We start from the raw sequence: 72,089 nt of genomic DNA on the forward strand, positions 1-72,089 counted from the left end.
TGCTGAGACAGTATAGTGTGCTGCACTGTGCTATTTGGTTCTGCTGAGACAGTAAAGTGTGTTGCATTGTGCTATTTGGTTCTGCTGGGACAGTATAGTTTGTGGTCGGATCGGCTATCAGAAAGGTGAACCTAACCTATCTAACCCTATCTACAACAAGCAGTAGAATTATGCCATAACTGCCGTGGTAGGGCAGCCTAAAGAGGCCAAAAAGAGCAGACCTTAGTTTAGAGTAAATATATACATACCGTTACGACACCCACTTTTGAACGAAAAGACCTTTCACGATGAAGGTGCGGAATAAACCGTATATATCACAGTGACTTCCATCTACCTTACCTCTTTGTCTTGTGCACCGCCACATCGTTCTTGGAGATGGTTAATGCTGATGCGTTTGAAAGAGTGGCTGGTAACCAGAAACGATTTACTCCTATGTTGACTAACATATGACCATATAACGAGAATCCTGAGAGCTGCAGACTGAAACAAACAAACAATGGTGAATCTGTTGGAAGGGCCTAAATGAACTCCAACCGCCCTGATAGGACACCAATTGTTCCTGGTGGCAAAATACTTCACCTCTACTTATTCCCCAGGCCACACTTTATTTTATTTTTTATAAAGGACCCAAAAGTTAGAACTTGGCGTATGCCGTCTTACTCTAGTAGTAGATTAAGTGAAATGTGTAAACCCACCAGGCCTGGGGAACCATAAACAGGAATACATGCTTATTTCGATTAACGAGCTAATGTTGCCTGTAATAAGGACAGAACGTACACACCATACCTGCAGTTGTGACAGAAATAAGCTTAAGGTCGTGATAAACTATGTATGCTACACCTGTAGTCGTGATAGGATTTGTCGTGTCTGTAGACGTGACAGACTTTGCAAATTGCGCCTTATTACTGTACCTCCTACTGGAAGGCAGACCGATACCCAGGACTTAGACCGGACACCAACACCCTCAGCCCGAGTTTGTAGATGAAGTAAGCATGCCTGGGAGAAGGTGATGTCAGCAAAGACAGGCTAGGGAGGACGGCTGATTTTCCTTTTAGACCCAAAAACCTAGAAAATTAAAAAGTTAGAGAAAACAATAATGTGAGTGAGGCTCTAATGGCACGAGCCACCACAAGGAAAATTGTATTGCGAGCCACAGATGACAGAGCCATGCGAGCGGGTCTGAAGGCAGAAAAAGACATGGAATCTACTTGTGGTGGGACCACGCAGCCGTCCTCGAATGGCAGAGTTTATGTGTGTAAAATTTTAACGGAGAAGTCATGTGCGGGAGACTAATGGCTGAGCCATGCGTGAGGGACTCTAATGGCAGAGTCATACTGTATGTGTCCATGCATGAGAGACTAATGGTGGAGTCATATGTGTAAAACTAAAATGGAGGAGCCATGCGTGAGAGACTCTAATGGCGGAGCCATGCGTGAGAGACTAAAGGCAGAGTCCTGTGTAAAACTAAAACTGAGAAGCCATGCGTGAGAGACCCTAATGACGGAGCCATACGTGAGACTAATGGCGGAGCCATACGTGTGAGACTAATGGCGGAGCCATACGTGTGAGACTAATGGCGGAGCCATATGTGTAAACCTAAAACGGAGAAGCCATGCGTGAGAGACCAATGGCGGAGTCCTACGTGAGAGACCAATGGCGGAGTCCTACGTGAGAGACCAATGGCGGAGTCCTACGTGAGAGACCAATGGCGGAGTCCTACGTGAGAGACCAATGTTTTATTTTTATTTTTTTACTCTAATGGCGGATTATTATAATTTTTTATTTTTTTTTGTTAAATATAAACCACTTATGCAGCACCAGTATGACTTGTGGACTCGCATAACCATGACCCTCTCCAACAATAACCTAGGACGCTAACCAGCCTACAACCATATTGTACACCTAACGAACATGAAGAATGGTCATCGGGCCCCCGAAGCCATGAGGCCCCCCGAAGCCAAGAGACTGAACTGGATGACCTTACAGTGACGATAAGTAATTACGTGAGCCAGACCTAAAGGAAAATGCATAGACATTAGTGATCTGAACCACGTGCATAAACGAAACATTAAACCAACCGCAAAATTTAAACAGATGGGAAAAAAACAAGAGCCAGAGGCATTGCAGTTCGCTAAGAGAAGACCCTTGTCGTGACAAACGAATGAACAACTGAAAACATAGTAGGAACTTACTCCTATTGGCCCACTGACGGCTAGGGAGCTATTTGGTTAACTGGGGCAGGGGACCAATCTGAGTGAATGCGAACCAGAAGTAAAAGGAGACCAGTCTAAGTGAATGCATAACAGGACTAAAGAACACCACAAAATTTATTTTTTATTTTTTCTTCTTTTCGAAGTGAACAGAAAAGGTAGACCTATGGAATGTAACAAACCACTGAGGAAAGAAACGTAAGCCTGAAAAGAAAGCAGCTATGTTTATAGGAAGAGCAGTATCAGAGCGGTGTGCTGGTTGCCCTGGTAAGAATACTGAGTAACCATAATGTAGAAATGAAAAGAAATGCAGCTTTAAGTAGAAGCAGAGTATAACACATAATGTAAGAACAAGTGGGTGAATGCAGCTCTGGATGCGAGTGGTGCCTAAAAACATGGTATGGGCATAGCTCTGAGTATGAGCATGAAGAGCATGAAAAGCATGGTATAAAGCAGATCACCTGCATGGACTAACACCCTGTGCCTAAATAACCCCTTTGGAAACCTTATGTACGGCCGGCAGAAGGAAGCCACCGCCTATGATCTGTTCCTCCTGACCGAGCCTAGTACTCCCACCCCTGATCCCTGCCTAACTAACGGCATGGCGGCCCGTGCCAGACTTGATTAAAGATGAGGAGCAGGGACACGTGTCCCCTGTACCTTTACACAGCCGCGTGGGGAGCTCACACTGCTCCCTGGCAGAGTGCACCATTGCGGGGGAGCCCCGCCTCAGCCAGGGGCCGACCCACTTCCGGCTGGACACCCATACCACGTGGGGAGCAGCGCAGCTCCCTGGCAATGTGCACTGGGGCAGGGGGAGCCCTTCCTTTACCATGGGCCCCGCCGGTTTGAATCGTGTGCCACATGGGGAGCCGCACAGCTCCCTGGCAGAGTGCACCAGTGCGGGGGAGCCCCCCTTCAGCCAGGGGCCGACTCACCGCCGGCTGGACACTCGTACCGCGTGGGGAGCAGCGCAGCTCCCTGGCAATGTGCACCGTGGCAGGGGGAGCCCTTCCTTTGCCAAGGGCCCCGCCGGTTTAAATCGTGTGCCACGTGGGGAGCCGCACAGCTCCCTGGCAGAGTGCACCAGTGTGGGGGTGCCCCCCTCACCTAGGTGGCCGACCCAACGCCGGCTGGGCACCCATACTGCGTGGGGAGCCGCACAGCTCCCTTTTATTGTGATCCGGTGCGGGGGTGCCCCCCCTCACCTAGGGGGCCGCCACCCCCCGCCGGCCGGACTCTAATACTGCATGATGCGGAGAACCAGCTTCTTACCCTTGCCGACCCCAGGATCTCCAGGTACGCCGCACTCCTCACTTACCATCACTTAAACACAGCATGCATAGCTTGAGCCAATTGCAGACACATGCTCCGCATGTAAACCAGGTATCAGAAAACATACCACAATGCTTACTCTAAGCACATGCTACCCCAACAACTGTATGCAATGGCCCCACCAGGCCTCTGAACGGCCAGACAAACAACCGATAGCGCCCAAACTCTGCTTCATCCCAGAGCGCTACATGTCGCGGACCGCAGCGTGGGTCCCGTGCAAACAACTCCGATCCTACCATGAATACCAGCGCCCTCTTGAGACATTCTGCTGTCGCCCAGCCGTAAGGAGCCTCCACACCATGCTGCTGTACCCTAGCGCTGACTCAGAGGTAGTGAAATCAGCTGAATCAGCGTCAGCCTGTGGCCACAGGTGCCTATAAATAGCATAGTAATCAGCCAGCCTGGGCCCACAGGTGCGTGTAATTAGCCTTGTAATCAGCCTCCCCTCCCACAAATGCAGCAATTATACGTGCTTATACGTGCTGCACTGTGCCATTAGGTTTTGATGGGACAGTATAGTGTGCTGCACTGTGCTATTTGGTTCTGCTGGGACAGTATAGTGTGCTGCACTGTGTTATTTGGTTCTGCTGAGACCGTATAGTGTGTTGCATTGTGCTATTTGGTTCTGCTGGGACAGTATAGTGTGCTGCACTGTGCTATTGGGTTTTGCTGGGACAGTATAGTGTGCTGCACTGTGCTATCTGGTTCTGCTTAGACAGTATAGTGTGCAGCACTGTGCTATTTGGTTTTCCTGAGACAGTATAGTGTGCTGCACTGTGCTATTTAGTATTGCTAAGACAATATAGTGTGCTGCACTGTGCTATTTGGTTTTGCTAGGACAATATAGTGTGCTGCACTGTGCTATTTGGTTTTGCTAGGACAGTCTAGTGTGCTGCATTGTGCTATTTGGTTCAGCTGGGACAGAATAGTGTGCTGCACTGTGCTATTTGGTTTTGCTAGGACAGTATAGTGTGCTGCACTGTGCTATTTGGTTCTGCTTAGACAGTATAGTGTGCTGCACTTTGCTATTTTCATCTGCTAGGACAGTATAGTGTGCTGCATTGTGTTATTTGGTTCTGCTGAGACAGTATAGTGTGCTGCACTGTGCTATTTAGTTTTGCTAGGACAGTATAGTGTGCTGCACTGTACTATTTGGTTCTGCTGGGACAGAATAGTGTGCTGCACTGTGCTATTTGGTTTTGCTAGGAGAGTATGTTGTGCTGCACTGTGATATTTGGTTCTGCTGGGACAGTATAGTGTGCTGCACTGTGATATTTGGTTCTGCTGGGACAGTATATTGTGCTGCACTGTGATATTTGGTTCTGCTGGGACACTATATTGTGCTGCACTGTGATATTTGATTCTGCTGAGACAGTATAGTGTGCTGCACTGTGCTATCTGGTTCTGCTTAGACAGTATAGTGTGCTGCACTGTGCTATTTGGTTTTCCTGAGACAGTATAGTGTGCTGCACTGTGCTATTTAGTTTTGCTGAGACAGTATAATGTGCTACACTGTGCTGTTTGGTTCTGCTGAGACAGTATAGTGTGCTGCACTGTGCTATTTGGTTCTTCTGAGACAGTATAGTGTGCTGCACTGTGCTATTTGATTCTGCTGAAACAGTATAGTGTGCTGCACTGTGCTATTTGGTTCTTCTGAGACAGTATAGTGTGCTGCACTGTGCTATTTGATTCTGCTGAAACAGTATAGTGTGCTGCACTGTGCTATTTGGTTCTGATGAGAAAGTATAATGTGCTGCACTGTTCTATTTGATTCTGCTGAGACAGTATAGTTTGCTGCACTGTGCTATTTGATTCTGCTGAGACAGTATAGTGTGCTGCACTGTTCTATTTGATTCTGCTGAGACAGTATAGTTTGCTGCACTGTGCTATTTGATTCTGCTGAGACAGTATAGTGTGTTGCATTGTGTTATTTGATTCTGCTGAGACAGTATAGTGTGCTGCACTGTGCTATTAGGTTTTGCTGGGACAGTATAGTGCGCTGCACTGTGTTATTTGGTTCTGCTGAGACAGTATAGTGTGTTGCACTGTGCTATTAGGTTTTGCTAGGACCGTATAGTGTGCTGCACTGTGTTATTTGGTTCTGCTGAGACAGTATAATGTGCTGTACTGTGGTATGTGGTTCTGCTACGATAGTATAGTGTGCTGCACTGTTCAATTTGGTTCTGCTGGGACAGTATAGTGTGCTGCACTGTGCTATTTAGTTCTGCTGGGACAGTATAGTGTGCTGCACTGTGCTATTTGGTTCTGCTGACACAGTATAGTGTGCTGCACTGTGCTATTTGGTTTTGCTGGGACAGTATAGTGTGCTGCACTGTGCTATTTCCCAGATAGCAAGGATAACTTGCCGCAATCTTGTGGCAGGGTTAAATTGTAAGTCTTGTTAACCTGCTGCACACATTCTCTGGCAAGTTGTAGACTTGCAGACCACTTGCAGCACAAATTCAAGTTGACTTTTTCAACTTGCAGCAAATTTGCTTGGCAAGTCTCTAGCAAGAGCATACTAACTTAACGAGAACTTATAGTAAGTTTGCCACTTACTTGTCAAGTCTGCAATAGCTTATCAAGTCATTTTCAAAATTGCAGCACAATTACTTGCTATCTGGGTTAGTTCTGCTAGCACAGTATAGTGTGCTGCACTGTGCTATTTGGTTCTGCTGAGACAGTATAGTGTGCTGCACTGTGCTATTTGGTTCTGCTGTGACAGTATAGTGTGCTGCACTATGCTATTTGGTTCTGCTGGGACAGTATAGTGTGCTGCACTGTGGTATGGTATTTGGTTCTGCTTAGGCAGTATATTGTGCTGCACTGTGCTATTTGTTTCTGCTGAGACAATATACACTCACCTAAAAAATTATAAGGAACACCATACTAAGGCCTTAATGCACACGACCGTTGTGTGCATCCGTGGCCGTTGTTCCGTTTTCCGTGATTTTCTGCGGACCCATTGACTTTCAATGGGTCCGTTGAAAACTCGGAAAATGCACCGTTGTTAATCCGCGGCCGTGATCAGTGTTTCCTGTCCATAAAAAAAATATGACCTGTCCTATTTTTTTGACGGACAACGGTTCACGGACCCATTCAAGTCAATGGGTCCGTGAAAAAACACGGATGCACACAAGATTGGCATCCGCGTCCGTGATCCGTGGCCGTAGGCTACTTTCACACAGTCTGCATAAAAGATTTTTCAGAGCTGAGTTTTCACTTCGTGAAAACTCAGATCCGACAGTATATTCTAACACAGAGGCGTTCCCATAGTGATGGGGACGCTGCAAGTTAGAATATACTACGAACTGTGTACATGACTGCCCCCTGCTGCCTGACAGCACCCGATCTCTTACAGGGGGCTGTGATCCGCACAATTAACCCCTCAGGTGCCGCACCTGAGGGGTTATTTGTGCGTATCAAAGCCCCCTGTAAGAGATCAGGTGCTGCCAGGCAGGAGTTGGCACACACCCCTATCTCCCCAGTTTTAAATTCATTGGTGGCCAGTGCGGCCCCCCTCCCTTCCCTGTATTACTGTACATTCATTGGTGGCTAGTGGGCCCCCCCTCCCTCCCCTGTATTACTGTACATTCATTGGTGGCCAGTGCGGCCCCCCTCCCTCCCCCTCCTAATTAAAATCCCCCCCTTTCATTGGTGGCAGCGGAGAGTTCCGATCGGAGTCCCAGTTTAATCGCTGGGGCTCCAATCGATACCATGGCAACCAGGACGCTACTGAAGTCCTGGTTGCCATGGTTACTTAGCAATTTTTAGAAGCATTATACTTACCTGCGATGTCTGTGACTGGCCGGGCGCTCCTCCTACTTGTAAGTGACAGGTCTGTGCTATAAGCAATGCGCCGCACAGACCTTTCACTTACCAGTAGGAGGAGCGCCCGGCCGGTCACAGACAGCGAAGGTAAGTATAATGCTTCTAAAATTGCTAAGTAACCATGGCAACCAGGACTGCAGTAGCGTCTTGGTTGCCATGGTTACCGATCGGAGTCCCAGCGATTAAACTGGGACTCCGATCGGAACTCTCCGCTGCCACCAATGATGGGGGGGAGGGGATTTTAATTAGGGGAGGGAGGGGGGGCCCACTGGCCACCAATAAATGTACAGTAATACAGGGGAGGGAGGGGGGGGCAACTGGCCACCAATGAATGTACGGTAATACAGGGGAGGAAGGGGGGGGCCGCACTGGCCACCAATGAATTTAAAACTGGGGAGAGAGGAGGGTGTGCCCCCTCCTGCCTGGCAGCACCTGATCTCTTACAGGGGGCTATGATGCACACAATTAACCCCTCAGGTGCGACACCTGAGGGGTTAATTGTGCGGATCATAGCCCCCTGTAAGAGATCGGGTGCTGCCAGGCAGCAGGGGGCAGTCATGTACACAGTTCGTAGTATATTCTAACTTGAAGCGTCCCCATCACTATGGGAACGCCTCTGTGTTAGAATATACTGATATGAGTTTTTACGATCTAACTCAAATCCGATGGTATATTCTAACATAGAGGCATTCCCATGGTGATGGGGACGCTTCAAGTTAAAATATACCATTGGATTGGAGAAAACTCAGATCCGATGGTATAATAGGGACTCTTTTTATATTTTATTTTGGGACCAACCTGGGTAAGGTTATTTAACTATACTATTTACAAATGCCTAACTAGGCAATAGAACCAGGTGTAAATTAATACTTCACTTTTAATATGATACTCTAAAATACGAAATGTACTAGACGAATTGCACTCTTTAATTGAACTTAAACAAGACCAAGAAACGATAAATTAAAAACACAATGCACCTCTGCACTGTTAGTGCACCTCTCCACTGCATTAGCACCTAGCGGTCAGATACCGACGGTGTTGTGCTGGTCTCACTGTTAAATCAATACGGCAACCACTGCTGGGCACTGAGTAGGTCGTAACGGCCTCTAACGCTACTACTTTCTCTTATCAGTAAAGCGCCATGTGTGTAGAGGGTTGAATCACTATTCCCCTACTAGTCTATTAGGTTGACATTACAACCACTCTCAGTTGCAAGTGAGCCACACATGGTGCTGCGGCAGTGTCACGCCTCTCTTTAGAGATATTAGTAGTACGTTGCTCACAATTACACAAGGTGGGAGATAGTGCACATCTCTCACACTCTCATTGTGTACATTGAATGCCACTAACAGTGCAGTATTGTGTTTTTAGTTTATCATTTCTTGGTCTTGTTTAAGTTCAATTAAAGAGTGCAATCGCACATTCGTCTAGTACATTTCGTATTTTAGAGTATCATATTAAAAGTGAAGTATTAATTTACACCTGGGTCAAAACAGGTTCTATTGCCTAGTTAGGCATTTATAAATAGTATAATAGGGACTCCTGACTTTACATTGAAAGTCAATGGGGGACGGATCCGTTTGCAATTGCACCATATTGTGTCAACATCAAACGGATCCGTCCCCATTGACTTGCATTGTAAATCAGAACGGATCCGTTTGGCTCCGCACGGCCAGGCGGACACCAAACTGACTTTTTCTTTCATGTCCGTGGATCCTCCAAAAATCAAGGAAGACCCACGGAAGAAAAAACGGACACGGATCACGGACCTACGGACCCCGTTTTTGCGGACCGCAAAAAAAAAAAAACGGTCGTGTGCATGAGGCCTAATACGGTGTTGGACCCCCTTTTGCCTTCAGAACTGCCTTAATTCTACGTGGCATTGATTCAACAAGGTGCTGATAGCATTCTTTAGAAATGTTGGCCCATATTGATAGGATAGCGTCTTGCAGTTGATGGAGATTTGAGGGATGCACATCCAGGGCACGAAGCTCCCGTTCCACCACATCCCAAAGATGCTCTATTGGGTTGAGATCTGGTGACTGTGGGGGCCATTTTAGTACAGTGAACTCATTGTCATGTTCAAGAAACCAATTTGAAATGATTCGAGCTTTGTGACATGGTGCATTATCCTGCTGGAAGTAGCCATCAGAGGATGGATACATGTTCTCATTCTGTTTACGCCAAATTCGGATTCTACCATTTGAATGTCTCAACAGAAATCGAGACTCATCAGACCAGGCAACATTTTTCCAGTCTTCAACAGTCCAATTTTGGTGAGCTCGTGCAAATTGTAGCCTCTTTTCCCTATTTGTAGTTGAGATGAGTGGTACCCGGTGGGGTCTTCTGCTGTTGTAGCCCATCCGCCTCAAGGTTGTGCATGTTGTGGCTTCACAAATGCTTTGCTGCATACCTCGGTTGTAACGAGTGGTTATTTCAGTCAACGTTGCTCTTCTATCAGCTTGAATCAGTCGGCCCAATCTCCTCTGACCTCTAGCATCCACAAGGCATATTTGCCCACAGGACTGCCGCATACTGGATGTTTTTCCCTTTTCACACCATTTTTTGTAAACCCTAGAAATGGTTGTGCGTGAAAATCCCAGTAACTGAGCAGATTGTGAAATACTCAGACCGGCCCGTCTGGCACCAACAACCATGCCACGCTCAAAATTGCTTAAATCACCTTTCTTTCCTATTCTGACATTCAGTTTGAAGTTCAGGAGATTGTAGCTCTTTTTTTTTTTTTTTTTGCAATTTCACCCCATTTGAAAATTTTTCCCACTTTCCACTACATCATATGCAATATTAAATGGTGGCGTTGGAAAATACAACTTGTCCCGAGTGGGGGTCTTTGGGCTGATCTGAGGTTTGATGGGGGCTGAGTGGGGGTGTCATGGGGCTGATATGAGGTCTGATGGGGGCTGAGTGAGGGTTTTGGGCTGATCTGAGGTCTGATGGGGGCTTAGTGAGGGTCTGATGGGGGTCTTTGGGCTGATCTGAGGTCTGATGGGGCTAAGCGGGGGTATTTGGGCTGATCTGAGGTCTGATGGGGGCTTAGTGAGGGTCTGATGGGGGTCTTTGGGCTGATCTGAGGTCTGATGGGGGCTGAGTGGGGGTCTTTGGGCTGGTCTGAGGTCTGATGGGGCTGAGTGGGGGTCTGATGATTATGGGGGTCTTTGGGCTGATCTAAGGTCCGATGTGGGCTGAGTGGAAGTTTTTGGGCTGATCTGAGGTCTGATGGGGGCTGAGTGGGGGTCTGATGATGGGGGTCTTTGGGCTGATCTGAGGTCTGATGGGGGCTGAGTGGGGGTCTTTGGGCTGATATGAGGTCTGATGGCGGCTGAGTGGGGGTCTGATGTTTTTTTTGGGCTGATCTGAGATCTGATGGGGGCTGAGTGGAGGTCTCATGGGGGTCTTTGGGCTGATCTGAGGTCTGATGGGGCTGAGTGGGGGTCTCATGGGGGTCTTTGGGCTGATCTGAGGTCTGATGGGGCTAAGTGGAGGTCTCATGGGAGTCTTTGGGCTGATCTAAGGTCTGATGGGGGTCTTTGAGCTGATCTGGGGGCTAAGTGGGGGTCTGATGGGGGTCTTTGGGCTGATCTGAGGTCTGATGGGGGCTGAGTGGGGGTCTTTGAGCTGATCTGAGGTCTGATGGGGGCTGAGTGGGGGTCTCATAGGGGTCTTTGGGCTGATCTGAGGTCTGATGGGGGCTCAGTTGGCTGATATGTGGTCTCTCTGCAGTGGCAGAGAGACTCACTGAGGCCAGCAGCAGCCATTTTAGTCAGAGAACAGCCACTCTGCAGCTTTGGCTCTAATCTGACTGAAATGGCTGCTGCTGGCCTCAATCTCTCTGCCAGTGCTGCTCTTAGGGTGGCCAGACGTCCGGTGTTTAGACTCCTGGTCTGGCGCAAGGCCTGGACGGACGGCCAGAAGTCCCCCTTTTTTGTTATTGATGATGGGACGGCGGCTCCAGCTCAGGCATGGTCACTTTAAGTACCAATGGCAGCAGGCAGGGCCTGGCAGCATGTCCGGATCACACTGCGCGCTTACGTGATGTCACAAAGTTATCAGCGCTGGAGGTCCGGCAGGAAGTTGGGAACAGAGGAGCGCGGGAGCCACTGCTAGTCTGCCACTGCCCACTTGCCCAGTAGTCTGACTCTATACTACAGTCACTCACCGTACCTCGCCTCGTTCTCTTTCGCTCTGCCAGACATTTCTGCCAGCCTGAGCCAGGCCCAGGAGCAGCACTCATTCAGCCAGCCAGAGCCCATACTGAGCCAGCCAGCCTCCAGCATTCAGCCTTGCCAGTTGCCACAGACTTTCAGCAGGGCGATTCAGCAGCTTTCAGCCTGAGCCAGCCCAGCAGGTAATAGTTACTATCTGGCCTTGGTATGTTCTGTATATTATTATATGTGAGCTGGCCTGGTATAAGTTATACATCTTCTAGTATATTAAAATGTATAATTTATACCAGCTGTACATTTATAATCATATAAGGAAATACCAGGCCATACCAGCAATCTCCATATCCCTATATACAAGAAGATGTATAACTTATACCAGCTGTACATATATAATTATTTACAGGAGATACCAGGTGATACCAGCATGGTCCATATCACTATATACAAGAAGATGTATAACTTATACCAGCTGTACATATATAATTATATATAGGTGACCAGGTTATACCAGCATACTCCATATCACTACAGGGAGTGCAGAATTATTAGGCAAGTTGTATTTTTGAGGATTAATTTTATTATTGAACAACAACCATGTTCTCAATGAACCCAAAAAACTCATTAATATCAAAGCTGAATATTTTTGGAAGTAGTTTTTAGTTTGTTTTTAGTTTTAGCTATTTTAGGGGGATATCTGTGTGTGCAGGTGACTATTACTGTGCATAATTATTAGGCAACTTAACAAAAAACAAATATATACCCATTTCAATTATTTATTTTTACCAGTGAAACCAATATAACATCTCAGCATTCACAAATATACATTTCTGACATTCAAAAACAAAACAAAAACAAATCAGTGACCAATATAGCCACCTTTCTTTGCAAGGACACTCAAAAGCCTGCCATCCATGGATTCTGTCAGTGTTTTGATCTGTTCACCATCAACATTGCGTGCAGCAGCAACCACAGCCTCCCAGACACTGTTCAGAGAGGTGTACTGTTTTCCCTCCTTGTAAATCTCACATTTGATGATGGACCACAGGTTCTCAATGGGGTTCAGATCAGGTGAACAAGGAGGCCACGTCATTAGATTTTCTTCTTTTATACCCTTTCTTGCCAGCCACGCTGTGGAGTACTTGGTCGCGTGTGATGGAGCATTGTCCTGCATGAAAATCATGTTTTTCTTGAAGGATGCAGACTTCTTCCTGTACCACTGCTTGAAGAAGGTGTCTTCCAGAAACTGGCAGTAGGACTGGGAGTTGAGCTTGACTCCATCCTCAACCCGAAAAGGCCCCACAAGCTCATCTTTGATGATACCAGCCCAAACCAGTACTCCACCTCCACCTTGCTGGCGTCTGAGTCGGACTGGAGCTCTCTGCCCTTTACCAATCCAGCCACGGGCCCATCCATCTGGCCCATCAAGACTCACTCTCATTTCATCAGTCCATAAAACCTTAGAAAAATCAGTCTTGATATATTTCTTGGCCCAGTCTTGACGTTTCAGCTTGTGTGTCTTGTTCAGTGGTGGTCGTCTTTCAGCCTTTCTTACCTTGGCCATGTCTCTGAGTATTGCTCACCTTGTGCTTTTGGGCACTCCAGTGATGTTGCAGCTCTGAAATATGGCCAAACTGGTGGCAAGTGGCATCTTGGCAGCTGCACGCTTGACTTTTCTCAGTTCCTGGGCAGTTATTTTGCGCCTTGGTTTTTCCACACGCTTCTTGCGACCCTGTTGACTATTTTGAATGAAACGCTTGATTGTTCGATGATCACGCTTTAGACGCTTTGCAATTTTAAGAGTGCTGCATCCCTCTGCAAGATATCTCACTATTTTTGACTTTTCTGAGCCTGTCAAGTCCTTCTTTGGACCCATTTTGCCAAAGGAAAGGAAGTTGCCTAATAATTATGCACACCTAATATAGGGTGTTGATGTCATTAGACCACACCCCTTCTCATTACAGAGATGCACATCACCTAATATGCTTATTTGGTAGTAGGCTTTCGAGCCTATACAGCTTGGAGTAAGACAACATGCATAAAGAGGATGATGTGGTCAAAATACTCATTTGCCTAATAATTCTGCACGCAGTGTATATACAAGATGTATAACTTATACCAGATGTACATATATAATTATATACAGGAGATACCCAGGTTATATCATCAGCATGGTCCACTATATCACTATATACAAGAAGATATTATACTGTATATCATCTTCTTGTATATAGTGATATACAGTATATATATATATATATATATATATATATATATATATATACATACATACATACACACGCGGGGCAGGGGGGGTAAAGGCAGGTTGGGGAGGGGGCGGCGACGGGGAGGGGGCCCCATGGATCAGTTTCGCACCGGGGCCCCATGGATTGTGTGTTCGCCACTGAACGCCGGCACAACCAGGATCTGCTGCCTCTAAGCAAATTATACTCTGTAATACCACACACAGTGGAGTATTATTATATCTGCTGTTTCTATTGGATTTAATTACTGATTGAGAAACTAGGACCAGTTACTATATAATTAGATCTGCAGAATAACTGGTCCTAAGGATTAAAATGTATGGGCGGAGGCATATTTATAATTATGGGACAATCTATCCACCTATTATTCTCATACATTAGTTAAAATAAAAAATAAAATTGGCTGATGCTCATATATGCGTCGTAATGGCCAACATATCTGGTGAATCAGTGCAATTGATTTGGAATACAAAGTTTGTTCATCTCTAATGGCAGATAAGATAGTTCTAATGTTAATGGCTAGTGAATCGTGAATACGAACTGCAAAAAAACTCTTTCAAGGAGGCAAAAACTAGCACTTGAACACCTTCATTCTTAGGACTAGTAGGGTCATGGCAGTTGGACCTTTCATCAATCAATAAGTTACCTTTTAACTATGGTGGGAAACCCTCTTTGCATGATTGAACCAACTATGCCTGCCTTGACCTTGGCTTATCCAATAACCACACTCTTGTCTGTTCCTTTGGTGACACACACCAGTGTCTCCTGACCCACCTGGGTCAGCTGTCACAGAAAGGGGACTACTGTAAGAGATAGTGGCTTGATGGTCCGCTGCAGCGGAGACCAGATCCCTGTATAAGGGGAAAGGGTAAAACCAAGGGTGCCACTTAGAAAATGACATTAGGTGTAGCCCTAATCCATATCTGTTCAGGGACACAGTGTGTCCACACTTGTTGCATAACAAGGAAATGTCCTCAATGGCACACCTGCAAGAATTCTTCTGATTCAGCCAAATATTTATTGCATCCAATTTCATATATACCTATCAATTATACAAAAATATCCCAACATAAATGGAATAAAAATTTATACAAAATTTAAAATAGAATGTACCCAATTAAAATCAACAACACAATGGTATTATGTTTTCCTGTCCAACTCAGTACCGGTTGCAGAAGTGTCTTCTATGACTGGGGAGGACAGGAACCAATCCTATCAAATATCCATACTGTTATTAAATCCAAGAGAAAAAGCACTTAGTATTATTGTTATCTAGCAGATATATACACCAAAAGATAATTTTTCAAAGTAAAATTGTGTTTTCCTGTCCACCCCAATGTGGGCAGCATATGCTGTAGATATATCTCATTAGTTGAGAAGGACAGGAATCCACTACATCAGATGACTGCACTATCATAAATCCAAAATAGAAAGAATTGTTATTACTCCTTATTATTTCTATTTCATGCGGTGAATATATATATACACTGCCTGTCCAAAAAAAAAAGTCGCCACCTGGATTTAACTAAGCAAATAGTTATGAGCCTCCTATTGGATAATTACTGCATGGGCGATTATCTTTCAGCTGGCAATAAGTTATTTAATCCCAACTGGTGCATAGAGATGTCGCGAACATAAAATTTTCCGTCGGCGAACGCGAATTTCTGCAAATGTTCGCAACCAGGCGAACCGCCATAGACTTCAATAGGCAGGCAAATTTTAAAACCCACAGGGACTCTTTCTAGCCACAGTAGTGATGGAAAAGTTGTTTCAAGGGGACTAACACCTGGTCTGTGGCATGCCGGAGGGGGATCCATGGCAAAACTCCCATGGAAAATTACATAGTTGACGCAGAGTTGGATTTTAATCCATAAAGGGCATAAATCACCTAACAATCCAATTTTTTTTTGAACAACAAGGTTTAAAACATCCAGTGTGTGTATACGATCAGGTATGATGTTGTATCGATCAGGTAGTATAAGGGTTACGCCCGCTTCACAGACAGTGACAGACCAAACTCCCCTTTTAATGCACCGCAAACAGTCCATTTGCCCAACCGCAAACTTCCCATTTGCACAAGGTTGGATACCAAGCTAGCCATGTCCCGTTGATGTCATTGAAGGTTTCTTCCTCCACCCAGCCACGTACAACACCAAGGGTCCCCGAAAGGTGAATTGAATTGATTTTTCGAACGGGGAGATGGTTAAAAAAACGCTGGCTCCCTCCCCTTTGTTTGAATCCACGCCACGGTCACTGCGTCTGCACCGTGCAATTTACTGTCACACCCGATATGAGTGGTATTTTCTGTAGTACTATTCTCATCAGTTTAATCCCTGTTACGTCCCATATCAGGGATTGCCTTTTGTGAAAAAAAATGTAGGCCGGGTACCTTCGACTGCCTTCACAGTGACAGACCAAACTCTGATACACCAAACTGAATTGATTTTAGGAACCGGGAGATGGAAAAAGCAGCTTGGTCGGTCCTCTTACTCCCAAGTTGGGACACTGCACGTGCACGGAGCAATGTGCTGTGACACCCTATATGAGTGGTGTCTTAACTAGTACTATTCCTCTCAGTTTAATCCCTGTTACATACCCTATCTGGGGACGTGTGTGTCGAATTGATTAACCATTGTCGAATTAACGAACCATTACGACATCCTGCAATAATTTAGTTCTGAGCTTTGCACTTGCTTTGTATTGGAATTGATGGGGATTTCTTAAATTGTCTGCATTATTTCTAATAAACTATTAAGAGACTTTATTATGATTTTTTTATTTTATGTATTAAAAACCCACCCATACAACTTAAAAAAAATAAAATTGTTTTTTCTATGAAAAATTATCCAGCCGATCGCTTTTGGTCTGATCATAATGAAGCAACGGCCTTATCATCTGGGGTGTGGCAACATTGCCAACACACTCATAGAGGTGATGATCGCTTCATTGTGATACGCAAGCCCCTTCACCACAACAAGGTAATGATCACGAAGGGGAATTGACAATTGTATGTGCCTTTTTTTTTTGGTTTTGTTTTTGCAGCCACAGTGCAGCACCAGAGGCCAGAAAAATTAGGCATGTGCACATGCCTGAAAAATAATGTTATTGTTGCAGCCACTGTTGTAGCAGCGGCCGGAAAAATTGATGTTTTCAAGGCAGAAAGGTGACTAAAACATTGCGGCTTGAACCCTAGTTGGTGGCGGAGAATTCACGAAAGTCATCCGGTATGCAGACATTAATTACAGCAGAGTTGGGGCCATTTTGAGGCCAAGACATCAGGCCTTTTGTTAGTCAAACGTATCCCCCACTGTCAGTCCCTTCGGGATCCATGCCTCATTCATCTTAATGAAGGTGAGGTAATCAACACTTTTTTGACCGAGGCGACTTCTTTTGTCAGGGACAATGCCTCCTGCTGCACTGAAGGTCCTTTCTGACAGGACACTTGAAGCGGGGCAGGCCAGAAGTTCTATCGCAAACTGTGATAGCTCAGGCCACAGGTCAAGCCTGCACACCCAGTAGTCAAGGGGTTCATCGCTCCTCAGAGTGTCGATATATCTGCAGTTAAGGCGAGGTAGTCTGCTACCTATCGGTCGAGTCGTTCTCTAAGGCTGGATCCCAAAGGGCTGTGGTGATGTGTAGGACTGAAAAAGCTCTGCATGTCCTCCATCAACAACACATCTGTAAAGCGTCCTGTCCTTGCCGCCGTGGTCGTGGTAGGAGGAGGATTACTTTCACCTCTTCCCCTGTTAGATTCCCGTTGTGCAGTGACATCCCCCTTATAAGCTGTGTAAAGCATATTTTTTAGTTTTGTTTTGAACTGCTGCATCCTTTCTGACTTTCGGTAATTTGGTAACATTTCCGCCACTTTCTGCTTATAACGGGGGTCTAGTAGCGTGGCCACCCAGTACAGGTTGTTCTCCTTCATCCTTTTTATACGAGGGTCCCTCAACAGACATGACAGCATGAAAGACCCCATTTGCACAAGGTTGGATGCCGAGCTACTCATTTCCCATTCCTCGTCCTCACTGATGTCTTTGACGGTCTGTTCTTCACCCCAGCCACGTACAACACCACGGGTCCCAGATAGGTGACAACAACGAGCACCCTGGGATGCCTGCTGTGGTTGGTCTTCCTCCTCCTCAAAGCCACATTCCTCCTCTGACTCCTCTTCCTCATACTCCTCTTGCAGCGTTGCCGCAGGTCCGGCAAGCGATGATGACAAGGCTGTTTCTGGTGGTGATGGTGACCACAACTCTTCCTCTTCACGCTCATCTGATCCAGCCCTCTTCGCAGGGGACGCTCCAGGAAGAAAACAAATGGGATGAGGTCGCTGAGGGTGCCTTCGGTGCGACTGACTAGGTTTGTCACCTCCTCAAAAGGACGCATGAGCATACAGGCATTGCGCATGAGCATCCAGTAACGTGGCAAAAAAATTCCCAGCACCGCAGAGGCTGTCCTAGCACCCCGGTCATACAAATACTCGTTGACTGCTTTTTCTTGTTGGAGCAGGCGGTCGAACATTAGGAGTGTTGAATTCCAACGTGTCCGGCTGTCGCAAATCAAGCGCCTCACTGGCATGTTGTTTCGGCGCTGAATGTCTGAAAAGTGTGCCATGGCGTGTAGGAACGCCTGAAATGGCCACACACCTTCCTGGCCTGCTTGAAGACATCCTGTAAGCCTGGGTACTTGGAAACAAAGCATTGTACGATGAGATTCAACACATGTGCCATGCACGGCACATGTGACAACTTGCCCAAATTCAATGCCGCCAACAAATTGCTTCCATTGTCACACACCACTTTGCCGATCTCCAGTTGGTGCGGGGTCAGCCACTGATCCACCTGTGCGTTCAGGGCGGACAGGAGTTCTGGTCCGGTGTGGCTCTCTGCTTTCAGGCAAGTCAACCCCAAGACAGCGTGACCCTGTCGTATCCGGCATGTGAAATAGCCCCTGGGGAGCTGGGGGGATTCAGTTGATGTGCAGCCAGACGCCTGTAACGGGGTTCCGAAGGCGCACTCGGTCTCCCATTAGCCGCAGACCTGCTGCTTAGCTTCTGGAGCGAGGATCTGTGTTTGACCTTGTTCCCAGGGTGGCTTTGCTAGCTAGGAGGCCCCCTGCTCCTAAGTCTGCCTTGAACGCCGAGCTGATCACTCGGTGCTCGACTGGTTGGTCTGTCGGTCATGTGACGCTGGCCACTTCACATGACCCTCACTCCCCACTATAAATACAGGCAGCCTGCTGGCCACAGGTTGCCTGTTAATTTAGGTTCCACCTGTGACTTTGTCTTCCTGGCGTACTTACCTTCTGCTGAATTCCTGACGATCCTCTGCCTGCTCCTTGTGTACTTTGCTGCTCTCCTGGTATTCTGACCCCGGCCTCCTCCTAACGATCCTCTGCTGACTCCTTTGGTACTTCACGACTCTCCTGGTATTTATGACCCCGGCTTCTCCTGACAATTCTCTGCTTGCTCCATTTGTACTTTGTAGCTTTCCTGGTATTGACTCGGTCCGTTCACGTTCTGTTGTTTATCTGTCTGTCATCCCTGCACTTATTCCAAGCTAGGGATTGCCGTCCAGTTGTCCCCTGTCATTAGGACTCGCGAGGCAAGTAGGCAGGGCCAGGGGTAAGGGTGGAGCGCAGTGGTCACTTCCCTTCCCCCTGTGTGTGTGTGTACGCGACCATTTACAGATTAACAGGCCCAATAACCACTGTATAATGAATCCTCTGGTGACCCTGACGGACCGTGTCTCTAATCTGACGCAGATGGTGCAGGAGTTAGGGGAAAAACTCAGTTCTTTTGAGTTAGGGCAAGGTTCTTCCACTCCTCAGGCCTCCAGTCCGCATTTTGAGCCACAGATTAAGCTCTCAGAACCCTTTTCTGGAGACCGGAAGAAGTTTCTCTCTTTTAAGGAGAGTTGCAAACTTTACTTCCGTTTGCGCCCCGTGTCCTCTGGCCCCGAGAGTCAACGCGTGCACATTATCATTTCCCGACTACAGGGTGATCCCCAGGACTGGGCGTTCTCTTTACCTGCTGGTGCCAGTTGTTTATCTTCTGTGGAGGGGTTCTTTCAGGCCCTGGGTACCCTCTATGATGAACCAGACAGGGCTCTAGTAGCCGAGACGGCTCTAAAGGCACTGGTTCAGGGCAATCTACCTGCGGAGGATTATTGCACCCAATTCAGAAGGTGGTGTGTCCCCTCAGGATGGAACGAACCAGCCCTGAAGAGTCAGTTCAGGTCAGGTCTGTCTGATAATTTAAAGGATCTTCTGGTCAGTTATCAACTTCCAGAGACCTTAGAGGAGATGATGACCCTTGTTGTCCGACTTGACTGACGCGTTAGAGAGAGACTACAGGAACAACAGTTCTCTTCCCAGATGGTGGTCCAGCCAGAGGCCTATCCCAGAGACAATGCTGAGGTCTCCACCGAGGAACCCATGCAGGTTGGCATGACCCGAGGGAATCTTCGCCGCAGACGTGGAGAATGCTTTTACTGTGGAGATCCTGACCATTGGATCAACCAGTGTCCTAAGAAGGTCCTCTCTGTCAAGTCTCCTAAGGCAAGGCAACCTAAAGACCAGGTACACCATGATTTTTCTAAATGTAAGTTTTTGGTACCCATTACAATTTCTCTGGAAGTAGATAAATGGCCGGGTAAGGCCTTTATTGATTCTGGCTCAGCGGCCAGCTTTATTGACTCTGAGTATGCTGTAAGATTGGGTATTCTAATGTTTGCTTTACCAACTCCTATCCATGTCATGGCTATTGATGCTACTCCTCTTATTGGTGGTATGGTGAGCTCATGTACCTCAGAGTTTCTCTAACTGTGGGTGTGTGCCACTCAGAGAGATGTTCCCTTTTAGTCCTGGAGAACCTACCGGCTGAGGTGGTACTAGGGTTGCCTTGGCTCCGACTACATAACCCCACTATAGATTGGTCCAATGGGGAGTTGGTGAGATGGGGGCCTAAGTGTGACTCGTGCTTGTCCATGGTACAGGCTGGGGTCTCAGTAAAGTCTGATACTTTACCCACTGTTGTTAGGGAATATTTGGATGTATTCTCATCACCAACCCCGGAGGTTCTACCCCCCCATAGACCTTATGATTGTACTATAGAGCTTGTAGAGGGGCCAAGTTTCCTAAGGGGCGAATTTATAATCTTTCTAAGCCCGAACGCAAGGCCATGGAAGATTATATTAAGGAGAGCCTTGGTAAAGGGCATATTAGACCTTCTGTCTCTCCTATGGGGGCGGGGTTTTTCTTCGTTAAGAAAAAAGATGGAGGTCTTAGGCCATGTATTGATTACGGGAGATTAAATAAAATCACTGTCCAGAATAGATACTCCCTCCTATTTATTCCGGATTTATTTAACCAGGTTCTGGGGGCAACCTGGTTTTCCAAAATTGACCTGAAAGGGGCATACAATCTAATCCTAATCAAGGAGGGAGACGAATGGAAGACTGCGTTCAATACTCCGGTAGGACACTTTGAATATCAGCTGATGCCTTTTGGACTCAGCAATGCCCCAGCTGTGTTCCAAAACTTCATGAATGACATTCTTAGGGAGTTCTTAGGTAAATTTGTTATTGTCTATCTTGACGACATTTTGATATTCTCTGCTGACTTCGAATCCCATGTGTCTCATGTTAAACAAGTATTAGAGGTGTTAAGGGAGAATCAGCTATCCGCTAAGCAAGAGAAATGTGTCTTTGGTGTACAGGAGATTCTGTTTCTAGGGCATGTTCTGACTCCTCACGCCTTCAAGATGGATCCTGGTAAGGTACTAGCAATTAAGGAATGGGTAAGACCTTCATCCTTAAAGGCCTTACAACGGTTCTTAGGTTTCGCCAATTACTATCGTAAATTTATTATGAATTTTTCCGTAATTGCTAAACCGTTGACCGACCTTACTAAGAAAGGGGTGGATTTGGAGAATTGGTCTACTGAGGCCATTTCTGCATTTGAAAAATTAAAAAAGGCATTCAGTATCGCTCCCGTTCTGATCCAGCCTGATCAGGAGAAACCTTTTATTGTGGAGGTGGATGCGTCCGAGGACAGCGCAGGAGCAGTCCTTTCACAAGGTCCTGCTAGCCTCACTAACCTGAGACCATGTGCCTTCTTCTCCAGGAAATTCTCTCCCACGGAGAGAAACTACGACATAGGGAATAGGGAGCTGCTGGCCATTAAATGGGCATTTGAGGAGTGGAGGCATTTTCTGGAGGGGGCAAGGCATTGTGTAACTGTTGTCGCTGACCATAAAAACCTGATGTTTCTCGAGTCTGCTAAGAGGTTGAATCCCCGTCAAGCCAGATGGGCTCTGTTTTTTACTCGTTTTGATTTTTCCATTACGTTCAGGCTGGGAAGTAAAAATGTGAAGGCGGACGCATTATCTCGGAACTTTCATGCTTTTCAACCTACTGAGGTACCACCTGAATCCATCCTACCAGCAAAAATCTTCATAGCAGCTCTTACCCAGGATATCTCGGCTCGCATTAGGTCTGAACAACATCTGGCACCGGTATCCACCCCAACAGATAATTTGTTTGTTCCCGTACAATTTTGTCTCCAGCTGTTGGGTGAGTGTCACGATTCTGCCTTTTGTGGACATCCGGGTGTTGAGGGCACTAAGGATCTGGTTTCTAGATCTTATTGGTGGCCCACTCTAACTAGGGATGTCAAGTCCTACGTGTCAGCCTGTGAGGTTTGTGCCAGGTCCAAGACACCTAGGACTCGCCCTGCTGGTAACCTACGACCTCTACCCATTCCCAGTAGACCCTGGTCCCATATCTCGATGGACTTTATAACTGACCTACTGCCGGCGGAGGGTAAGACTGTAGTTTGGGTAGTGGTTGATAGGTTTAGCAAGATGGTCCATTTGATTCCCCTGTCTAAATTCCCGAATGCCAAAACCCTGGCTTCTATTTTTGTGAAAGAAATTGTTCGATTGCATGGTATCCCGGAAAATATTGTTTCTGACAGGGGTGTGCAGTTTGTGTCCAAATTCTGGAGGGCCTTAATCAATCTGTGGAACAATTCTTGAGGTTGTATGTTGCTGATGACCAGCAATTATGTGTGACATTTCTTCCATTGGCTGAATTTGCTTTGAATAACCGTGTCAATTCTTCTGCCGGGGTTTCACCTTTCTTTTGTAACCATGGTTTCCATCCCCGTTTTCATTCTGGGTCATCCGTCTCCTCCTCTAACCCTGAGGCAGATAGGCTCTCCTCTGAACGGTGCACAGTTTGGGCCCGGGTTCAATCGAACTTAGAAAAGGCTCAAAGTTCTCAGAAACTGAAGGCCGATAGGAGACGTTCAAGTGGGGTGAATTTTCAGATTGGGGATAAGGTATGGTTGTCCTCCAAGAATCTCTCTCTTAAGGTAGATTCTAAAAAGTTTGCTCCTCGTTTTATTGGACCATATAAGATCACGGAGGTGATTAACCCGGTATCATTTAGGTTGGAGCTGCCCGAGTCATTCCATATTCATAATGTGTTCCATAAATCTCTGCTTAAAAAATATTTTGAACCGGTAGTACCATCAAAAGCCTCGCCTCTGCCGGTTCTTGTTAATGATGCTGTCGAGTATGTGGTGTCTAAAATAGTGGATGTCAGGAAGGTGCGTAATTCCTTGCAGTACCTGATTCACTGGAAGGGGTATGGACCTGAAGAGAGATCTTGGGTACCTGCCAGGGAAGTTCATGCTCCTAGACTTCATTTAGAACACCCTGAAAAGCCATCGCCTGAAGTCTTGGGTCCGGTGGCCCCTCGTATAAGGGGGGTACTGTAACGGGGTTCCGAAGGTGCACTCGGTCTCCCATTAGCCGCAGACCTGCTGCTTAGCTTCTGGAGCAAGGATCTGTGTTTGACCTCGTTCCCAGGGCGGCTTTGCTAGCTGGGAGGCCCCCTGCTCCTAAGTCTGCCTTGAGCGCCGAGCTGATCACTCGGTGCTCGACTGGTTGGTCTGTCGGTCATGTGACGCTGGCCACTTCACATGACCCTCACTCCCCACTATAAATACAGGCAGCCTGCTGGCCACAGGTTGCCTGTTAATTTAGGTTCCACCTGTGACTTTGTCTTCCTGGCGTACTTACCTCCTGCTGAATTCCTGACGATCCTCTGCCTGCTCCTTGTTTACTTTGCTGCTCTCCTGGTATTCTGACCCCGGCCTCCTCCTGACGATCCTCTGCTGACTCCTTTGGTACTTCACGACTCTCCTGGTATTTATGACCCCGGCTTTTCCTGACAATTCTCTGCTTGCTCCATTTGTACTTTGTAGCTTTCCTGGTATTGACTCGGTCCGTTCACATTCTGTTGTTTGTCTGTCTATCATCCCTGCACTTATTCCAAGCTAGGGATTGCCGTCCAGTTGTCCCCTGTCATTAGGACTCGCGAGGCAAGTAGGCAGGGCCAAGGGTAAGGGTGGAGCGCAGTGGTCACTTCCCTTCCCCCTGTGTGTGTGTGTGTGTACGCGGCCGTTACAACGCCACAGCAGAAGAGGACTCAGCCGAGGAGGTTATCGAAGAGGATGGAGTAGGAGGAGTAGAGGATGTGGCAGTAGGCCTGCCTGCAATTCGTGGCGGTGTCACCAACTCCGCTGCAGAGCCACGCATTCCATGCTTGGCAGCCGTCAGCAGGTTGACCCAATGCGCAGTGTAGGTGATATACCTGTCCTGACTGTGCTTTGCAGACCAGGTATCAGTGGTCAGATGGACCCTTGTCCCAACACTGTATGCCAGAGATGCCATGACTTCCTTTTCAATCACTGAGTAGAGGTTTGGGATTGCCTTTTTTGAAAAAAAAATTTGTCCGGGTACCTTCCACTGTGGTGTCCCAATAGCGACAATTTTTTTTGAAGGCCTCAGACTCCACCAGCTGGTATGGTAAAAGCTGGCGGGCTAAGAGTTCCGTCAAGCTAGCTGTCAGACGCCGGGCAAGGGGGTGACTCTGTGACATTGGCTTCCCACGCTCAAACATTTCCTTTACAGACACCTGACTGTGGGCAGATGAGATGGAACTGCTGAAGGTGAGAGGCGGAGTGGCGGGTGGTTGAGAGGGGGCAAGGAGGACAGCAGTGATTGACGTGGCTGAAGATGCTGGACCAGGAGGAGGATGGTGGCTTTGAGCTTGTGTGCTGCTTCTACTCGTCATCATGTGTTGATCCCATAGGCGTTTGTGATGTGCGATCATGTGCCTTCGCAAAGCAGTTGTACCTAGGTGGGTGTTGGATTTCACATGACTCAGTTTCTTTTGGCACAGGTTGCAAATGGCATTGCTATTGTCAGAGGCAGACACACCAAAAAAATGCCACACTGCTGAGCTTTGCAATGACTGCATTCTGGTGGTGGGAACAGCATGCGTTGATTGGCGTGCTGTCTGGCTGACCCCGGGTGCCGATACATGCTGTCTGACTGTGCCACTAGCTCCTTGCGCCGACCTCCCCCTGCTTCCAACTCGTCTCCTCCTTCTCTCTGTCTCCCCTTCTGAACTTTCCCCTTCTTCTTCTCTTCGACCAGGCACCCACGTGGCATCCACGGACACATCGTCATCATCAACCACTTCAACTGTATCTGACACCTGAGCAAAGGAAGCAGCAACGGGTACAACATCATCATCATCATCACACTGTACGTCCATGTGTGTAATGCTGCCTGACTGAGACATATCCCTGTTATCTCCATCCTCTGGCAATAATGGTTGCGCATCACTAATTTCATCCAACTGATGTGTAAATAACTCCTCTGAGGGATCAAGTGAAGTGGCTGTGGTGGTAGTGGTGGTGGTGGCGGTGGACGGGAGAGTGGTAACTTGAGAGCAGGTGACCAAAGCTGAACTGGAGGAGGATGGTGCGTCAAGGTTCTTAGCGGAAGCTGTTGAAGATTGGGTGTCCTGTGTAAGCCAGTCAACTATTTTCTCCGAATTTTTTGGGTTCAGGGTACGTGGCCTCTGAACACTGGGCATTATTCCAGGGCCAGTGGAAATCACAGCACCACGACCACGACGGCCCCTGCGGGGTGGCCTCCCTCTGCCTGTCATTTTATATTAGATAAGTGTTACTATGCGTGCAAGGTACTGTGCCACCCTATATAAGTGGTGGGCAGTGGGCACAGTACAGTCTGTGTGGGCCTGACACACACTGGCTTGCAACTGTGATTATAACACAGAAAAAGATTAAATAGAATTTTTTTTTATCTGCGAGGTATTTGTGAGTGAGTGACACCCTGTAACGGTATGAGTGGAGGCCTAGCCAGTGGCCACAATACAGTCTGTGTGGGCCTGACACACACTGGCTTGCAACTGTGATTATATCACAGAAAAAGATTAAATAGAATTTTTTTTTATCTGCAAGGTATTTTCTGTCACACCCTGTATGAATGGTGTGCACACAGTACTGTCTGTGACTGAGCCTGCAGCCTCTCACACACGGGGAGGCAACTGCAATATATATATATACAGGGAGTGCAGAATTATTAGGCAAGTTGTATTTTTGAGGATTAATTTTATTATTGAACAACAACCATGTTCTCAATGAACCCAAAAAAACTCATTAATATCAAAGCTGAATATTTTTGGAAGTAGTTTTTAGTTTGTTTTCAGTTTTAGCTATTTTAGGGGGATATCTGTGTGTGCAGGTGACTATTACTGTGCATAATTATTAGGCAACTTAACAAAAAACAAATATATACCCATTTCAATTATTTATTTTTACCAGTGAAACCAATATAACATCTCAACATTCACAAATATACATTTCTGACATTCAAAAACAAAACAAAAACAAATCAGTGACCAATATAGCCACCTTTCTTTGCAAGGACACTCAAAAGCCTGCCATCCATGGATTCTGTCAGTGTTTTGATCTGTTCACGATCAACATTGCGTGCAGCAGCAACCACAGCCTCCCAGACACTGTTCAGAGAGGTGTACTGTTTTCCCTCCTTGTAAATCTCACATTTGATGATGGACCACAGGTTCTCAATGGGGTTCAGATCAGGTGAACAAGGAGGCCTTGTCATTAGATTTTCTTCTTTTATACCCTTTCTTGCCAGCCACGCTGTGGAGTACTTGGACGCGTGTGATGGAGCATTGTCCTGCATGAAAATCATGTTTTTCTTGAAGGATGCAGACTTCTTCCTGTACCACTGCTTGAAGAAGGTGTCTTCCAGAAACTGGCAGTAGGACTGGGAGTTGAGCTTGACTCCATCCTCAACCCGAAAAGGCCCCACAAGCTCATCTTTGATGATACCAGCCCAAACCAGTACTCCACCTCCACCTTGCTGGCGTCTGAGTCGGACTGGAGCTCTCTGCCCTTTACCAATCCAGCCACGGGCCCATCCATCTGGCCCATCAAGACTCACTCTCATTTCATCAGTCCATAAAACCTTAGAAAAATCAGTCTTGAGATATTTCTTGGCCCAACTCTTGACGTTTCAGCTTGTGTGTCTTGTTCAGTGGTGGTCGTCTTTCAGCCTTTCTTACCTTGGCCATGTCTCTGAGTATTGCACACCTTGTGCTTTTGGGCACTCCAGTGATGTTGCAGCTCTGAAATATGGCCAAACTGGTGGCAAGTGGCATCTTGGCAGCTGCACGCTTGACTTTTCTCAGTTCATGGGCAGTTATTTTGCGCCTTGGTTTTTCCACACGCTTCTTGCGACCCTGTTGACTATTTTGAATGAAACGCTTGATTGTTCGATGATAACGCTTCAGAAGCTTTGCAATTTTAAGAGTGCTGCATCCCTCTGCAAGATATCTCACTATTTTTGACTTTTCTGAGCCTGTCAAGTCCTTCTTTTGACCCATTTTGCCAAAGGAAAGGAAGTTGCCTAATAATTATGCACACCTAATATAGGGTGTTGATGTCATTAGACCACACCCCTTCTCATTACAGAGATGCACATCACCTAATATGCTTAATTGGTAGTAGGCTTTCGAGCCTATACAGCTTGGAGTAAGACAACATGCATAAAGAGGATGATGTGGTCAAAATACTCATTTGCCTAATAATTCTGCACACAGTGTATATATATATATAGTCGGAAAAATGAGCGGTACTCCAAGGATGAAAGCAGTGAACCCTTTATTCACACCGGTGGTGCAACGTTTCGGCTCTAGTCACGAGCCTTCCTCAAGCAAAGATACAACTCAAATGACAGTGATTATATAGGGAGTACAAATCATGTGGTCACAGCCCAGTGGGTGTGTTCAACAATTCATAAAAATACATAACAATAATTAGCAATAAATACACATCGTGCCTGTTAGTACAGAGAAATATGTTGATCATCATTAAAAGCAGTGATAAGTGTTAAATACAGAACAATATATGGATCAGGTACATAAACATGATCAGATGATGTGCCAACATATAGTGTATACATTATACATAAGTGTATGGGGGAGGAGCAACGAAGTAATATCGCAGAACATACCTATCTAGCAAGGAGGCTCATTCAGCGCCGTGAAGTCGGCGTTGTGGATATCTTTCTGCGCAGGCGTGGCAGCACACCAATAGCGTGTGCTCAGCAGACCAAGAATGCTGCACGTCATCGCGCGAATCGAGCTAAACGCGCCATCTTTGTTACTGGAAAGCTGCCCATAAACCAGCACTATGCATATCGCACCCAACCAAGGACAAAAACGGGCATAGGGGGTTAGAAAAGGGCAAAGGGAATCCCATTTAGCAGGGTACCCATATACCCCATCCTGGCAGAAAATCCATCGCAACCACGATAACCGCAGTATCTGCAAGGATAACGCCAGGAATTCCAACCTCCCATCCTGCCCGAGAGGGATCTCCTCTGTGTGGTCCACAGATGCTGCAAAAGTGTGTGCAGTTCAGCTCCCAATACTAAAGGAAAATTGTAAAAAGGAGGATTTTAATAGGGTGTCATAACGCGGTGTCTGCCATGCCTGCCAGCAACAGAACTGAACCAAACATAAATATAGAATGTAAAATATAATAGAATGAACCCCTTCCACGGTATGCTGCGTGTACTCCGACCATATGTTCCGTACCCCAAGGTGCAAAGTGAAAGTGATCTAAAAAAAGGAAAAAAATTGTTAGAATAGGAGAATCGTGAGTTGTATAACTCTCAGCGTATGTACACAATAATGCAAAACAGTATCAAGCAATGAAAAGAGGGCAAACCAACCCTCACAGAACATCCCCAAAATTATAGTCAGCGTTCAAGCCCTTTGGCTTCAGGCTATCCAACTTATGGATCCAGCTCAACTCTCTGCGTTTAAGTATCCTGGATCTATCCCCCCCTCGCCGAGGCTGGGGTATATGATCCAGGATCCAGCACCTCAGATCGCTTTCTTTGTGCATGGCCTCAGTAAAATGTTTCGCTACCGGCAAATCCAGCCGTCTTTTGCGTATACTGAGGCGGTGATTATTGAGGCGGGTCTTCAATTCAGTTGTTGTCTCACCCACATAAAGCAAATTACATGGGCAAGACAACACATAGATGACATGATTAGAATCACAAATCAGGTGAAATAAAATGGCATAGGACACACCGGTATTAGGATGTACAAAATACCTTCCCTTACGGATGTATCTGCAATTAACGCAGTTTAGGCAGGGAAAGCAGCCTAAGCCAGACTTAGTCAATTTGGTTTGCTTCAAAGATCCCCTGGAGCCAATATCGGCCTTGACCAACTGGTCACGCAGGTTCCGTGATTGGCTGAACGTATCCTGCGAGGCATAGGGGGAGACACCACCTTCCTCAACACCCCATCTGCAAAAGAGCTAAAGCGCAAGTATGAAAATCTTTCCAAACGCATCATTTCTCTGCGTCTTCACATGATGACCCTTGGTGAATACCATAGGACACAAAAAATTCCCCGAGGGATGCGGTCTAACATCCGACCAAATCTGTTTTTTGATAACCCTGTGTTTTGCAAAAAGTTTGAATCGTTATCAAATCGCTATTCATTAGACTTTATTTTGCTCAACATTGAGTATCTGCAACACGAATTGTCTACTCTGCAGTGCGAAAAGGGTGATATTGAAGCCAGTCTGCAGTCTCTCTTATCTCCTGAAGATCTCACCAAATATATGGAGGATACGTCCTCCCATATGAAATCTTTCCAAACAGATTCAGAGGAAAACAAAAGGGTGAAATGGTGCAGGGATGCAGACGACTACAGGAAAGGGAATATCTATAATTGGCAGACCGACAGACAACTCAACATGCAACAGCGAGACAACAGGAGACGGAGAAAGACAACTCAGGCATCCCCTAATGTGGAGCAGTCTTTTTTAGAGAAGGGTCCACAGCAACTGGAGAGATGCGGCGACGCATCAGGAGAGGTTGCCGTGGACACAGGAGGGCCAGGCGGAGCACGCAGCAGCAAGACCAGGTCAATGGCAATGAAGTCCGCTCCAGGGAGGAAGAAGTGACTGTCGTCAATTTATCCTCTAAGGAATTGACTGCTACTCAAGTGAGTGTCCTGTCCAAGGGATTTTCGTTTTGTCCCAGTGCACCAGTTGATTGGTTTGAAATAGAATCCAATCTGTTTTCTTTCTTTCGGCGAATCAAGCTGAAAGTATGGTTCCACAAGAAGAGTGCAGTTGCGAGACCCCAGATGAGTGATTTCACTCTGGGTTCTCTCAACCTATTTTCTAAAAGTAATTTTGTACCAGTTATCAATGAGCCAACTGTTGATGGGGAATTTCTGAGCTCAGGTTATCCTCTTCGGGGAAGCCTGATTTCAGATACCCCAATCTGACTACCACTGAGATAGAAACCTTGGAGTCCCTCAGATCCGACCCCACCCTCACTCTCACCCTCACTCTCAAACCCGCTGACAAGGGGGGTGCGGTCGTGGTGATGGACACCACCAAATATGTACAGGAAATTATGCGACAACTGGATGACCCACAGGTGTATAGGATTTTAGATTCTGACCCCAAATTTATGATAGCGGATATCATCCACCGATGTCTTAGGGAGGCTCTGACCGCAGGCATTATCGATGGGGGTCTTAGTGATTTTCTTGAGGTAGCACATCCGGTCACTCCGGTGATCTATGTGCTGCCCAAGATTCACAAGACCCTCATCGATCCCCCGGGACGACCCATTGTCTCGGGTTCTGACTCTATCTTCAGCGGCATAGCTATATTCCTAGACAAAGTTCTGCGGGAATTTTCCATAGGGGGGTCATCCTATATACAAGACACATCTGAATTTTTGATTAAATTACAAAGCGTTGATTTAACCCAGGTGTCCTCAGTGTTACTTGCATCTTTTGACGTGACTTCACTATACACGTCAATTGTACATGATAGGGGCCTCAGGGCGGTGGAGAAAATGCTGAGGACATCAGCCTACACTCCTCAAGCCTCTGAATTCATCATTGATTTACTTAAGATTGTGCTTCAATATAACTACTTTCTCTTCAGGGACGTATTTTATTTGCAAGAATGTGGTGTGGCCATGGGGTCTCACGTGGCCCCCACGTATGCAAATATTTTCATGCGGTGCTATGAGGAAGATGTCGTCTATCTGTCCCACCACTTCAGCCATGTGCTGAGGTGGTGGCGATATATCGACGACATCTTCCTCATATGGACAGGTTCTGAGACTGACCTGGCTGAGTTTCACGACTTCTTGAACAGCCATGATCCCGACCTACAGTTTACCCTCATTCATTCCCGTACTGAGATCCAGTTTTTGGACACACGAGTAGTGTTCAACGAGGGTGTGTTGCACACTGAGTTGTACACAAAACCCACGGATACCAACACGTTTTTGTGCTACAACAGCTCACACCCTCGGAGAATGATCCGGTCGCTACCCTTCTCCCAATTTCTCCGTGTCAAACGTGTTGTCTCTGAGGAGAGCAAACTTGATGCGACTCTGAATTCCATGGCTGTTAAGTTTCATGACAGGGGTTATCCCAAACCACTGTTGAACGAACACATGGACAGAGTGCGCACGCTTGATAGGACTGAATTACTGACAAAACGGGGCACTGTCCAGAAAAAGGCCAGGATTCCGTTTGTTTCAGTATACACTGAACTCAGTCCTTCAATTAACAAGATATTGAACAAACATTGGGGATTGTTGGGTACATGCTTCAAAGATATCCCTGAGTTCTCATGTCCACCATTGTCATCATATCGCCGATCACGGAACCTGCGTGACCAGTTGGTCAAGGCCGATATTGGCTCCAGGGGATCTTTGAAGCAAACCAAATTGACTAAGTCTGGCTTAGGCTGCTTTCCCTGCCTAAACTGCGTTAATTGCAGATACATCCGTAAGGGAAGGTATTTTGTACATCCTAATACCGGTGTGTCCTATGCCATTTTATTTCACCTGACTTGTGATTCTAATCATGTCATCTATGTGTTGTCTTGCCATGTAATTTGCTTTATGTGGGTGAGACAACAACTGAATTGAAGACCCGCCTCAATAATCACCGCCTCAGTATACGCAAAAGACGGCTGGATTTGCCGGTAGCGAAACATTTTACTGAGGCCATGCACAAAGAAAGCGATCTGAGGTGCTGGATCCTGGATCATATACCCCAGCCTCGGCGAGGGGGGGATAGATCCAGGATACCTAAACGCAGAGAGTTGAGCTGGATCCATAAGTTGGATAGCCTGAAGCCAAAGGGCTTGAACGCTGACTATAATTTTGGGGATGTTCTGTGAGAGTTGGTTTGCCCTCTTTTCATTGCTTGATACTGTTTTGCATTATTGTGTACATACGCTGAGAGTTATACAACTCACGATTCTCCTATTCTAACAATTTTTTTCCTTTTTTTAGATCACTTTCACTTTGCACCTTGGGGTACGGAACATATGGTCGGAGTACACGCAGCATACCGTGGAAGGGGTTCATTCTATTATATTTTACATTCTATATTTATGTTTGGTTCAGTTCTGTTGCTGGCAGGCATGGCAGACACCGCGTTATGACACCCTATTAAAATCCTCCTTTTTACAATTTTCCTTTAGTATTGGGAGCTGAACTGCACACACTTTTGCAGCATCTGTGGACCACACAGAGGAGATCCCTCTCGGGCAGGATGGGAGGTTGGAATTCCTGGCGTTATCCTTGCAGATACTGCGGTTATTGTGGTTGCGATGGATTTTCTGCCAGGATGGGGTATATGGGTACCCTGCTAAATGGGATTCCCTTTGCCCTTTTCTAACCCCCTATGCCCGTTTTTGTCCTTGGTTGGGTGCGATATGCATAGTGCTGGTTTATGGGCAGCTTTCCAGTAACAAAGATGGCGCGTTTAGCTCGATTCTCTGTTGAGCATGCGCACTGGATCACACACTGTGTTCTTCCGGGAGGACGTCTGTAGTGACGTAGGGGCGCCGGCTCACTGCGATGACGTGCAGCATTCTTGGTCTGCTGAGCACACGCTATTGGTGTGCTGCCACGCCTGCGCAGAAAGATATCCACAACGCCGACTTCACGGCGCTGAATGAGCCTCCTTGCTAGATAGGTATGTTCTGCGATATTACTTCGTTGCTCCTCCCCCATACACTTATGTATAATGTATACACTATATGTTGGCACATCATCTGATCATGTTTATGTACCTGATCCATATATTGTTCTGTATTTAACACTTATCACTGCTTTTAATGATGATCAACATATTTCTCTGTACTAACAGGCACGATGTGTATTTATTGCTAATTATTGTTATGTATTTTTATGAATTGTTGAACACACCCACTGGGCTGTGACCACATGATTTGTACTCCCTATATAATCACTGTCATTTGAGTTGTATCTTTGCTTGAGGAAGGCTCGTGACTAGAGCCGAAACGTTGCACCACCGGTGTGAATAAAGGGTTCACTGCTTTTATCCTTGGAGTGCCGCTCATTTTTCCGACTATATTCATCAGGGAAACCAGTCCATTCCCTTTGGGACGCGCACCCGCCTTCTCCCTCTGGAGCCAGTGCCGCCATTTTTCTTTCTATATATATATATATATATATATACATACAGTACAGACCAAAAGTTTGGACACACCTTCTCATTCAAAGTGTTTTCTTTATTTTCATGACTATGAAAATTGTAGATTCACACTGAAGGCATCAAAACTATGAATTAACACATCTGGAATTATATACGTAACAAACAAGTGTGAAACAACAGAAAATATGTCATATTCTAGGTTCTTCAAAGTAGCCACCTTTTGCTTTGATTACTGCTTTGCACACTCTTGGCATTCTCTTGATGAGCTTCAAGAGGTAGTCCCCTGAAATGGTTTTCACTTCACAGGTGTGCCCTGTCAGGTTTAATAAGTGGGATTTCTTGCCTTATAAATGGGGTTGGGACCATCAGTTGCGTTGAGGAGAAGTCAGGTGGATACACAGCTGATAGTCCTACTGAATAGACTGTTAGCTGCTTTTTTCTTGCCATAATACAAATTCTAACAGTCTATTCAGTAGGACTATCAGCTGTGTATCCACCTGACTTCTCCTCAACGCAACTGATGGTCCCAACCCCATGTACTTATGTACTCTTAGCAGTAAACATAAGATTTATTAGATAACCAGCACCAAGTGAAAGTACCAGTCACACAGTTAGAAAAACAGTTAACACTTTGTGACAGAACGGCTCAATATTTTTAATAAAATTGAAAATATGATTTTTAGCCAAAAATGAATAAAATGCAATCATAAACAAAAATTGCCTCCCAAAGTGTACATAATCTTTAAGGAAGCTACAGTCCCAATAACCCAGAAAACGGAGGTAACACCAACCAAAGAAAAGAGTGTGGCGGCCCGGGTGTCATCATTGGAAGAGGTGATTAGAGAAATAAAGGAGGCACTGTCTGTGAGAAAGGAGAGAGTGGCACCTCAGTCTCATGATAGAGGACAATCCTAACCCGTGCATAGGCAGTTCTACAGAGGGGCCCAACCTGCAAGAAGATGCTGGACATGTAACAGGAGGGGCACTTGGCTAGAAACTGCGCCAACCATGGCACTATCAACAACCAGAGAAATTTAAACTAGTTCCACGTGCAATTGAGGGGCAAATTGTAGTAGGAAGTGCAGATATGTGCCCCCTGCTGGAAGCTATCGACCTAGTGGGAGAGAGCCCACTTGTTACAGCCAAGTTTAATTTTCAAGACCACTTTCCCTCCACCCTGCACCAGGGAAGTGCAGAATGAGTTAATCTGAAAGCTGCCAATAGTCTGCCCATTCCAGCAGTTGGAGTCATGCAAGCTGAAATTGAGCTTTGTGGTAACAAATCGCATTTTTCCTAAAATGTGTGAGGACTAAGGACATGGGGCAAGGAACTCTGGGAAGGCGAGATCCCCTAGATTGACATGCCTGCATGCAGCCAATCAGCAGCCGGCCAGCCCTGTCACAGCCCTATAAATACGTCGGCCATCTTACAGTCAGACATTTTCCAGTGTTCAGAGTGCAGGGACAGACGTGTGAAGGCACTAGGGACAGCTATTGGAAAAACGTGGGGGAAAAAATGGACAAAAAAAAGATTTATAAATGCAGGGAAAGGATACGGAGGAATCATTTCACAGCATCTTAGTGCAGGGAGAGACGTCAGAAGGCTCTAGGGACATTGATAGGAAAGTGATTTACAAGTGCAGGGAACCATTATTTGAGGATCCGAATAGTCAGTAGACAGCTCTGTCATTCAAGCTTTTTGTTATTGGGCTGCAAGTCTTACAGTATGTTGAAAAGCCTTTAGAGGCTAATGTCTTAGTATCTTATTCAGTACTACAAGAAAAATATATACACATTTCACTTCTGCAGTTATTTCTGGTGAAAGCGCAAAGGGGCATATTTCAGTAACAAAAACAAATATATACACACTGTTGCAGTTATTTCTGGTGAAAGCATATAGGGGCGTATCTCAGTACTACCAGAAAAATATATACGCACTTCACTAATTAATTGTTTTCTGGTTAAAGCGTATAGTGGCCTATTTCATTCCAACAAGAAATATATATTCTCAGGTCACTTCTGCAGTTATTTCTGGTGAAAGCGTATAGGGGCGTATGTCGTTAAAAAAATAATAATAATAAAAAAATATATATATACAGTATACGCACTGCACTGTTGCAGTTATTTCTGGTGAAAGCGTATAGGGGCATATTTCAGTAAAATAAGAAAGATATATATGCACTGCACTGTTGCAGTTATTTCTGGTGAAAGCGTATAGGGGCATATTACAGTAAAAAAATAAAAATATATTCTCAGTGCATTTCTGCAGTTAATTCTGTTGAAAGCGTATAGGGGCTGTAAGGTATCAGTTCTTTTTCGGGGGTCATTGTCACAATTAGATTCGCCACAGCCGGATTGCAGGTCCAAACGTGAGATTTATTTTCACAGCAACAACAAAACAGTACAAAATAAAAGCCTTGCCTGTCTGGGCTCTAACTAAACAGGAATAATCCTACCTCACTTATAGCACCGTTCACACACAGTACCAACATGCGGCTTTCTTAACCAGTACTCCAGCACTTCCAGGCTGTTACGAAGTCCAGTACCTTTGGGGGATTGTGGCCCAGAAGTCCGCCTGACTCTGGCCTAGCGACCATCGATTCCCAGACCTCGCGGAGTCCCCCAAAACTCAGGCTAACACCTAACCCTGTGGCCCCTCCAGCAGGCCTCTGTTGCACCAAGATTCTCTCTCATTGACTGATAGTCTGGCCTGGGCTCTTATCCCAGACTGATTGTGTCACCTGGTGCTGCCTCAGACCTGATGACTGAAGGAGAAGACACAGAAACTCCTGCCATAAATCTCATCTAGCAGCTATGAGGCCTGTCACTGCCTCGCATACCCCCCCTTTGTTTAACCCCATAGGGGTGAACACTAGCATCAAATCCAGATTCTAATGAACCGGCATCAACCTGGCCTACAGTCTTCATCTTATTCTGCCAGACCCAGGACAACAGCGCTTGGTTTGTCACCCTCATGAGTTTATTACAGAGCCGATAAGACCTACGGGATTTTCTTGCCCATCTCATGAGCAGGTACTCTCTTTCACGGGCGAGGGTGATGCGCTTTCGCACCTGTGGTCTCTCTCTTCTCTTTTCTTTTTTCTGTTCCTCTCCACATTTGGCATTCGGTTTCTGGACCTTCTCTCAGAACATGTTTTTATACGACCGGCAGGCTCTCTTTTTAGATTTTCTAGCTTCTGCACACGCTCCTCATGTCCTTTCTTGGACTGCTGCAGCTCTTGACCGAACTGTTCCCAGTAATGGTTGTGTTCGACCCTTTCTCCATTGCCTTGAGGGGCTCCTTCAGCAGAGCAGGCTTATCCCTGCTTGCTTCTTTTACATGCCTCCGATTCACTACTTCCTTCTTTCCAGCAGTGGTTTCTCCCACTTTGTCGGCAGTTTTAGAGACCTTGGCTTCTTTAGTGGGTTTTTCCGCCACTGTAGATGCTCCTTAGGTCAGTTCGGCACCTGAGGACTTCACGTCCTCCAACACCTCGGCCTTAACTTCTTCAGCCTTGGTTTTCTTGGACCCGGCATCATATACTTTCCCTCTTAAATCCTTTTCCTCATCGTGGTAGGAGGTACCGGGGACAACAGGGACTTCACCAGACTTGTAGACCACTGGCATTTTCTCCAGAGGCTCAATTAGGACACTGTTCTCCTTTCGGGAAGAATTCAGGAGAGTCAACCCACAGTAGTAAAAATGATCTGCATACTGGTCGTCCAACTCCTCGTATTCCTTCCCCAGCAGGCTGCTGGCTACTTGGAAGGCTTTTCAGGCGGAGGGGACGTCTTTCAGGACCAGTTCCTGGCTACTCACTGCCGTGAGTCTCTTGGCCTCTGCATCTACATCAGCCCCATCCTTGGGTTCAGCAGAAAGATCTTCCGTCTTATCTGCCTCGGTCGGCATGGCAGCTCCACCATCTCCAGATCCCTTCTTAACAGGCTCTTGCTTAGATTTCTCCAACTCATAGACGTTCTTGCCGACGTCATCCTTTGAGCTCATAAGATCCTCCATCTCTGCTCTGAGTTGCTTGTTCAACCTTTCAAACTCATCTCGCTCCTCTTGCGCTTCTTCAAAGGCTCTAGCCAAGGAGAGGGCCTTGGTCTCTTTTTTCCCCGAGCACCCGCCTTTGCTTGGTCATGTTCTTCGGCTTATCGGGCCAAGATGTATTTCTCTTCAGCCTGGGGCCGGTCAAACTTTTTCAGTTTTTTCTTCGTTTTTTTTTCACCAGTTTGTTGGAAGCGCCACTCTCTTGGGCCTCCTGGTCCAAATGCTCCTTGCTGGGTTCTGCGGCAACAGATATAGGAGTATCACTATTTTTTTTTAGAGACCCTGTGGGGGTTTCACCCAGCGTCCCTTCATGCACTTTATCGGTGTCTACCACAGTTTTCTGTATTTCTTTGGCGCCTTTGCTCTTCACCTGGATATCAGGCCGTAGACCCTTCAGCTCACTCATTTCTTTCGGGGTCTCCTCACTTGACCCCTCTGCAGCCTTCTTCAGTGACTCTGTAAAGACAGCTAGTCTTTCCTTTATCAGATCTAGGGACTGTATCGAGAGGAAGGAATCATCTTCCTGCTTGCAGCTGTACCGACATGTCAGGTCATTTACCACGGACTGGGTATGGGTCTAAGACATTAGACTGAAGTCTGCCCACTTAACTCTCGTCATGTCAGATACAACTGTCATCTGGTCGCTACTAGTAACAACCTCAACTTCACAAGACTTCAACCTGGTAGCTTCCCTCTCGGAGTTGCTAATAGTCACTGTTAACGCTGTTAACGCTGACCTCTCGGGGCACTGACAAGTTAATCCCTACCTGGGACATTACTTTATTGATCATAGAACACTGTGGAGACTGCATATCCACCTCTGGTACCTGTGGTACACCCTCTAGGACTGCCACCCTTTCTTGCACGTTCACCAGAGTAGGATTGCTCCACTCTGTGCTCACAATATTTATCAACTCTTCTGCCTTTTTTATAATTTTTCCTACAGGGGGGTGCTATTTCCCCGACCACATCTTGCAACGGAAAAGGCATGTCATCATCATCACATTTTTCACAAGACGTCACATTTTCATTTTGCATTTTATCAGCACCATTGTTGCTAATAGTCACTTCATTTAAAGGGCTAGAAACCACCTCTGCAGGAGTTTCACCACTAGCTGCAGAAGTGTTTCCCCACTTCACCTCATGTACGAGCACCTTAACATCGAGTTCACATCTTTTGCAAAAATCCACATTGTCATTATGCCGTTCAAGTAACTTGACACTTTAACTTTGCATATTATCTGCACCCTTGTTCTCAATGTGCAGCTCCTTCACATTATCATTTAAAGGGACATGTACAGGTTCTGCAGGAGTTTTGTCAATCTCTGCAGAAGTGTCTCCATTACTCAAAACCTCCAAGCATAAGGGGAAATTATGGCCCAACATTCCCTCATGTATGAGCGTATTTATACATCAGGTTCACAAGTCCCAGTTCTCACCGGAGACTTTCCCTCAGTGAGAACCACCTGCTAGTCCTTATTATCCACATAATTGTCCCGAACATTTAAAATTTTTCAGTCTCTCGGGCGGCTATCATGCTACCTTGTAAGCCGTGTACTAGGGTGGGCTCCCCAGGTTACAGGGAAGTTACAGGCAAGAAAAGCGACACTGACACCAGCTTTATATGCAAGAACAGAAACTTTACTTTAACAATAGTAATAACACAACAATATGAATATACACAGACAAAGATATGCCCCTGGCTCCCAGTCACTGTCCCTGTCCAAGGGACAGGCCTAGTATACAGCAGAGCCTGCAAGTCATGCTGTGCCGCTAAAGAGGACATACCTAGCCGGTGGCGAACGCAGCAGAGTCTGCAAGTCAAAATACTGCGCCGCAGAACAGTTCTGTCCGGCCTAGAAAAACATATAACCCTAACTATCTAACAATGTTCAGGCATAGGCTTAGTCTCTGTTACTTCAGGTGCCACACAGTATAAGACAATGAGTTACCAGGTGTACTGATCTACGTCCGTTCTGAGCCCAAGGATGCTGCTTCCTCGGGATCAGACTTCTGCCCACACGCTGTACACTGTCTTCCTGGAACAATCTCTCTTTCAAAGAGCCGGATCCAAGTAAGGGACAACAACTAGTCTCCTTCCTCTGTGTGCCGTTCACTCCTGGACACCCGAAAGCCAAGATGGAATCGGATTCAGTCTCTCACAGAACATTGCTTCCACCATGTCAGATCAGCACTTCCTGGTTCACTCAGAAGCAGCTTGCATGAGTCATCACCTGCTTTACATATGCAAATCCCAGAGTGTGCTGGTTGTAGCTGCAAAACAGTGGCCTCTAGTGCCCGGAATGCCAAATGACAGTTTCAATACAATTTAGGCACAAACATTATACTGGAAGAGCTGTTTCACGATCTCACATGCCACCCTACTAGAGGTTGTCGTCTTCGGGAACTCTCCCCATACAAACTCATCCTATGCATAGCGCTGTGGAGGCACACCAGCATTGGGCCTCACTGACCTTCTCAGATTGAGGGGCTCAGAAATACTGGGGACATCAGGCATATTTAACAAGAGAGGAGCTGGTGACTGTTCATCATTGCACCTGGGTGGCAAGCCTGCCATGGCCGGAACCTCTGTGGACACCTGGGCAGGGATAACCCACCATTCCTCCACTTTCTCATCTGAGGGACTTTCCTCTGTACTATGAGCGTGAGGAGGCACCCCCCCCCCACACACACACACACACCGGCTCATCAAAATTGCAACGTCTCAACATATTACGGTGTAAGTTCCGTTAGGGTCCCCCTGTCCCTACTGGCTCTACCTCATAGACCGGAATAGCAGGGTCTATCCTTCTCTTCACCGTGTATGGAACCGCCTCCCACCGTTCATCCAACTTCCCAGATGGCCGTTTGGCTTTGACCATAACCCGATCACCCGGGACATACCCATCTTTCTGCACTGGTCGTGGGTTAGGCTGTACCACCTGTCCCAGGTGCTCCCCCACAACTTTGTGGACCGCTCTCAGCCGGCAGCGGTGCTACTGCACCCATGCGGTGGTAATTCTCGGTGGGGGCTCCATCGGGTTGGGCATGTGGAGATCTTCAATCTATCGTCCGGCTCTTCCAAACATGAGCATATGTGGAAAGTATCCGGTGGTACTGTGTACCCGGTTGTTATAGGCCCACATCAATTCGGGTAGGTACGCGGGCCAATTTGCTTTTTGACTGTCTTCCAGAGTCCGCAGCATCTGAAGCAAGGTGCGATTGAAGCATTTTAACGCCCCGTTTCCTTGTGGGTGATACGGAGTGGTGCGGGAGTGTTCAATCCCATACAGCTGGTACAGTTCGTTCATTAGAGTACCCTGAAAGCATGCTCCCTGGTCAGAATCTATCCTCTGTGGACACCCAAACACCTGTATAAAATGTTCACAGACAGTTTCGGCGGCCGACTCTGTGGTTTGGTCTCTGGTGGGCACAGCCACCGCATACTTGGTAAAGTGATCTGTCATGACTAGACAGTATGAGTGTCCCAAGGTAGAGTATCCAATCTGTACATAATCGATCATCAAAATTTCTAGGGGTGCTGAGGTGCGGATGGTCTGCACAGGAGCCCGCTGTTCAGTTCATCTTACTCAGCCCGCAGGATCGACACTTAACACATGCCGCGGCCACCATGTCAGCCAGATCTGGACAGTATACCAGCCGTTGGAGCCACTTGAACGTTTTGTCGCTCCCAAAATGAGCTCCCTTTTCATGACCTTCCCTGGCGGCCTCCGGTCCCAACGACATGGGAATGACAATCTGTCGCCGGTACTGCAGCTCTGTCTGTAAGTATATGATCTGACACAGGAGGCCCTGGGTAATTTTCAGCTTGTCCCACTGCCTTAACAACTTTTGACCCTCTGGGGTCAGACGGGCTCGTTCTTCTGGTCGAAGCCAGATCTTGCTCCGAACCCATTCTTTCACTTTCCTCAAATCCCGGCAGCCATTCTGGACTCTCTCCCAATCAGTCAACGTTTTCCCCAGCACCAGGGTCATTCCAGACGCCACCCCACTTGAAAGTGCCACATCCGAGAACCGAGGTAAGCGACCAAGGTCAGGAGTTTCAATGTCCTCTAACTCCTCATCGGCTCTCTGAGTCGACTGTACTACTGGAACTCGAGAGAGTGCATCTGCGTTGCCGTTCTCCCTATCGGACCGGAATTTGATGCAGTATTGGTACTTAGAAAGGCGGGCCAACCATTTATGCTTAAGTGCACCAAGCTTGGCATTCTCCAGGTGTGCCACCGGGTTGTTGTCCGTCATCACAGTCACTTCTGCACCAGTCAGGTATTCTGCAATCCTTTCGGTCATGGCCCACACCAGTGCCAGTAGCTCCAGTTTAAATGAGCTATAGTTATCAGGATTGCGTTCTGACTCTCTTAGGGACCGGCTCCCATAGGCGATGACTCTCTCCCGTCCATCCTGGACTTGGGATAGTATGGCCCCCAAACCATGTAGGCTTCCGTCAGTGTACAGCAGGAATGGGGTATCAAACCGCGCGTAAGCCAGGATCGGGGCATTGGTCAGCGCCTCTTTCACCGCTTCAAAGGCCTCTTGTTGTTGGGGCAACCAGTCGATGGGACATTTCTTCGGGCCCCCAGCTGTGTCTCTTAGGAACTCATTTAACGGGCCCACCAGATGAGCGAATTTGGGTATAAACCTCCTGTAGTAGCCGGCCAGTCCCACGAACGCCCGTACCTCCCGTAGTGTACTTGGCCGGGGCAATTCTGAACGGCCTCCACCTTGCTGGGAACCGGTTTTACCCCCTCCTGGGTGACCACATGTCCTAAGTACTCAATCTGCTGTCGGAACAGCTGGCACTTTTTGGGCTTGATCTTAAGCCCATGGTCTCGTAGCCATCCCAAGACTTGTCGCAGCTTCTGGAGGTGATCTTCAAAGGAAGCCCCAAACACTACTATGTCATCCAGGTATATCAACACTGATTCGAAGTTGAGGTCCCCCAGACAGTGTTACATCAATCGCTGGAATGTCCCCGTAGCATTGGAGAGGCCGAAGGGCATCCGGTTGAACTCGCAGAGTCCCATAGGTAGAATGAAGGCCGTCTTGGCTTTGTCCTTCTTGGCCACCGGCACTTGCCAGTACCCACTAGCCTGGTCAAGAGTTGAAAAGAACTTTGCTTGGCTTAGGGCTGATAATGACTCCTCAATCCGCGGAAGGGGGTAGGCATCCCGGATAGTCTGAGCATTCAGCTTCCAATAATCCACGCAGAACTGGAGACTCCCATCTTTCTTCCGCACCAAGACTACCAGAGCAGCCCATGGACTTTGACTCTCCTGGATCACCCGGTTCTCCAACATGCTGGCCACCATATCTTTCACCTCCTGATGCATCCTAGGTGAGATCTGCCGGTAACGTTCCCTGATCGGCGCAGCATCGCCGGTTGGGATTTCATGTTCGAGGGCAGTAGCACACCCAAAGTCCTCATCATGTCTCGAGAAGGCCTCCTGAAATTCCCAGGAAAATCATACCCTACCCAAGGTAATCGCCCAAAAACTGAAAAAATTATGGTTCTCAGACTATGGAAACACTAAAACATGATTATTTTTTTTTTCAAAAAAGAAATCATTGTGTAGAACTTAGGCTACTTTCACACTAGCGTTCGGGGCGTTTAAAAACTGATCTGTCCCCCATTGACTTTCAATGTAAAGTCTGGATGGATCCGTCTGAACTACTTTCACACTTAGAATTTTTTCTAAACTATAATGCAGACGGATCCGTTCTGAACGGATCCAAACGTCTGCATTATAGGAGCGGATCAGGCCCTCTGAGATACTACCTCTACATACAGGGGTTTGAATTAGGCATTTGAAATACAGCCATTTTGTGCAAAGATATATTTACTTCAGGCCTACACTGGTTCAGACCGTGTGAGATACCCCCCTACATACAGGGGTTTGAATCAGGCATTTGAAATACAGCCATTTTGTGCAAAGATATATTTACTTCAGGCCTACAGAGGTTCAGGCCCTCTGAGATACTACCTCTACATACTGGGGTTTGAATCAGGCATTTGAAATACAGCCATTTGAAATACAGCCATTTTGTGCAAAGATATATTTACTTCAGGCCTACACTGGTTCAGACCGTGTGAGATACCCCCCCTACATACAGGGGTTTGAATCAGGCATTTGAAATACAGCCATTTGAAATACAGCCATTTTGGGCAAAGAAATATTTAGTTCAGGCCTACAGAGTTTCAGGTCCTCTGAGATACTACCTCTACATACAGGGGTTTGAATTAGGCATTTGAAATACAGCCATTTGGAATACAGCCATTTTGTGCAAAGAAATCTTTAATTGAGGCCTAGTCTGGTTCAGGCCGTGTGAGATACACTCTTTACATACTGTCGTTCTTTTCTACTATTGATTAAACACCCATATAGGGCAAGATCCTAAATTCAAAAAATATGAGGAGAGCGTCAAATATGGGACGTGGCCCAGGTCTTGGTGCTGCTGGTGGAGCTCCTGTTGCAGGGAGAGGATGTGGTCGATCTGTGCCAGCTACACGCACAAGTGAAACCCCTTCCTCAGGTGCGAGTAGGCGACAAAACCTGCAGCGGTATTTGCTCGGGCCTAATGCTGCTCTACGAATGGTGAGGCCTGAACAAGTACAGGCGATAGTAGATTGGGTTGCTGACAGTGGATCCAGTTCCTTCACATTGTCTCCCACCCAGTCTCCTACTGAAAGACCACAGTTGGCACCTGAAGCCGATGTCCATCAGTCTTTCACCTCACCCCCTTGCAAATCAGCCAAGCAGTCTGAGCCCCAAGTCATGCAGCAGTCTCTTCTGATTTTTGATGACTCTGTTAGCAGGGTTTCCCAGGGCCATCCACCTAGCCCTGCCCCAGAAGTGGAAGAGATTGAGTGCACCGATGCCCAACCACTTATTTTTCAAGATGAGTACATGGGAGGACCATCGCAGCACGTCTCGGATGATGACGAAACACAGGTGCCAACTCCTGGGGCTTTCGAAAGTGTGCAGACCGACAAGGAAGTCAGGCGTGAAGACTGGGTGGAAGATGATGTGGAGGACAATGAAGTCCTTGACCCCACATGGAATCAAGGTCATGCGAGTGACCTATGTAGTTCGGAGGAAGAGGCGGTGGTCGCACAGAGCCACCAGCACAGCAGAAGAGGGAGCAGGGTGCAAAAGTGGAGCGGCCGTCCTCTAGACAGTAAGCCTCCTACTGCCCACCGCAGCAAGGGATCGAGCACACCAAAGCCAGCTCCAAGGAGTTCAATGGCGTGGCAGTTCTTCAGACAATGTGCTGACGACAATACACGAGTGGTTTGCACGCTGTGCAATCAGAGCCTGAAGCGAGGCATAAACGTTCTCAACCTGAGCACAACCTGCATGACCAGGCATTTAAGTGCAAAGCACGAGCTGCAGTGGAGTAGACACCTCAAAATCCAAGAAAGGTCTAGGGCTCCTCCTGCTTCCTCTTCTGCTGCAGTCGCGGCCTCTTCATCCACCTCTGGAGTAACAGTGCAACCTGGCACCCCGCAAACAGAGGATCTGCCAGCAACACCAACACCTGGGTTACCAAGCATCTCCACAATGTCACACGGAAACGTTCAGCTCTCCATCTCCCAAACTCTGGAGAGGAAGAGGAAGTACCCCCCTACCCACCCGCGATCCCTAGCCCTGAATGCCAGCATTTCTAAATTACTTGCCTTTGAAATGCTGTCATTCCGTCTGGTGGAGACGGATAGTTTTAAAGGCCTTATGGCGGTGGCTGTCCCACAGTACGTCGTGCCCAGCCGCCACTACTTTTCAAGGCGAGCCATCCCTTCCCTTTACAACCAAGTAGGGGATAAAATCAGGTGTGCACTGCGCAACGCCATCTGTGGCAAGGTGCACCCGACTACGGATATGTGGACCAGTAAGCACGGTCAGGGCCGTTATATCTCCATAACAGCACACTGGGTAAATGCAGTGGTGGCTGGGCCTGAAGCAGATAGCAGTTTGGCGCATGTCCTTCCACCACTGAGGATTGCAGGGCGCTTCAGTTTGCCTACTGTTGCTTCCTCCTCCTACTCTACTTCCTCATCCTCTACCAGCTCCTCATCCGGTCAGCGTAACACCTTCATTAGCAACTTCAGCACAGCCAGGGGTAAACGACAGCAGGCAGTTTTAAAACGTATCTGTTTGGGGGACAAACCCCACACCGTGCAGGCGCTGTGGACGTGCCTTGAACAACAGACCGATGAGTGGTTTGTGCCAGTCAGCCTCAAGCCCGGCCTGGTGGTGTGTGATAATGTGCGAAATCTCATAGCAGCTCTGGGACTAGCCGGTTTGACGCACATCCCTTGCAGGATGCATGTGCTGAATTTGGTGGTGCAGAGATTCCTTAAAAATTACCCCGACATGTCAGAGCTGCTGCATAAAGTGCGGGCCGTCTGTGCGCGCTTTCGGCGTTCTCACCCTGCTGCTGCTCGCTTGTCAGCACTGCAGCGTAAATTCGGCCTTCCCGCTCACCGCCTCATATGCGACGTGCCCACAAGGTGGAACTCCACCTTGCACATGCTGGCCAGACTGTGCGAGCAGCAGCAGGCGATAGTGGAGTTTCAGCTGCAGCACGCAAGAGTGAGTCGCTTTGCGGAACAGCACCACTTCACCACCAATGACTGGGCCTCCATGCGAGACCTGGGTTCCTTGTTGCGCTGTTTCGAGTACTCCACCACCTTGGCCAGTGCCAATAACGCCTTTCTCAGCGTAACTATCCAACTTCTATGCCTCCTTAAAAAAACGCTCCTGGCGATGATGGAAGAGGATGTGGCACAGGAGGAAGAGGGATCATTTCGTAGGGTTTCCGGCCAGTCATTCCCAAGTGGCACCGAGGGTGGGTTCCTGCACCCACAAACCCAAGGTAAACAATTGTCCAGCCAGGGCACAGTTCTGGAGGATGAGGAGGTGGAGGATGAGGACGAGGAGATGCAGGAGGAGGAACCATGTTCACAGCAGGGTGGCACCCAGACCAGCTCATGGCCATCACTGGTGCGTGGATGGGGGGATACATAGGACACAGACGATACACCTCCCACAGAGGACAGCTTTTCGTTGCCTCTGGGCAGCCTGGCACACATGAGCGATTACATGCTGCAGTGTCTCCGCAACGACCGCCGAGTTGCCCACATTCAAACTTGTGCTGATTACTGGGTGGCCACGCTGCTGGATCCCTGTTACAAGGACAACGTACCATCCTTAATTCCGTCACTGGAGCGTGATCGAAAGATGCGCGAGTACAAGCGCACGCTGGTTGACGAGCTGCTGGTGGCATTCCCACCTGACAGCGGGGGCACAGTGGAAGCACAAGGCAAAGAGGTCGCCAACGCAGCTCAGAAGACAGGGTTAGCATGGCCGACATGTGGAAAAGCTTTGTCAGCACGCCACAACAACCAGCACCACCAGCTGATATGGAACTTTTAGCAGGAGGCAGCATTTCACCAACATGGTGGAGCAGTATGTGTGCACACGCCTACACGTACTGAATGACGGGTCTGCCCCCTTCAACTTCTGGGTCTCCAAATTGGGCACATGGCCTGAGCTTGCCCTTTCCGCCTTGGAGGTGCTGGCCTGCCCTGCAGCCGGTGTTTGTCTGAACGTGTGTTTAGCATGACTGGAGGGTTATATTTCCAAAGGTTTTGGGGTCTACCCTAATTTAAAAAAATAAAAATAAATTTAAAACCAAAAAGCAGTGTAGGCTACCTCCTCCTCCTCCACCGCCACTTCCACCTACACCGCCACATTCACCGCCTCCTCAACCTCCTTCTCCATATGGATCTATAGCCTCCTAGATCAAGATTATTATTTTTTATTTTTACGTATTTTATGTTATTTTAAGTAATTTCCCTATCCACATTTGTTGCAGAGCACTTGCCATGCTCTTAACCACATTTTGACGCCATTTGCAGCTCTCTAGCTCTTTTCCATGACATTTTTACAGCCATTTTAGTGCTCAAAAGTTCAGGTCCCCATTGACTTCAATGGGGTTGGGGTTCGGGGTCAAGTTCGGTTCGAGTTCGGGTCCTGAACTCAAACTTTTTTCCGAAGTTCGGCCGAACCCGTCGAACCCGAACATCCAGGTGTCCGCTCAACTCTACTGTCAATGCAAAAGCCCAAATGGCCCAAATTTTTGAGCGTAAAACAATGATGACGCCGGATAATCCTCTTGCCCAACGGCTGACCGCTGACTTGTCAGAACTGCTAGCCCGCCAACTACTGCCATATAATCTAGACTCGAAGGCCTTTAGAAAATTTGTGGCAATTGGCACACCACAGTGGAAGGTCCCCGAAAGGAAATATTTCTCCCAGAAGGGCATCCCTGAACTATTTGGCCACATTCAGTGGCAAGTTAATATATTTCTGGCACACAGTGTTGGTGTCAAGATACATCTGATCACAGACACGTGGTCTAGCAAACACGGGCAGGGAAGGTACATAACTTTTACTGCCCACTGGGTGAACCTTCTGACGGACATCAAGCATGCAACCCGTGGCACCCATGTGGATTTGGTGTTACCACCACGTATTGCATGCAGGCTTGCCTCTTCTTCTCCTCCTCCTCCTACTCCATCCTCCGTCTGGTCCTCGGCTGACTCCTCCTTTTCCACTGCTACCGCCTCTTCTGCTGCACCCCCCAAGCTCCCCAGAACCCATTCGACGTGCCAGGTGAGACGTTGCCATGCTGTGCTGCGGTTGTTGTGCCTGGAAGCCAAGGGACACACCGGTCCGGCACTGCTTTCAGCTTTGCGGTCACAGGCCGATCAGTGGCTAACCCCACTCAATTTGACAGTTGGTAAAGTGGTGTGCGACAACTGTGCCAATCTGCGGAGCAGGCTGAAACAGGGCAAAATGACACATGTGCCGTGCATGGCACATGTCCTGAACTTATTCGCGCAGCGATTCGTTGCCAAATACCCCGGGGTCCAGGACGTCTTGCGGCAGGCCAGGAAAATCTCTGGCCATTTTTTAAGATCTTACACAGCCAAGGATCGCCTTGCTGACATTCAGCGGCAACCCCTCCTGATCGTCAGACGTCTGATTTGTGACTGCCCGAAGCACAGGAACTCCACCTTGCATATGTTTGATAGGCTGCTCCAGCAGAAACGTGCCGTTAACGACTACCTGTACGAACTCTGCAGCAGGACAGGTTCTGGGGAGCTTGGTTTCTTTTCACCGGGCCAGTGGCTGCTCATACCCGACCCTTGCAGACTTCTGCGGCCATTTGATGAGATCACCAAACTGGTCAGTCGCAGCCAGGGCACCATCAGTGACATCGTACCTTACGCCTTCTTTCTGGAGCGTGCATTGCTCCAGAAAGAAGCCTTCATGGAAGCGCTTCATTAGTATTCGCTCCATAAGACGCAGGGGCATTATTCCCCCACTTTGGGGGGGGGGAGTGTGTCTTATGGGGCGAAAAATACGGTAATCTTATTGCTGTGTGCAAATATTTACCCTCATGGCGGGGGATGGTGACCTCCTCCTCATCATCATCCTGAGCTGGGGCGGTGCTGGAAGTTCCTGCAGTTTCCGTCTCTATCTCCAACACTTTGCCAACCTCTGGTGGGGGTGGCGCATTCACATGATGGGAAGGTCTGGCATTCTCTCCCTCCTCCTCCGCGGAGACCTCCATCACCTCCAAATCCTCGGTGGAAGGCCTGCGATGGACTGAGGGAATGGGAACATCTGTAATCACACAATGTTCAGAATTTAGACAAACAACTCATAACAACTTTAAATATCCAGAAATTACAATATGGAGGGATCTGCATGGGATTAGGATTATTCCAATGGGGGCTTAGGCTGGTTTTGGCAGTAAATTACCTACCAAAACAAGTGGTAAAGATGGCAAAAAATGGCCTGTTATTAGGTAGGATGAGGTAGCAGAGGATTGGTTAGGAAAGTGTCCTATAGTGTACTGTTGCTGGGTTATTGAAGTTTAGTGGACCCCAGCAACAATTAGGACATTGTATAAGGGGTTATTGGGTGGTGTTATGGTGGACATATAATTGCATTGGCTGCCAGTGTTATGCTGTTTGCCATCGCTGCTGAGGTGGGATGCAGTAAGACAGTCATTTGGAATTTCTTAAATGATCCTGAGGGTTATGGAACAAAAAAGTAAAGTGGAAGACCCAAAAAAATTTCATCAGCACTGAGCCGGAGGATCCAATTGGCTATCCGTCAAGACACTGGACGATCCTCGACCCAAATTAAGGCCCTTACTGGTGCTGACTGCTGCCCCATAACCATCAGACGGCATCTGAGACTGAAGGGCTTCAAAAACAAAAGACGTCTTCAAAGACCTCATCTCCTTGAACGCCACAGAACTGCTCGTTTGGACTTTGCAAGAGAGCACCAAACATGGGACATTCGAAGGTGGAAGAAAGTTTTATTCTCTGATGAGAAAAAAATGTAACCTTGATGGTCCTGATGGTTTTCAACGTTACTGGCATGACAAGCGGATCCCACCTGAGATGTTTTCTATTTTCTGTTTTCTGAAGTTGGATTTCTGTTTTGTCGGGGTTTAGTTTTTTTTTGGAGGTGTGGTCCTAAACTTTTGATCAGCTGAAAAACAGCCTGTTTCAGTTTATTCGTTGTTTTCATTAAAGGGGTATTATCATCTCAATGATTAGGCTTAATTTTAATCTTTTGCCCCCATTGAAAACTTTTTCCTATACATTGCATTAAAAATAACCTGTCATTCTATTTAAAATGTATTTTTTCTATCAGTGTTGTTTATTTGCGCTTCCCATGGATACGGCCACATCTCACCTGCCGCATCCATGGGCCGCGCCTGTGCACTTCATCGTCTGCAATCCTGCGGTCGGCCTCTTCAAGCACTTGTGAACGCGCACGTCTTATCTCTTTCGGGCGGCCCCGCATGCGCAGAATATTCATCGCGTCTGAGATAGAGCCGCGCATGCACGGCCGTCCGAACAGTTTGGGCGAGGCTAGGAGAGTGTGCGGATGGACATCGGAGGACCTGGAGAGACTATTTCCTAATAGGTAAGTATCATTTCTACTCGCCCCACTAAATCCACCAACGATTACTGAAGATGGAGGCACTTGAACGGGGCAGATGGAGGCACTTGAGGGGGCAGATGGAGGCACTTTTGGGGCTGTTTGAGGCTGATGGGGGGCTGTTTGAGGCTGATGGGGGCTATTTCAGGCTGATGGGGGGATATTTGAGGCATATAGGGGCTGATGGGGGGCTGTATGAGGCATATGGGGACTGTATGAGGCATATGGGGGCTGTATGAGGCTGATGGAGGCTGTTTGAGGCTGATAGGGGCTATTTGAGGCATATGGGGGCTGTATGAGGCTGATGGGGGCTGTATGAGGCTGATGGGGGCTGTATGAGGCTGATGGGGGGCTATTTCAAGCTGATGGGGGAATATTTGAGGCATATGGGGGCTGATGGGGGGCTGTATGAGGCTGATGGGGGCTGTATGAGGCTGATGGGGGCTATTTGAAGCTGATGGGGGAATATTTGAGGCATATGGGGGCTGATGGGGGCAATATGAGGCATATGGGGGCTGTATGAGACTGATGGGGGCTGTTTGAGGCTGATAGGGGCTATTTGAGGCTGATGGGGGGCTATTTGAGGCATATGGGGGCTGTATGAGGCTGATGGGGGGCTATTTCAGGCTGATGGGGGGGCTATTTCAGGCTGATGGGAGAATATTTGAGGCATATGGGGGCTGATGGGGGGGCTGTATGAGGCTGATGGGGGCTATTTGAGGCAGATGGGGGAATATTTGAGGCATATGGGGGCTGACGGGGGCAATATGAGGCATATGGGGGCTGTATAAGGCATATGGGGGCTGTATGAGACTCATGGGGCTGATGGAGGCTGATGGGGGATGTTTTAGGCTGATGGGGGCTATTTGAGGCTGATGGGGGCTATTTGAGGCATATGGGGGCTGTATGAGGCTGATGGGGGCTGTATGAGGCTGATGGGGGCTATTTCAGGCTAATGGGGGAATATTTGAGGCATATGGGGGCTGATGGGGGGCTGTATGAGGCTGATGGGGGCTATTTGAGGCTGATGGGGGCTATTTGAGGCTGATGGGGGAATATTTGAGGCATATGGGGGCTGATGGGGGCAATATGAGGCATATGGGGGCTGTTTGAGGCTGATGGGGCTGTTTGAGGCTGATGGGGGATATTTGAGGCTGATGGGGGGCTATTTGAGGCATATGGGGTCTGTATGAGGCTGATGGGGCTGTATGAGGCTGATGGGGAACTATTTCAGGCTGATGGGGGGCTATTTCAGGCTGATGGGGGAATATTTGAGGCATATAGGGGCTGATGGGGGGGCTGTATGAGGCTGGTGGGGGGCTATTTGAGGCTGATAGGGCTATTTGAGGCTGATGGGGGAATATTTGAGGCATATGGGGGCTGATGGGGGGCAATATGAGGCATATGGGGGCTGTATGAGGCATATGGGGGCTGATGGAGGCTGTTTGAGGCTGATGGGGGGCTATTTGAGGCATATGGGGCTGTATGAGGCTGATGGGGGCTGTTTGATACATATTGGGGGCTGTTTGATGCATATTGGGGGCTGATGGGGGCTGTTTGAGGCTGATGGGGGCTATTTGAGGCATATGGAGGCTGATGGGGGCTATATGAGGCATATGGGGGGCTGTTTGAGGCATATGAGGGTCTGTTTGAGGCATATGGGGGCTGATGGAGGCACTTGGGGGCTGATGGATGTAGCAGAGCTGAATATGCTGCTGTTCAGCCATAGTTCTAGTGGGGAAGGGAATAGACAGATGTAGCAGAGCTGTATATGTGTCGGGTCAGCATCAATGCTAGTGGAAGAGAGAAACTGATGTATCAGAGCTGTATATGTTGCGTGTCAGCATCAATGCTCGGGGAAGAGAGAAACTGATGTAGCGTTGCTGTATATGTTGCGGGTCAGCATCAATGCTGGTGAAAAAGAGAAACTGATGTAGCAGTGCTGTATATGCGGCTGTTCTGACACAGTGCTGGTTGAAGAGATAAACAGACAGATGTAGCAGGGCTGTATATGTAACTTTTCAGACCCAGTGCTAGCTGGGGAGTAGAATAAAGATGTAGCAGGGCTGTATAGGAAGCCATTCAGCCAAAGTGATGTTAGCGGACTGGAGAAGACACATGTAGCTGAGCTGTATATGCATCTATAAAGATACATAGTGTAAGGTTTATACACAACTGGAGTACAGCTGTAATGGAAATAAATCTGCATCAGTGCTGGTGGGTGGGGGTTGGTCAAGCTTTTGGGCTAATGTATAATATGGAATTATAGTTTTTGATGCACAGAATGGATTTGTAAAAGATCAGACTGATATTTTGTGTGTAAAACTGCAGAATAGCCACGTGTTACTGTACACTGAGCTCACTTCACATGGCTCTCTGATTCCCCAGCAGGGGGAGGGGCCTCAGACACTGCAGGCTGCCAGACTGATGAGTCATATTATCCACATGAACTAGCACGCAGGACTCAGCTCTAAGTGTGATGTCATAAGGAGGTGTGGCCGGCCTTCACTCTAGCTGCCTAAGCCCGCCCAGCCTTAGCTGCAGAAAACCAGGAAGTGAACAGCTAGCTGGCAGGAATTGAGGATGAAGTAGCAAGATGAGAATACCCCTTTAAATGCTCAAAAAATGTTTTGTCTCACTCTCAATTCTTCTTGTTGCATGTTGAAGCTCTACTTGGAACCTTGTTAAGATCCAGCCATGCTAAATATGATTTTTTGCCATTTTTCAAGTGGTCTTAAACTTTTGATCAGGACTGTATATATAATCTATAATCCAATGCAAATTAAGTGGGGGATGTACGAAATCAGCCAGTTACATCATAAATCTCTACCTCGCTGTGTGTATAAATATATATATATATATATAAAGACGAAAGAAGGACAGCACTCCAGGTAAAAAAGTAGTGGTGTTTAATCACCCATGTGGATGGCAACGTTTCAGCTCAAACAAGAGCCTTTTTCAAGCAATGAACACAGTGTATGCTGGGGTATATATAGTCCAACCCCCATTACATCATAATACAATCAATCAACAACAAAGTTTAAAAATTAAAGTGCAAGATCAGGTGTACACAAAGGTGGAGGGAACAATTAATAATAATGCTGCAAAAAAGAGGGAAAGCGGTGACATACCCAGCACTGTTCATCGTGTCAAACATGTTGCATACCGCCAGATCCGGCGTTCAGGTACAGGCAATGCGCAGACGCCAGAACGCGTCCGGTCCCGGCATGACGTCACCGCCAGTGATTGCGGAGACATGCGTACTGACATGCGCACTGCCACTCAGAGTCTTGGTCGGCCATTTTACAAAAGGTCAATGTGTCCCAACACTGTGTATGCGCATGTCCATGTAATAATAGACAGGACAGCGCAACACGGAAAAATGAGCCGTGTTATATGACATGAATACAGGGGGGCAAAGTGAGATACTGTAGCCAATAAGGATACAGATCACACAAAACATGGGCGAGCAGTATAATGGAGACCGCACCAAAGTGTGCCATAATCCTCACATACACCGCCCATGGGTCCCCCATAGCTCCATCATGAATCTATATCCCGCAGTGTGGACATGCGCATACACAGTGTTGGGACACATTGACCTTTTGTAAAATGGCCGACCAAGACTCTGAGTGGCAGTGCGCATGTCAGTACGCATGTCTCCGCAATCACTGGCGGTGACGTCATGCCGGGACCGGGCGCGTTCTGGCGTCTGCGCATTGCCTGTACCTGAACGCCGGATCTGGCGGTATGCAACATGTTTGACACGATGAACCGTGCTGGGTATGTCACCGCTTTCCCTCTTTTTTGCAGCATTATTATTAATTGTTCCCTCCACCTTTGTGTACACCTGATCTTAATCACTAATTACCTCTCTGTAGGTTATAATATACACTCTTTGTATTATATTTTTGATATATCACTATAGCGATTTTTTTCGCCTATGGGTATTACACATGTATGTCTGTATTTTGATACTGTATATGCACTCTTGCACTTTAATTTTTAAACTTTGTTGTTGATTGATTGTATTATGATGTAATGGGGGTTGGACTATATATACCCCAGCATACACTGTGTTCATTGCTTGAAAAGGGCTCTTGTTTGAGCTGAAACGTTGCCATCCACATGGGTGATTAAACACCACTACTTTTTTACCTGGAGTGCTGTCCTTCTTTCGTCTTTGTTCATCTGGGGTAAGCAGCTGTATCCCTGGACGTAGCACCCATATTGTCTGTTTTCCAGTGCCGCCATCATTTTTTTTATATATATATATACCGTATTTATCGGCGTATAACACGCACTTTTTCCCCCTGAAAATAGGGGGCAAATCATGTATGCGTGTTATACGCCGATATTCATTGCGCTGTATGAGCCGGGAGAGAGGAGGGGCTGGAGTCCGTAACTAGGGGCGGGGCCCGGTGCAGTCACTGTACTCTTACACCGGGCCCCGCCGCTCACCAAAGTATTTATAAACGTGAATCCTTATCCTGTTATTAAGCTGCCCTCTCCCATGTTCCCATGTCCCCCCTGTATCCCCATAGCACTTACTTAAGCTTCAATAGCAGGCAGAGCGGACGGCAGCAGTAACGTCACTCACTGACGTTGAGCGCCTTGCTCCGCCCCCTTTATGAATGAAGCAGGCGGAGCAGACGCGCGACGTCAGTGAGTGACGTTACTGGTGCCATCCGCTCTGCCTGCTATGGAAGCGTGTGAATCGTAAGTGCTGTGGGGATACAGGGGAACATGGGAAAATGGGAGAGGGCAGCTTAATAACAGGATAAGGATTCACGTTTATAAATACTTCGGTGAGCAGAGGCCCGGTGTATTGGGGGACACTGTTATGAGGGGGATCTGTGGATGACATATAGCAGTGTCATCCACAGATCCCCCCCATAACAGTTCCATCCACAGATCCCCCCACCCCATAGCAGTACAATTTGAAATGGACACTGTTATGAGGGGGATCTGTGGATGACATATAGCAGTGTCATCCACAGATTCCCCCCATAACAGTTCCATCCACAGATCCCCCCACCCCATAGCAGTACAATTTGAAATTTAATTTTTTTTTCCTGAAATTTCCCTTAAAATGAAGGGTGCGTGTTATACGCCAGTGCGTGTTATACGCCGATAAATACGGTATATATATATATACTTATGGCGAGGTAGAGATGTATGATGTAACCTGCTGATTTGCTACGTGTCACACCAGGTACTAAGTAATCATTTGTAAACGGATGAAATACTTATTTGCATAACTGTATATATACATTACATAGTGTTGGCAAGAGATACAAAAGTAATGTACGCATTGTACCTGGGCATGCTCGGTCTCGGATCTCTCTGATCCGCTCTGGATTCCTCCGCTTTAAATCGGCCAATTTTTTTTTATAAGGGCCATTCTGTGGTGCTTAACTTTGAACTTCCGCAACAGCTCGTCGCCTAGTTCACGGACTATCCTCTGTTTTTCAGCATGGGCCCGAGTCAGATGATATCCCCGCCCCAACATGCGCTGCAAGATAAAGATGCAAGCATATAATCCCAATTTTTTTTAAATACTAGTATTGAAAATAATGTCCTCAACAAAACAGCAAAAAGTATTTAAGTCTTTGAAGGGGAAATATTAGATTTACTGTTATGGTTAGAAGATCGGATTGTATTGCGATTGTATGTGTGTGGGGTCTGAGCAATCGGATATTGTCCAGCTGAGCAGAGATGTACCTGTCTAGTGAAGTGACGGTACAGTATGGGGTCCACAGCTGGTTCGCCTCCCCGTGGTGCACCCTGGTAACTCTAAATGAACCAGCAAATACTGGCGGTCTGAGAAAGAAAGCTTCTCCTGAGTCCTGACCAACAGGACACAAAATCTATAGACTGTGTTTGTGTGTGAGCGGGGGGGGTATATAGTGTGCGGCAGGAAAATGGTTGTGCAATGTGCATGTGAGAGATATTTCTCTGCTATCCATATATGCATGCTACAGACATAGTGCTGTGATGTTACAACAATAATTAGTGCACCAATCACTAATATCTACTGAGACCTTATAAAATGTAAAGTTGTGTGTACTGCGAAAAAAAAATCGCATCATTAGGGATTTTCACACTGTCGCATTTTTTTAAAGACTCTATCTACATATAAAGCGATTGTTCTGACATGCATGTGAAATGTAATCAAATACACTGCTCTAATGTCAAATTACTTATAGTGATCAGGAGTTCTTCCTCACTGTCACGAAAATTGCTGCCAACTAGAGTTGAGCGGACACCTGGATGTTCGGGTTCGGCCGAACTTCACAAAAAAGTTCGAGTTCGGGACCTGAACTTGACCCGAACTTGACCCCATTGAAGTCAATAGGGACCCGAACTTTTGAGCACTAAAATGGCTGTAAAAATGTCATGGAAAGGGCTAGAGGGCTGCAAATGGCATCACAATGTGGTTAAGAGCATGGCAAGTGCTGTGCAAACAAATGTGGATAGGGAAATGACTTTAAATAACATAAAATACGTAAAAATAAAAAATAATAATCGGGGAGGAGCCTTTGTGGGGGGAGGAGCCTTTGTGGGAGTGTGTGTATATATATCCACACAGTATTAGCTTGCTAATCATAGCTTGCTGCTTTTCCAAGGCTGCTATTTCAAGTGCTGCTGTTATAAGTGCATTGGAGATATTCAGGAGATACTCAGGAGGTAATCTGGAGGTGGATACAATCTAAACAAGTAAGATTTGTTTGTTTAAAATCTTTCCCCTCTTTACAATGGCAGATCTGGTTCTGTGCAGGAATTGTTGTGCTTTTATTTCAGGTTCCACTCTTCAAAGGTTTGGATACTGTCTGATCTGTAGACAGCTCTCCATAATGCAGCAGGAAATTACCTTTTTGAAATATGAGATTTTTAAATTAACCACTAAACAAACTCAGGCTGAGAACATTGCAATGCCACTGCCACAGAGGCCCCCTAGAAATGGAAGATGGGTTACTGTAGGTTCAGGTAGACTGAGAGTTGTGGATAGAAGGCATGTCCCACAGTCTGTGGCTCTCCATAATTCATTTGCAGCACTTTCAGAGTGCAAGAGCAACATGGAGGATGGCTCAAGCACAGTGGGTGAGAAACAATCATCTCCCATGCCTAAAGTATGTAAGACTGCAGCCAAAGACAAAAAGGAGAAGGTGAGGATTGATAGTAAGCAGCTGTTGGTGGGCGATTCCATCATAAGAGGTGTGAAGTTTGAGGAGAATGGTGTTGTGAGATGTCTCCCTGGTGCTACCGCTAGCAGGGATAGACGACGGATCCTAAATATTGTTAGACAAGCAAAGCAGGAAAGGGAAGTGGATGTTATTCTCCATCTTGGGACAAACGATCTGGCTTGCAATGAGGTTTCAAAGGTGAAAGAAGCTTTTCATACCCTTGGAAAGGATATAGGGGAGGTTGCATCAACTGTTTCATTCTCTGCAGTTTTGCCTGTGCATAACCTTCAGCATGACAGGAAGATGCGCATTAAGGAATTCAATGTATGGCTTGGTGAATGGTGTCTGAACCAAGGGTTTGGCTTTGTGTCTCATGATAGCTCTTGTTGGAATGGAAAAGAACTGTACAAGAAAGATGGTTTGCATCTTTCTCTCAAGGGAACGAATGTCCTCGGTGAACAGTTCCAAGTATTTGCTAAGAAGCATTTAAACTAGGAAAGGGGGGCAAAAGAGTGATAATCCAGCAGTCCAACTGCCCCCCGGAACAATGCCAGAAGAGGCCAGTAGCACAAAGGTTAAGAAATGACAAGCTTAGAGTCTTGTCTACAAATGCTCGCAGTCTAGGGAATAAGATCAATGATCTTGAGGCTATAATGGCATCTGAGAATATAGATGTAGTGGCTGTTACTGAGACGTGGTTCAAGGGGAGTAATGACTGGGATATATCAATACCAGGGTTCTCTCTATAGAGGAAAGACAGAGAAGGCAAGAAGGGGGAGGGGTGGCCCTGTATGTGAAAGATAGCATAAAATCTAATTTGATACAAGATAGCGAGAACAATTTAGAGTCAGTTTGGGTTACCTTGCAGCTTGATAATCATAAGGTAACTCGTGTAGGTGTTATATATAGACCACCTACCCAAGTCAAAGAATTAGATGATCTACTAGTTGAGGAAATAGCTAAAATGACATTGAAGGGGGAAGTTATCATTATGGGGGACTTCAATCTTCCAGATGTAAACTGGAAAACCAAAATAGCTAGTTCTGCCAAGAGTACAGATATTCTAAATTCCCTACTGGGATTATCTCTACAGCAAGTAGTGGAGGAGCCAACCCGGAAGGAGGCCATTTTAGATTTAGTATTCACAAATGGGAATTTGGTATCTGATATTACTGTAGGGGAAAGCTTGGGATCTAGTGATCACCAGTCAGTGTGGTTTACTATAAGTACAGTGACTGAGTCACACCACACAAAAACAAAAGTTTTAGATTTTAGAAAAACTGACTTTTCTAAAATTAGATTAGTGGTATACGAGTCCCTATCAGAATGGAACAGTTTAATTGGAGTCCAGGAGAAATGGGACTACTTAAAAGTGGCACTATTGAAGGCAACAGAAGATTGCATTAGGCTTGTCAGTAAAAGCAAAAAAAGGAAGAGACCACTGTGGTACTCAGCAGAAGTGGCCAAAATCATTAAAAACAAAAAGATAGCATTTAGGAATTATAAAAAAAAAAAAAACGAGGATGACAAACAAATTTATAAGATTAGGCAGAGAGAGGCCAAACAAGTTATAAGAGCTTCTAAAGCACAGGCAGAAGAGAAATTAGCTCAGTCAGGGAAAAAAGGCGATAAGGCATTCTTCAGATACATAAATGAAAAAAGGAAACTAAAACAAGGAATTACCAAATTAAAAACTAAAGAAGGAAGGTATATGGAAAAAGATAAAGAACTAGCTGACTGCCTCAATGAATACTTCTGTTCAGTTTTTACAAAGGAAAATGAAGGAGAAGGACCTCAGTTGGGAAAGAAGACTAATGAATCTTTTGACGCATGTGTCTTTACAGAGGAAGAGGTTCTAAGGCAACTGTCTAAAATTAATACAAATAAGTCACAGGGGCCTGATGAGATACACCCAAAGCTATTAAAAGAGCTCAGCGGTGAACTAGCAAAACCATTAACAGATTTATTTAACCAAACACTGGCAACAGGAGTCGTCCCAGAAGATTGGAAATTAGCAAATGTTGTGCCCATTCACAAGAAAGGTAGTAGGGAGGAATCGGGCAACTATAGGCCAGTAAGCCTGACATCAATAGTGGGGAAATTAATGGAAACCATACTGAAGGAGAGGATTGTGGACCATCTAAAATCCCATGGATTGAAAGATGAAAAACAGCATGGGTTTACTTCAGGGAGATCATGTCAAACTAATCTTATTGATTTTTTTGATTGGGTGACTAAAATAATAGATGGCGGAGGTGCAGTAGACATTGCTTATCTATACTTTAGTAAGGCTTTTGATACTGTCCCACATAGAAGGCTTATCAATAAAGTGCAGTCATTGGGCTTGGACTCCCATATTGTTGAATGGAATAGGCAGTGGCTGAGGGACAGGCAACAGAGGGTTGTAGTCAATGGAGTATATTCAGACCAAGGTCTTGTTACCAGTGGGGTACCTCAGGGATCTGTTCTGGGACCCATATTGTTTAATATCTTTATCAGCGAAATTGCAGAAGGCCTCAATGGTAAGGTGTGTCTTTTTGCTGATGACACAAAGATTGAGGGTTGATGTTCCTGGAGGAATACACCAAATGGAAAAGGATTTAGGAAAACTAGAGGAATGGTCAAAAATCTGGCAACTAAAATTTAATGTTGATAAGTGCAAGATAATGCACCTGGGACGTAAAAACCCAAGAGCAGAATATAAAATCAGTGATACAGTACTAACCTCAGTATCTGAGGAAAGGGATTTAGGGATTATTATTTCAGAAGACTTAAAGGTAGGCAGACAATGTCACAGAGCAGCAGGAAATGCTAGCAGAATGCTTGGGTGTATAGCAAGAGGAATTACCAGTAGAAGGAGGGAGGTGCTCATGCCGCTCTACAGAGCACTAGTGAGACCTCATTTGGAGTATTGTGCTCAGTACTGGAGACCATATCTCCAGAAGGATATTGATACTTTGGAGAGAGTTCAGAGAAGAGCTACTAAACTGGTACATGGATTGCAGGATAAAACTTACCAGGAAAGATTAAAGGACCTTAACATGTATAGCTTGAAAGAAAGACGAGACAGAGGGGATATGATAGAAACTTTTAAATACATAAAGGGAATCAACAAGGTAAAAGAAGAAAGAATATTTAAAAGAAGAAAAACTGCTACAAGAGGACATAGTTTTAAATTAGAGGGGCAAAGGTTTAAAAGTAATATCAGGAAGTATTACTTTACTGAGAGAGTAGTGGATGCATGGAATAGCCTTCCTGCAGAAGTGGCAGCTGCAAATACAGTGGAGGAGTTTAAGCATGCATGGGATAGGCATAAGGCCATCCTTCATATAAGATAGGGCCAGGGGCTATCCATAGTATTAGTATATTGGGCAGACTAGATGGGCCAAATGGTTCTTATCTGCCGACACATTCTATGTTTCTATGTTTCTATGTTTCTATGTGATCTAGGAGGACGAGGTCCAAATGGAGTAGGAGGTTGAGGAGGCGGTGGATGTGGCGGTGTAGGTGGAAGCGTCAGTGGAGGAGGAGGTAGCCTACACAGTTTTTTGGTTTTAAACTTATTTATATTTTTTTAAATTTGGATAAATTAGGGTAAATTAAATATGGGTAAATTGGGAAATATAACCTGTGATAACCCCCTCCAGTCGTGCTAAACACACGTTCAGACAATACACTGGCTGCAGGGTAGGCCAGCAGCTCCAAGGCGCAAAGGGTAAGCTCAGGCCATGTGCCCAATTTGGAGACCCAGAAGTTGCAGGGGCTGACCCCTGTCAGTCAGTTCATGTAGGCGTGTGCTCACATACGGTCCCACCATATCGCACGTCCCTGTGATGTTCACGATCCAATTGGATATCTGCTCTATCAACTTTTGATGTTCTTTTCTGCGCCTACCATGTTGATCACGGTTATCAGCGAATCAGGGTTCCACCCAGGAGAGTGAGCATGAGAAAGAGAGACCACATCCAAGGGAGATCAATGGATGAAATGTAGTTGTGATCGAGCGGAAATGTGGGAGAAGCTATTAAAACTGAAGAATTTTTAGGAAAGTAGGGGGCGCGCGGCAATTACCCACTCCCGACTCGGGGAACTAGTGATGATAAATAACAATACAGTTCTCTTAAGATGCCCTGTTATTGGAATGATTAATAAAAAATTATAGGGAATGTCACTGTGTAATTTGGATTTGGAAACGTTAGCCAGAGAGGCCCTGCTGCGCTTTGTTGACTCTAGATAACTTCTGACTGATCGCACGTCCCTGTGATGTCCACCCTCCATTTGGATATCTTCTCTATCAACTTTCGATGTTTTTTTCTGAGCCTACCATGTTGATCACGGTTATCGGCGAATCAGGGTTCCACGCGGAGAGGGAGCGTGAGAAAGAGAGACCACATCCAAGGAGGTTAATTGTTTCAAATTAAATATGATAGAGTGGAAATTTGGGACAAAGTATTGAAGCGCAAATGTGGGACAACTTGTTAAAGTTTAAGCATTGAATGAAAGGAGGGGGCGCTCATCAATTAAAGAAGAATTTCTGAAATTTTATTCCCTGTCACCTATGCAGAGTAGGGGTTTCTATCCTGCAAAAATTTGAAAAAGGTCACCTGACAATGTAACAGACAATTTTTTTAAATGTATGTCCCTGTCACCTATGCAGAGGTGCCCCAGTGACATCCACCATCCATTTGGATCTTCTCTATCAACCTTCGATGTTCTTTTCTGAGTCTATCAAGTTGATCACGGTTATCGCGAATCAGACTTCCACGCCGGAGAGGGAGCATGAGAAAGAGAGACCACATCTAAGGGAGATAAATGGATTAAATTTATTTTTGATCGAGCGAAAATGTGGGAAAAGTTGTTAAAGAGCAAATGTGGTACAAATTATTAAAGCGCAAATGTGTGACAAATTATTGAAGCACAAATGTGGGACAAATTAGTAAAGCGCAAAGGTGGGACACACTTGTTAAAATTTAAGCATTGAATGAAAGGAGGTGGTGCGCATCAATTAAAGAAGAATTTCTTGGGGGCGTGGCGGGCTGCAGACCGGGAAAGACGTCTGGTGAGCAACTCTGTCTATGGAGATTACATCCTAAACCCATCTGCCCAGATTGTAAAGGCTACAACCCTCTCCAAGGACCGTAGGCGTCCCTATTCAATATCCACCACCTTTTGAGACCCTTCGGAGTTCAAAAGACCGCTTCATTCCAGAGTTCCGAACTGCGGCCTAGTAGGGGAAGAATCCTCGGCCTAGCGTGAGGCAGCAAGAGGCCGCTCCGGGAACCACCTGCCGATCGGAACAACAGGAAGAAACTATCGCATACCTAGGAAAAGGTAATCCCACCTTGTAAGCGTGCCTTCCTCAATCCGGCCGCTCCGGGGGACACAGGCCTGTACCGGAGGAGCTGCCATGGCGCGGGGCGCCATTTTACACTTGGTCCGTTGATCGCGATCCCCAGTAGCTGACGCGACTCCCTGAACGGGGTGCAGCTTTGTTGGAAAAGCGGCCGTCAAGAAGCTCCGATAACAGGCACAACTATATTACCGAAGCTAAGTCATATGGTTGGACTTTTATAACCATAGCACATTATACTTATTGCAGTCCCTCATCACAGTGCGCAGTTTTGTGCTTATTTTTAGGACCCTCTCCTTTTATTACATCGATCCTACTACTGCCCACTATCATATGTGAGACTCAGGGGTGCTTTGAGAACGCTCCCTCTAAGCCCTCTGTTTTAAAGAGACAGTAACCTTTTTCTGCAAGCAGTGTATTATGGCAGAATAAGCCTAATCCTACTCATAGGAGGCTGCAGATGTTAAATACAAGCTCAATTTACTTTTGCAATAAATGATGTGACTCTCCACCTATTTATCAGATGAAGAAGTGAGTTATCAACTGCTGAGACAGAACATCCGCATCTATGGTGAAAGTAGGGAGGTACAGGGGGGCTGAACAGGACTCCAACAAACAACCTAAAGCACCCTCTCTTGCACAATCGGACCTTGACAGGTTTATGATGAAAAAAACCTCACACTCACAAGGGGCGTCCCTGACTACCCCGAAAAGTAGCACTCAACGCCAATCTGCTTCTCACCAGGACAGGGAAAGCGAGAAGAAGAACAGATTGACAACATCCTCAGACCTACCAATATCCAGAACCTTTATCTCTCAAGCCCTTTCGAAGTCACTAAATCCTGTTCTAGAAGAACTTTCTGAAATTAAAAGAGAAGTAAAGCAAATTGGCCAGAGAGTTGAAGCTTTGGAATCTAACCAGTCTGCTAGTAGCGGATTACACAAGCAAAAATTCCTTGGCTTTATCTATCTATCAACAACACATCAATCATCTGTATGACTATATGGAGGATCAGGATAAATAGAGGCAGAAGGAATAATATTCGCATTAGAGGAGTCCCAGAGACTGTCGCTGTCGAAGCAATTCCAACTGCTACTCAAGAAATTTGCTTATCCCTGCTGGGAGAAGACTATCCTGACCCCATCATAATAGAAAGAGCTCACCGAGCCCTACGTCCCAAACCAAAAAGACCTGGTGATGAAGAAGGCCAGAGAAAGTGAGATCATCGAATATGAAGGTGCTCAAATCCTATTATTCCAGGACCTGGCCCCTGCTACCCTTAATAAAAGGCGCGCTTTAAAACCCCTTACTGATCACCCTCAGACAGAAGCGCATTGCCTTTAGATGGGTTATTTTCCATTTGGGATGCTGATCACAAACAAGGAGAAGAAATACATCTTGAGATCGCACAAAGACCTCCCAGAGATCCTTAATGCCCTTGATATACAAGATATAGACATCCCGACTGGTCTGCCACCAATGACGTTCTGATCCCACAAGACATTACCCCTCACACTCCATGGGAAACTGTGGGTAGTGGTAAAGGGATAAAGTCAAAGAAGAAACAGGGTAAACTTACCCCCAGGCGTATTATCACAGATGAGGACTGATCATAATCTTTGTTTTTTCTAATGTTCTTTATGTTACGTCTATAAGTCAGTCCAAAGGAGTTGGGCTCACGGCTGCGGACTTGTATAGTCCCTCCAACCTTCCTTAATCCTTCTGGGTAACTCCCTTAGAGTTTCCTATTGCTCCTTATGACTTGGTTGGGGGGATTGTATAACTGGCAGCCTGGGCCTAATTAGTGCCTTAGGTTAAGTCACTACATTTCCTAAGTTTAAGTCTTAGCATTATTGACGGGTTAGTAATTATTATAATGTCTCGTTGCAGATGTTACTCACTTCTGAATTTTCATATTTCTTTAGTGAAGAGTCATGCCTTTCTGCCTACAGACTAGCTCTAAATTTGGGTTTGACTAGGCCTGACACCACTGTAGCCTCTGACCTGCAGTTAGGGGCTCTGACCAAATGTGGTCCACTACTGGATATTAATATCCCGGTCCTAAGAAGAATGTTATTGTTTAACCTTTCCTGATGTTAACGTTATTTTTGTTACCTTTTAGCCCTTTCCCACCACTCCCTATACATACAATCTACTCACCAACGTCAAGTAGTCCGTTCTATACTCTCAAGGGTCCCAAGGTTATGTAAGTACATCTCTCTACACTCCCAGGATACTCCATTGACAGATCTTCATATATCTACATATAATGTCAGAGGCTTTAAAAACCCTGCTAAAAGGAGCCAGATTCTCCATTTCCTGCATAAAGAAAAAAACAAATGTGATTTTCTACAGGAAACACACTTCAAAATAGAAAGACTCCCAATATGACGAGAGCCTATTACAATCTCTGGTACCACGGCACCTCAGAGTATTCTAATAAGCTGGGTGTCAGTATTGGTTTTCATAAGAACACGGATTTCATTATGACGGGCTTAAAATCTGACCCTCGGGAAGATATTTGTTAGTAAAAGGGACAATAAATACCCAGTTATACACCTTCGCTAACTTTTATGCCTCCCAGTGCAGGTCAAAATAGGTGGTTCAAGACTGTTTGGCAGATATTTGAGGATTTCAGGGACGGTTTTGCTATTGTAGCTGGAGACTTCAATGTCACCCTTAACCCCCTTCTTGACACTTCCTCGGTAGATCCTCTGTCCCCTTAAACTCGATTATGCAATCAAAAAGCTAATACATAACAGCAGCTTGATCGATGCATGGAGAACCTACAACCCAGGGGAAAGAGATTATTCCTTTTTTTTTCCCACCCACATAATACATACCACAGAATTGACTACATACTAGTTCCTACTGCCCAGATCAATTGTTTGCACCGAGACACATATGGGAAATATAGTACATTCTGACCATGCCCCCGTATTTCTCACTTTTAAAATGCCAGATTCGCTCCCCAGAACATATATATGGAGACCTAATGAGACTCTGTTAGATAATTCTCAAGTGAAGGAGAAATATGATGCTAAACTGAGAGATTTTTCCCACTGAATAACTCAAAGTCAGTATCTCCACATATATTATGGAAGCCCATAAAACGGTTATTAGAGGTGAATTCATTTCGACAGCCTCCCATGTGAATAAACAAAGACGTGCCAAAGTAACAGATTTATTAAAAAAATTTCCATGTTAGAAGCCTTACACAAAAGTTCACAAAACACTCAGCAATTACTGGAACTTTCCGTAGCCAGAGACTAACTTAAAGAACTTCTCAATAAACAATCGGCCAAATTATATCTTGCAACCAACCAAAAATTTTATGCTCACGGAAATAAACCCACTAAGTTCATGTTAGCGTTATTAAAACAACGTAAACAGAAAGCCAGGATCTCGGCCATACTAACTGATGATAAGAAAGTAGTCAAAAATGACTTAGATATAGCAAAGGCCTTTCAAAAGTTTTACTCTGACCTTTATAACATCAAAAAGTCAGATACAACATACCCCTAAAAGAAGAAAAGTTGTCCATAACAAAAGAGTTCCTGAGCAAATTACATCTTCCAACTTTATCCCGTGAACAAGCTAAGAACCTATGTACCCCAATTAAGCTCCCTGAATATATCAGCTGTGTTAAAAAAGATGGCAAAAGGAAAAGTCTCCGGGTCCGGACGGTCTTCCCAATGCTATACTATCTAGTCCTTCAGAGAGAAGTTACTCCCACACCAAGTTAACTCCTTTAACGAGGCAATGTCAGGGTAACGCTTTTCTGCCACAAACGGTTAATGTCTCACATCACTCTGATCCCCAAACCACAAAAGGACCCCAATTTATGCTCCAGCTATAGGCCTATCTCTCTACTGAACTTAGACATTAAAAATCTGCTAATTTATTAGCTAATAGAATAAAACCTCTACTAAGAGACCTTATACATCCAGACCAGACCGGACTTCATTCCTGGCCGGTGAAGGCAAAGACAACACTTATAAAGTCATAAATGCCATAGCCTATGCAAAAAAGACGGAACTCCTTTTGTGGTTTTTGGGGACAGATGCTGAAAAAGCATTCGACAGAGTGTCCTGGTCCTTTATAAAAAATACCTTGTCCAGGTTAGGTTTCCCTACCCCTTTCATAGAGGCCATCTTCTCCATGTACGCACTTCCTAGCGCAAACATTAAGATTAATGATGTTCTTTCTCAACCTGTGCAGATAAATAACGGCACAAGACAGGGTTGTCCCCTGTCACCTATACTATTTATCCTCACAATTGAACCCCTTCTACAACATGTCAGACAAGCTGAAGCAATTAAAGGCCTGACCTGTGGCCCTTTAGAGATAAAACAAGCAGCTTATGCCGATGACTTACTCTTAATGATCTCTAACCCAAAAACCTGCCTTCCCCGACTATCATTAAGACCTTCACAACTTTTGGCTTATCTCAAATTTCAAAATAAATTTGGCCCAAAGTCAGAGGCTCTGACTATAAATCTCTCACCTAAAGTCCTTCAGATACGTAAAGAAGACTCCCCATTTGAATGGACACGTTCCCAATATAAAATTCCTGGGAATTAACATTACCTCTGATCTAAACAAGCTTATATGAAGCAAATTTCCCCCCCCCTATTAAAATCCATACCTGCCATTTTAAACTCTTGTCTCCTTCCTTCATTTCCAAACTAAAAATACAAATGTGATAGCACTCTACATCCAGCAATTTGCCTCCATGCTGGATGAGGCATTGGTGTACATTTTGGCCAAAGCGTAGTAAGCCATCACCACGTCAAGGTAGGAACTAGAGTTAGGGACTAGAGTTGAGCGAACACCTGGATGTTCGGGTTCGAGAAGTTCGGCCGAACTTCCCGGAAATGTTCGGGTTCGGGATCCGAACCCGACCCGAACTTCGTCCCGAACCCGAACCCCATTGAAGTCAATGGGGACCCGAACTTTTGGGCACTAAAAAGGCTGTAAAACAGCCCAGGAAAGAGCTAGAGGGCTGCAAAAGGCAGCAACATGTAGGTAAATCCCCTGCAAACAAATGTGGATAGGGAAATGAATTAAATAAAAATAAAAAAAATACAAATGACCCAATATCAATTGGACAGAGGTCCCATAGCAGAGAATCTGGCTTCACGTCAGCAGAGAATCAGTCTCTTCATGCCATAGCAAAGAATCTGGCTTCATGTCAGCACAGAATCAGTCTTCATGCCATAGCAGAGAATCTGGCTTCATGTCAGCACAGAATCAGTCTTCATGTCATAGCAGAGAATCAGGCTTCACGTCACCCACCACTGGAACAGGCCACTGTCACACATTTAGGCCCAGGCACCCAGGCAGAGGAGAGAGGTCCGTAACAGAGAATCTGGCCTTATGTCAGCGCAGAATCAGTCTTCATGTCATAGCAGAGAATCAGGCTTCACGTCACCCACCACTGGAACAGGCCACTGTCACACATTTAGGCCCCGGCACCCAGACAGAGGAGAGCGGTCCCGTAACAGAGAATCTGGCCTTATGTCAGCACAGAATCTGACTTCATGTCATAGCAGAGAATCAGGCTTCACGTCACCCACCACTGGAACAGGCCACTGTCACACATTTAGGCCCCGGCACCCAGACAGAGGAGAGCGGTCCCGTAACAGAGAATCGGCCTTATGTCAGCGCAGAATCTGTCTTCATGTCATAGCAGAGAATCAAGCTTCACGTCACCCACCACTGGACAGGCCACTGTCACACATTTAGGCCCAGGCACCCAGGCAGAGGAGAGAGGTCCCGTAACAGAGAATCTGCCTTATGTCAGCACAGAATCTGTCTTCATGTCATAGCAGAGAATCAGGCTTCACGTCACCCACCACTGGAACAGGCCACTGTCACATATTTAGGCCCAGGCAGAGGAGAGAGGTCGCGTACAGGGGCGTAACTACCGGGGAAGCAGGGGAAGCAGCTGCTTCGGGGCCCGGGCTGCCAAGGGGGCCCTGCGTCCCGGCAGCGTGTGTGACAGTTTATTTACAAGTTCGTTAAAAATCGATGTCTTACTGACCAGGCCCTTCTGATGTGTCTGGGATTCGAACCCACAACCTCCAAAGTCTGAGTGTATCAGAGGCAAAGCATTTACCCTCACAACCATAAAGGCTGCATTACAACTGAGTGGAAAAAAATGAGATTCTACTGTTATAGCTGGCTAAGGGTACATCTATACACATGACAGCTGCCCCAACACACCCAGCACTGCTATATCTCTTTATGACAGCTGTCCCCAGCACTCAGCTCTGCTATATCTCAATAAATGAGCAGCTGTCATGTGTATAGATGTACACTTAGCCAGCTATAACAGTTGAAGTCTCATTTTTTTTCAGCCAGCGGCAAGGCATCTCTTATGGTCTAGAGGTTAGGTGCTTTGCCTCTGATACAGAAGGTCGTGGGTTCGAATCCCAGCAGAAACCTTTTCTGAAATACAAGCACTGACTCCATATATGGACATACAGGGCGGACACAGGAAGAGGCTGCATCGCATCGCTGACATGGAGGTAAGTAGAAGTGTTTATTTTTTTTTTTTTTTAATACCCGACTGTTACTGCCATGGGGGGAGCGGGGGGCACTTGATACTGGCACATGGGGGGGGGGGGAGAGGCACCTGATACTGGCACATGGGGGGGGAGAGGGTTAGCACCTGATACTGGCACCTGGGGGGGGGGGGGGTTGGCACCTGATACTGGCACATGGGGGGAGAGGGGTTGGCACCTGATACTGGTACCTTGGGGTGGGGGAGAGGGGTTGGCACCTGATACTGGCACATGGGGGGGCACCTGATACTGGCACCTGGGGGAGGCACCTGATACTGGCACTGGGGGGGGGGGAGAGGCACCTGATACTGGCACATGGGGGGGAGAGGGGTTGGCACCTGATTACTGGCACATGGGGGGGGAGAGGCACCTGATACTGGCACATGGGGGGGAGAGGGGTTGGCACCTGATACTGGCACCTGGGGGGGGGGTGGCACCTGATACTGGCACATGGGGGGGAGAGGCACCTGATACTGGCACCGGGGGGGGGGGAGAGGCACCTGATACTGGCACATGGGGGGGAGAGTGGTTGGCACCTGATACTGCCACCTGGGGGGGAGGGGGGGTTGGCACCTGATACTGGCACATGGGGGGGAGAGGCACCTGATACTGGCACATGGGGGAGGCACCTGATACTGGCACCTGGGGGGGGGGAGAGAGAGGCACCTGATACTGGCACACTGGCACATGGGGGGAGAGTGGTTGGCACCTGATACTGGCACCTGGGGGGGGGGGGGGGGTTGGCACCTGATACTGGCACATGGGGGGGAGAGGCACCTGATACTGGCACATGGGGGAGGCACCTGATACTGGCACATGGGGGGAGAGGGGTTGGCACCTGATACTGGCACCTGGGGGGGGAGGGGGGGTTGGCACCTGATACTGGCACATGGGGGGAGGCACCTGATACTGGCACCTGGGGGAGAGGGGGGTTGGCACCTGATACTGGCACATGGGGGGGAGAGGCACCTGATACTGGCACATGGGGGGGGGAGAGGGGTTGGCACCTGATACTGGCACATGGGGGGGAGAGGCCTTGATACTGGCACATGGGGGGGAGAGGTTGGCACCTGATACTTGCACATGGGGGGAAGGGGTTGGCACTGATACTGGCACATGGGGGGGAGAGAGGCACTTGATACTGGCACATGGGGTTGGCACCTGATACTGGCACCTGGGTGGGGGGGGAGGGGGGGTTGGCACCTGATACTGGCACATGAGGGGGGGGGATGGCACTTGATACTGGCACTTTTTTGTGGGGGGAGATGGCACTATGATACTGGGACATGTGGGGGGGAGAGAGGCACTGTGATACTGGCACATGATGGGGGGGCATTAATGGGGGACACTAGGCCGGCAGCCTATCAGAGGCCGGACACTGGAGGGCATCTACTGGGGCACTATATATAGGGCAATTTAACTGGTACAATTATGGGGGGCACTAGCAGGAAGGGGGGAGAGGAGCACTATGGAGGCATTTACCTGGGGGCACTATATAGGGGTATTTTATACTGGGAAATTATGGGGGCACTATGGGGACATTAGCTCAACGGGGGCATTACAAGGGGGTATTTTGCACTGTCACATTATAGAAGAATTATTACTACTTTGGGGGGGGCATTATGGTGGGCTTTATTACTCCCTCCTGGTATGACCCCATAGTAGCAGGCACCAGCCTCTCCTGCTCTGCGACCCCACTGCCCCTTCTCCAAATCCTTATTATGAAATCTTTCTCATTAGGATAAAGCACAACATTAGCTCCGCCGTGCCCCCAGCCAAAGTGTGGAAGTGGCGTCCGAGATCCCCAAGGGTCAAGTAACTGTAAGTTTTCATGTGAAATATGTTTATGTATACACATATAGCATCCACTGTGCCCCACAATATGCAGTATACGCTACACTGTGCCCCACAATATACAGTATCCGCTACACTGTGCCCCACAATATACAGTATACCGCTACACTGTGGCCAAAGGAGTGGGGTTTACACAGGAAAAGGGAGGTGCGAAGGAGGCGCTGGGGGGGCCCTTACAAATATTTGCTGTGGGGCCCAGTCACTTCTAGTTACGCCCCTGGTCGCGTAACAGAGAATCTGGCCTTATGTCAGCACAGAATCTGTCTTC

This window comes from Bufo bufo, chromosome 3, assembly GCF_905171765.1.
Source record: "Bufo bufo chromosome 3, aBufBuf1.1, whole genome shotgun sequence".
Lineage (NCBI taxonomy): Eukaryota > Metazoa > Chordata > Amphibia > Anura > Bufonidae > Bufo > Bufo bufo.